At 34.4% G+C, this 60,948-nt stretch overlaps 2 protein-coding genes, 1 long non-coding RNA gene and 1 other non-coding gene across 4 annotated transcripts; 2 read left to right on the plus strand and 2 right to left on the minus strand.

The window, feature by feature from the left end:
* Positions 1 to 4,082: 4,082 nt before the first annotated feature.
* Positions 4,083 to 4,190, minus strand: LOC112773565 (small nucleolar RNA R71). Its single transcript, XR_003188110.1, has one exon. It is a non-coding gene; the product is annotated as a small nucleolar RNA R71 (small nucleolar RNA).
* A 29,478-nt stretch (positions 4,191 to 33,668) lies between these two features.
* On the minus strand, positions 33,669 to 44,165 carry LOC112771824 (hypothetical protein At1g04090). Its single transcript, XM_025816644.3, has 4 exons — positions 43,752 to 44,165; positions 36,535 to 36,633; positions 35,511 to 35,859; positions 33,669 to 34,967 (listed from the first exon to the last, which is right to left on the minus strand). Exons 1-4 carry the CDS (start codon positions 43,897 to 43,899, stop codon positions 33,758 to 33,760), a joined length of 1,806 nt encoding a protein of 601 aa, XP_025672429.1. The 5' UTR covers positions 43,900 to 44,165; the 3' UTR covers positions 33,669 to 33,757.
* LOC140181722 (uncharacterized) lies at positions 37,797 to 38,577 on the plus strand. Its single transcript, XR_011876832.1, has 2 exons — positions 37,797 to 37,933; positions 38,268 to 38,577. It is a non-coding gene; the product is annotated as an uncharacterized lncRNA (long non-coding RNA).
* Positions 44,166 to 54,592: 10,427 nt separating the features above from the next.
* On the plus strand, positions 54,593 to 57,030 carry LOC112773173 (protein PIN-LIKES 2). Its single transcript, XM_025818232.3, has 2 exons — positions 54,593 to 55,005; positions 55,502 to 57,030. The coding sequence occupies exons 1-2, from the start codon at positions 54,657 to 54,659 to the stop codon at positions 56,869 to 56,871; spliced, it is 1,719 nt and encodes a 572-aa protein (XP_025674017.1). The 5' UTR covers positions 54,593 to 54,656; the 3' UTR covers positions 56,872 to 57,030.
* The last annotated feature ends 3,918 nt before the right edge of the window (positions 57,031 to 60,948 follow it).

Raw genomic sequence — 60,948 nt, forward strand, 5'->3', positions numbered from 1 at the left:
GCAAATGTGTCTTTGAAGCTGAAATTTGAATTTTCAGCTAGGTTGCATCGATGCAAACATCTTTGCATCGATGCAACAAGTCGTCGCATGCTTTGCATCGATGCAAGATGAGTGTGCATCGATGCAAACCTTAAAGAATGGCTTAAAATCACTTCAAAATACTTAGGATTGATCTCAAACTTGTTGGAGTCAATTCCTATGCTTTTGTACCTTTGAAAACAAGTTTTTAAACCATTTGGCTAGCATCGAATTGCAAGATGTGCATCAAAACATTTTGTGAGTGTGTGTTGAGAGATTTAGCAATTGGTTCTTAACAAGAAGTTACCTAAGTCCTAAGACACTATACTTGTCTTCAAATGTTGTGGACTTGAGTTTCTTGTTGTTGTTGTGTTGCTTTCAACTCTTCATTCCTCAACGTTGAATGTTGGTTGATCTTTCAACATGCTTGTTCATTCAAGTTGTTTGTTGGTTTGTCTTTCATGTCGTTTGTTGGTTTGTCATTCATCAAAACCTACGAAACTTCGCATACAAGCAACATGATTTACAGCGAAGACTTTCTCAATCTCCTTACTTGATCCCTAGTAGACTGGGGGCGTGCTTAGCCTTGTCTTTTTGGATGGAGAATCTGGCAAGGAATTTTTTTGCTAGGTCGTCAAAGCTTGAGATGGACTTTGGAGGTAGGTTGTCGAACCATCTAATTGCTGTCTTCGTGAGAGTTGTTGGAAAAGCTTTGCAGCGAACGGCGTCAAAGGCATCAGTGAGGTACATTCTGCTTCTGAAGTTGCTGAGGTGATGGTTGGGATCTATAGTGCCATCATACAAAGCCATATCTGGGAGTTTGAAGTCCTTAGGAATTTTAGTTTTCATGATTTCTCTAGTGAACGGATCTTGATCTTTGCGGGCCTTATCCTCAGGGGTGAACCGAGTAGTTTTGGTGTTGAGATCGGTTTCGAGTTTTAGAAGTTTATCTTCTAATTCTCGACGTCGCCTTACCTCTCTTTGTAGATCCTTTTCAACTTCTTGTTGGCGCTGGGTTTCTTTTTCCAGTTGCTTTAAACGATCTTGAAGCGCTTCAATCACTCCCGGATTTGATGAGTTTTTGTCCCCGTTAGATTTTGGGATATCTTTCAGTGTATTGCCCGCGTTTTTGTGCGGTATTCTATCTTCTAGATCTGAGTCGTGGTTGTTGTCATGGTCGTCCGCCATGGTGATGGGATGACTTCCAGGTTCCCCGGCAATAGCGCCAATATTCCGAGGGTTACCTGAAACTGTAAGTCGATCTCGGACGAGATCTTCTGTACTGGTCGGAGATGACGTGTCCGGCTGGTGGGTGGCGGCCGGAGCTGTCGCGTCCGACTTGTGGGACTGGCTGCACTACTGATCCTTCGTCACCAGAGGATGGGGGTACCTGCAAGAGACTCCGATGCTTAAGTTAGCATGGGTATTAAGCAGGTTTTTAGTAGAATCAGAGTATGAGTTATACCTGGGTGCTCCAGTGTATTTATAGTAGTGTGGGCTGACCTTTCTAATAAGATAAGTTAGTTATCTTATCTTATCTTATCTTATCTTGAGTGAAGTCAGCTTATCTTCAAGGGAACCGCCTTTATCTCTATAGGCTTGGATTGCCTTTGGATTTGGGTCGTGTTCCTCTATTTGGGCCCTTTGTTGGGCTTTCCTGTCGATTTGGCCAACCTCTTTGAGAAGAGGTCGGATAGCCTGACCTGAAGAGGTCGGTCGCTTTGTCAATGAACATCTCGGGTCGGATAGCTCGACCCAGGGTGTGAACAGTTACCAACTAATGAACGATCACAATTTCGTGCACCAAGTTTTTGGCGCCGTTGCCGGGGATTATTCGAGTTTGGACAACTGACGGTTCATCTTGTTGCTCAGATTAGGTAATTTTATTTTAATTTTAAGATTTTTATTTTTTATTTTTTATTATTTTTATTTTTAAAGAAAAAAAATATTTTCAAAAAAATAAATTATTCTATGTTCTTCAGAATTTTTAAGAATGAATTCTAGAGCTTTAGATGATGCTTTTATCATCACACGAGCCAGTTGATTCCCATCAATTTGGCTGTTGTATGTAATGTCCTGCTGAAGCTTGTTCTGCCCTGTCTAATCTTTTTAGACTGAAGCTTTAAACTAACATTGAATGATTCCTGGAATTCTTATTAAAAATTTTGAAATCCTTATTTTTCTTTTTCCAAATTAATTTTCGAAAAATACAAAAAAAAATATTTAATAAAATCATAAAACCAAAAATAATTTAAGGTTTCTTATTTGAGTCTAGTGTTAGTTTTTAAGTTTGGTGTCAATTGCATATTTTAATTTTTCCCTAAATTTTCGAAAAATACATGCATCATGTGTTCATCATAATCTTCAAGTTGTTCTTGATGATTTTTCTTGATTGATCTTTGCATTTTCTTGTTGTGCATCTTTTCTTGTTTTTCATATGCATTTTCAATTTGTTAGTGTCTAAAGTTTGAAAATTTTTAAGTTTGGTGTCTTGCATGTTTTTATTTTCCTAAAAATTTTCAAAAATATGTTCTTGATGTTCATCATGATCTTCAAAGTGTTCTTGGTGTTCATCTTGACATTCATAGTGTTCTTGCATGCATCATTTGTTTTGATCCAAAATTTTCATGCATTGAGTCTTTTTTATGTTTTTCTCTCTCATCATTAAAATTCAAAAATAAAAAAAATTATCTTTCCCTTTTTCTTCTCATCAAATTCGAAAATTTTGAGTTGACTTTTTCAAAAATTTTTAAAATCTAGTGTTTCTCATGAGTCCAATCAAATTTTCAATTTAAAAATCCTATCTTTTCAAAACTTTTTCAAAAATTAAATCTTTTTCATTTTTTTTTCATAATTTCGAAATTTTTAAAATTTATTTTCAAAATCTTTTTCTTATTTCTATTTCAAATTTTTGAAATTAATGCTACAATTAATGTGATTGATTCAAAAATTTTAAGTTTGTTACTTGCCTATTAAGAAAGGTTCAATCTTTAAAGTTTAAAATCATATCTTTTTGTTTCTTGTTAATCAAGTAATCAACTTTAATTTTCAAAATCAAATCTTTTTTATTTCCTTTTCAAATCTCTTTCAAAATAAATTTCAATCACATCTTTTTCAAAATCAATTTCAAATTCTTTTCTAACTTCTTTTCTAACCTCTTATCTTTTCAAATTGATTTTCAAATCTTTTTCAAATTAATCCTATCTTTTTGTTTGATTCTTATCTTTTTCAAAACTACCTAACTAATTTTCTATCTCTTATTTTCAAAAATCCCTCCCCTCTTTTTCAAAATTTCTTTTTAATTAACTATTTGTTTTAAATTTTAATTTGATTCAATTTTATTTTCCTTTCTTAATTTTTGAATTTTAACTAATAAATAAAATAAAAACAAAAATATTTTCCTTTTCTTTTTAATTATTTTCGAATTTTTTTCTTCTCCTTTTTCTATTCTTCTCTTCTTCTACTCACATAAAGGAATATCTATACTGTGACATAGAGGATTCCTATTCTTTTCTGTTCTCTTCTTTTTCATATGAGCAGGAACAAGGATAAGAACATTCTTGTTGAAGCTGATCCTGAACCTGAAAGGACTCTGAAGAGGAAGCTAAGGGAAGCTAAAGCACAACTCTCTGGAGAAAATCTGACAGAAATTTTCGAAAAAAAAGGAGATATGGCCGAAAATAATAACAATGCAAGGAAGATGCTTGGTGACTTTACTGCACCAAATTCCAACTTACATGGAAGAAACATCTCAATCCCTGCCATTGGAGCAAACAATTTTGAGCTAAAGCCTCAATTAGTTTCTCTGATGCAACAGAATTGCAAGTTTCATAGACTTCCATCAGAAGATCCTTTTCAGTTCTTAACTGAATTCTTGCAGATCTGTGATACTGTTAAGACCAATGGGGTTGATCCCGAGGTCTACAGGCTTATGCTTTTCCCGTTTGCTGTAAGAGACAGAGCTAGAATATGGTTGGACTCTCAACCTAAAAGATAGCCTGAACTCTTGGGATAAGCTGGTCACGGCTTTCTTAGCCAAGTTCTTTCCTCCTCAAAAGCTTAGCAAGCTTAGAGTGGATGTTCAAACCTTCAAACAGAAAGAAGGTGAATCCCTCTATGAAGCTTGGGAGAGATATAAGCAACTGACCAAAAAGTGTCCTTCTGACATGCTTTCAGAATGGACCATCCTGGATATATTCTATGATGGTCTGTCTGAATTATCTAAGATGTCATTGAACCATTCTGCAGGTGGATCCATTCACCTAAAGAAAATGCCTGCAGAAGCTCAGGAACTCATTGACATGGTTGCAAATAACCAGTTCATCTACACTTCTGAAAGGAATCCTGTGAGTAATGGGACGCCTCAGAAGAAGAGAGTTCTTGAAATTAATACTCTGAATGCCATATTGGCTCAGAACAAAATATTGACTCAGCAAGTCAATATGATTTCTCAGAGTCTGAATGGATTGCAAGCTGCATCCAACAGTACTAAAGAAGCATCTTCTGAAGAAGAAGCTTATGATCCTGAGAACCCTGCAACAGCAGAGGTGAATTACATGGGTGAAGCCTATGGAAACACCTATAATCCCTCATGGAGAAATCATCCAAATTTCTCATGGAAGGATCAACAAAAGCCTCAACAAGGCTTTAATAATGATGGAAGCAACAGGTTTAGCAATAGCAAGCCTTTTCCATCATCCACTTAGTAACAGACAGAGAATTCTGAGCAGAATCCATCTAGCTTAGCAAATATAGTCTCTAATCTATTTAAGGCCACTCTAAGTTTCATGAATGAAACAATGTTCTCCATTAGAAATTTGGAGGCACAAGTGGGCCAGCTGAGTAAAAGAGTCACTGAAACTCCTCCCAGTACTCTCCCAAGCAATACAGAAGAGAATCCAAAAAGAGAGTGCAAGGCCATTACCTTACTTGGTGTGGCCGAACCCAAAGAGGAGGAGGAGGACATGAATCCTAGTGAGGAAGAACTCCTGGGATGTCCAGTGACCAATAAGGAGTTTTTCTTTGAGGAACTAAAGGAATCTGAGGCTCATCTAGAGACCATAGAGATTCCATTGAACCTCCTTATGCCATTCATGAGCTCTGATGAATATTCTTCCTCTGAAGAGAATAAAGATATCACTGAAGAGCAAGTTGCTAAATATCTAGGAGCAATCATGAAGCTAAATGCCAAGTTATTTGGTAATGAGACTTGGGAAGATGAACCCTCATTGCTCCTCAATGAACTAAGTGATCTGGTTCAACTGAAATTACCTCAGAAGAAACAGGATCCTGGAAAGTTCTTCATACCTTGTACCATAGGCACCATGACCTTCGAGAAGGCTCTGTGTGACCTTGGGTCAGGGATAAACCTCATGCCACTCTCTGTAATAGAGAAACTGGGAATCTTTGAGGTACAGGCTGCCAAATTCTCATTAGAGATGGCAGACAAATCCATGAAAAAGGCTTATGGACAAGTAGAGGATGTGCTAGTAAAGGTCAAAGGCCTTTACATCCCTGCTGATTTCATAATCCTAGACACTTGGAAGGATGAGGATGAATCCATCATCCTTGGAAGACCCTTCCTAGTCACAGCAAAAGCTGTGATTGATGTGGACAGAGGAGAGTTGGTCCTTCAACTGAATGAGGACAACCTTGTATTTAACACTCAAGGATCTCCTTCTGTAACCATGGAGAAGAAGCATGAAAAGCTTCTCTCACTGCAGAGTCAACCAAAGCCCCCCACAGTCAAACTTTAAGTTTGGTGTTGGGAGGCCACAACCAAACTCTAAGTTTGGTGTTGAACCCCCACATTCAAACTCTAAGTTTGGTGTTGGAAGGTTCCAACAATGCTCTAAACATCTGTGAGGCTCCATGAGAGCTCACTGTCAAGCTATTGACATTAAAGAAGCGCTTGTTGGGAGGCAACCCAATGTTTTTTAATAATATCTATTTATTTTCCATTGCTATTTTATGTTTTTTTTAGGTTGATGATCATGTGAAGTCACAAAAACAACTAGAAAATCAAAAACAGAATGAAAAACAGCATTAAAAATAGCACACCTTGGACGAAGAACACTCTAGCATTAAACGCCAGAAACAAGCATCTGTCTGGCGTTTAACGCCAGAAACAAGCATCAGCCTGGCGTTAAACGCCAGAAACAGGCTACATTTGGGCGTTTAACGCCAAAAACAGGCAGCAGTCTGGCGTTAAACGCCAGTATTGCATACAAAGCGGGTTTTGCACGCCTAATTGAAGCAGGGATGCTAAGTCCTTGACCCCTCTGGATCTGTGGACCCCATAGGATCTCCACCTACCCTAACTCTCTCTCTCACACCTTTTTATAACACTCCTCCCCAAATACCCTCCACCAATCACCTCAATCACTCTTCCTCATCACCTCTTCACCACTCACATCCATCCTCTCTTCCCCAAAAACCCCACCTACCTACAAATTCAAATTCATTTCCCCCCCCAAACCCAACCCTAATGGTCGAACCTTATACACCCCCTACTCCTATATAAACCCCTCTTTTCTTTCTCATTTTCACACAACACAACCCTTTCTTCTTCCCCTTGGCTGAATACACACCTCTCTCCCTCTCCTCCATTCTTCTTCTTCTTCTCCTTCTTTCTTTCTTCTTTTGCACGGGGACGAGCATACATTTTAAGTTTGGTGTGGTAAAATCATTGCTTTTTATTTTTTCATAACCATTAATGGCACCTAAGGCCAGAGAAACCTCAAGAAAGAGGAAAGGGAAGGCAATTGCTTCCACCTCTGAGTCATGGGAGATGGAGAGATTCATCTCAAAGGTCCATCAAGACCACTTCTATGAAGTTGTGGCCAAGAAGAAAGTGATCCTTGAGGTTTCTTTCAAGCTCAAAAAGAATGAGTATCCGGAGATCCGACATGAGATCCGAAGAAGAGGTTGGGAAGTTCTCACCAACCCCATTCAACAAGTCGGGATCTTAATGGTTCAAGAGTTCTATGCAAACACATGGATCACTAGGAACCATGATCAAAGTGTGAACCCGAATCCAAAGAATTGGCTTACCATGGTTCGGGAGAAATACTTAGATTTCAGTCCGGAAAACGTAAGGTTGGCATTCAACTTGCCAATGATGCAAGAAAACGCACGCCCCTACACTAGAACGGTCAACTTTGATCAAAGGTTGGACCAAGTCCTCATGGACATATGTGTGGAAGGAGCTCAATGGAAAGTTGACTCAAGAGGACAAGCCCATCACTAAGAAAAGGATGGAGCAAACAAGAGAGCCCACTCATGGACCTCAACAAGAGCATGAGGAAGTTCCTCATCATGAAATCCCTGAGATGCCTCAGGGGATGCACTTCCCTCCACAGAACTATTGGGAGCAAATCAACACCTCCCTAGGAGAATTAAGCTCCAACATGGGACAACTAAGGATGGAGCACCAAGAGCACTCCATCATCCTCCATGAGATTAGAGAAGATCAAAGAGCTATGAGGGAGGAGCAACAAAGACAAGGAAGAGACATAGAGGAGCTCAAGAGCACCATTGGTTCTTCAAGAAGAGGAAGACGCCACCCTCACTAAGGTGGACCCGTTCCTTAATCTCCTTGTTCTTATTTTCCTGTTTTTCATTTACCATGCTTTATGTTTATGTTTGTGTCTTATTACATGATCATTAGTATTTAAGTGTCTATGTCTTAAAGCTATGAATGTCCTATGAATCCATCACCTTTCTTAAATGAAAAATATTTTAATTACAAAAGAACAAGAAGTACATGATTTCAAATTCATCCTTGAAATTAGTTTAATTATTTTGATGTGGTGACAATACTTTTTGTTTTCTGAATGAATGCTTGAACAGTGCATATGTCTTTTGAATTTGTTGTTTATGAATGTTAAATATGTTGGCTCTTGAAAGAATAATGAAAAGGAAAAATGTTATTGATAATCTGAAAAATCATAAAATTGATTCTTGAAGCAAGAAAAAGCAGTGAATACAAAAGCTTGTAGAAAAAAAAAAGAAAAGAAAAATGGCGAAAAAAAAGAAAGAAAAAGAAAAAGCAAGCAGAAAAAGCCAAAAGCTCTTTAAACCAAAAGGCAAGAGCAAAAAGCCAATAGCCCTTAAAACCAAAAGGCAAGGGTAAAAAGGATCCAAGGCTTTGGGCATCAGTGGATAGGAGGGCCCAAAGGAATAAAATCCTGGCCTAAGCGGCTAAACCAAGCTGTCCCTAACCATGTGCTTGTGGTGTGAAGGTGTCAAGTGAAAACTTGAGACTGAGCGGTTAAAGTCGAGGTCCAAAGCAAAAAGAAGAGTGTCATTAAGAACCCTGGACACCTCTAATTGGGGACTTTAGCAAAGCTGAGTCACAATCTGAAAAGGTTCACCCAGTTATGTGTCTGTGGCATTTATGTATCCGGTGGTAATACTGGAAAATAAAGTGCTTAGGGCCACGGCCAAGACTTATAAAGTAGATGTGTTCAAGAATCAACATACTGAACTAGGAGAATCCATAACACTATCTGAATTCTGAGTTCCTATAGATGCCAATCATTCTTAACTTCAAGGGATAAAGTGAGATGCCAAAACTGTTCAGAGGCAAAAAGCTACTAGTCCCGCTCATCTAATTGGAGCTAAGTTTCATTGATAGTTTGAAATTTATAGTATATTCTCTTCTTTTTATCCTATTTGATTTTCAGTTGCTTGGGGACAAGCAACAATTTAAGTTTGGTGTTGTGATGAGCGAATAATTTATACGCTTTTTGGCATTGTTTTTACATAGTTTTTAGTATGATTTAGTTAGTTTTTAGTATATTTTTATTAGTTTTTTTATAAAAATCACATTTCTGGACTTTACTATGAGTTTGTGTGTTTTTCTGTGATTTTAGGTAATTTCTGGTTGAAATTGAGGGACTTGAGCAAAAATCTGATTCAGAGGCTGAAGAAGGACTGCAGATGCTGTTGGATGACCTCCCTGCATTCGAAGTGGATTTTCTGGAGCTACAGGAGTTCAAATGGTGCAATCTCAATTGCGTTGGAAAGTAGACATCCAGGGCTTTCCAGAAATATATAATAGTCTATACTTTGCCTGAGTTTAGACAACACAAACTGGCGTTCAACACCAGCTCTCTGCCCTATTCTGGAGTCAAACGCCAGAAACAGGTGCTTGGGGAACAAGCAACTTTCAATATCATTGCAGAGTATCATACAAGTTTTTGGAAGGGTTAAGCATCATCACCCAATGAAATGAAAGAGGAATGCTAAGACCAACAATGATGATGATGAGGAGTAAAGCAAGTAAACTCCAAAAGGTTGTATTGTTAAGTGATTATTTTGCATCACTGCTATGATTGAAAGTGAGATTATACCCCTATCTATCTTTCTGTCTAATATAGTTTCTCTATAATTCAATAATTAAGATGCTTGATCATTCATAACCCTATACTCTCCAAACTTGTATGCACTCAATGTCTCAAAAAACCATCACATGATAGTTCTTTGAAAAGAAGGATTAAAGAATTAAACAGTTTTGAGGCAAGCAAAAGATTAGGAGAAGTGGTGGTTCTAGTTGTATGATTATACATTGAGGTTGCATGCTTGTGAAAACTTGCATGGGAGCTCATAGGCAGGACATAGAGTTCAAAGAAGTATTGTGGAGATTCTCAAACATTTATTGATCCAAGAAGCAGCAAACAAAAGAAAATGAAGATAATACAAAAACAAAAGAACAAGGCCCAAGGTTCTGAACATGGCCCAAGGATTCGAACCTGGGAACTCCAAGGAGAACAAGGGAGGAGCGCCACTTTTGGTGCAAATAAAATGAGCCAAGATGGCTCTCCCAAGGTTCGAACCAAGGAGCTTCATGAAAGGCAAGGAGCGAGTGCTCCACTCTTCCAAGAAAATTAGCATCCATTTGCTTCCACCAGGATTTGAACCTGGGAGATTGAAGTCCAAAGCAAGGCGCTACAAATGGGGAGCTCAGTTGGTTTTCCCAACTGAGCACTAATCTTCCCCCATCCTCCACACTTTGGCGCAACAAGAAGCACACCAAGGAGCTTGTCACGCGCACCTTGACACGGCCAGGAGCTAGGATGCACGCTTGACACACCCAAGGCAAGACATAGAGCTCAGTTCAAAATTCCAACTGAGCTCTAGTGTAACGCAACACAGACAAGGCTGGACGTGCACCAAATTGGGCAACACAAAAGCACATTGGGCGCTCAGTTTGGTATTTGAACTGAGCCATCCCCTGGGAGGTGCATCTTGGGCCAAAAATCCATTAAAAATCCAAATTAATTCATTTCTTCACCAAATTTTAGAGCCCACCCAAATTCTTAGATCTAAATTAGGAAGTGTATAAATAAGTGTTAGTTTGATTTAGAGAAGGACTTTTTACCTTTTGTTTCTTGGAGAATTTTCATTTTTGTAATTTTGAGCTTTTTACTTTGAATTTGGATCTTAGAGAATTGGGAAGGAGAATTGATCTCTCTTCTTTCTTGTTCTTGCTTGAGCACTCTTTACTTCTTGTCTTGGATCTTGGGTGGAGAATTGAAGAAATTCTGTTTCAATCTCACCTTGAGATCTCTTGTTTAATCTTTCTGCATAATTCAAATTCTGTTTACTGCCTTCACTTTCTTTTCTTCTGCAATTTACTTTTCCATTTTCATTTTGCAATTGTTCTTGTTGGATCAAGGAAGGATTTGAGATCTAGACTTGTTTTCTAGTCTCTTCCACTCCTGAGATCTTCAACATTCTTTTAATTGCTGCAATTAAGCATCAGTCATTTTCAGTTTTTAATTCTTCAAGCATTTTTATTTTTCTGTTTGAGATCTACTTCAATTCAATTCACTATTTACTCTTCTGTTTGTTGCAATTTACTTCTGTTTGTTTAGATTCTGTATTCTCAACTCCCAATCCCTTTTATAATTCAAGCAATTTACATTTCTTGCACTTTAAGATTCAGTTATTTACATTTCTTGCAATCTAAGTTTCTGCAATTTAATTTACTTGTTCTTTAAGATTCAGCACTTTTATTTTCTGTTCTCTTTAATTTACTGCAATTCTTCCCTCTCCCTTTATAATTCATGCAATTTAGTTTTTGCCAATTACAAACCACTCAAACCAATACTTGATTTGCTTGACTAAACCAACCACTAAACTAAAATTGGTCAATCCTTCAATTCCTGTGGGATCGACCTCACTCATGTGAGTTATTATTACTTGATGCGACCCGGTACACTTGCCGGTGAGTTTTGTGTTGGATCATTTTTCACACATCAGTAATTTGGTCATAGTTTAAACTTGTACTATCTCTTTTAAAAAGGATGCTGCCATTGTTTTTAAGAAAGTGCAGAAAAAAATAGCAGGGGCAGTAAATTTGTTAAATTCACTAAAAATCTAATTTTCATCCATCGCCTTTCAAAATTTATGACCTTAAACAAGACTCTTCAAAAATTTCCCAACAAATCAAGCTCCAGATCATTACCATACCACATGAAAAAAGTTATGAGGTTAGAAACACAGCCTTGCCTTTTAGAATTCTGTTTTCAAAATCCAGCTAGCAACTCACACTTTTTACAACATATCTAATTGGTTAAAAAGAGTTCTGACACAAAATTTAAATTGAAGATTTTGGACACACAGGTAGCGTTTGTTTTGAGGTACTGAGACAGAGATTGGGAGACTGAGACTCAGTATCATGTTTGTTGGTTCAGAGACTGGTACTAAAATTTCTGTCTCTGTCCCCAAAATTTCAGTATTTCAGTACCTGCAAAAAGTGGGGACACAGGAGACTAAAATTTTTACAGATGGATACTGAAACTTTAATAACATTTTATACCTAAAATACCTTCATTTCAATTAATTAATTCCAATTTTACCCTTTGTACAAATTAAATTAGAATTTCATTCTTGTTTCAATTTCTGTCTCCCACTTTGCACCAAACAGAATACTGAGATTTATTTCAATCTCTGTCTCTTAGTCTCTGTCTCTCAGTCTCAGTCTTTCCGTCTCTGTCTCTCCACCAAACGCTACCACAAGGATTGGAATTGCCGTTGGTTCCAGCTCAAACACTCATAAAAAATGTAAATTAAGTGGGTTGAAGTTGGTGCTTCTGCGGTATAGAAACAGAATTTTCTGCAGAAACCATCAATCTTTAAAATTTCATTTCTCCCAAACCACTCATCAATAAATTTTGAAATTTTTATGAGACTCTCATAACACATTAAAGTTTCATGAAAAAATAATTTCATTCAAAATTATGACCGGGACTGCTCCCAGAAACTGATTTATTTCATTGTCATTTATGCAGAAATTCCGCCTTGGAATTTTTCAACAAGCTTACATACCATAACCCACATTTAAACTTATAACCCTTCCAAAATCACATTATTAACCTTTCTTCAATTATTTAGAGTTTCTTTCACAGCCAACATAACCCAACAACCAAATTCAACAATTTTCACAATTTCAAGTACTTAATCATAATCAAACTTTCACTTTACTGCACTATGTCATACATAACAATTCATATACACTAATAATTACTCAAACACATAATAAAACTATGTTCATCATCAATCAAGTATAAGATAATTCAATAATCAGCAGACACATCCACAAGAATAACAATCTAACTATTCTATCCCTTACTTGGTGGTGTCGAAAATCGAAGGGCTTTGTTCTTAAGCTCACTTGCTCGGCTACAACACCTCCTTAAGCTAGGTGGTTCGGTGGTTCAAAGAGGTTAGGGAAATGCCCTTGAGCTAGTGAAGAGTTCTAAAACAGCAAGGATTGATAGAGGAAGGTGGGGACTATATTGCTTCAAGCTCCTATGGAAGTCGAAAGGGTTGGAGAAGGTTGCATGCCCACCGTGCTCTCTGTTGGGGTTGCTCTTGGTCTTCTCCCTTTCCCCCTTCTTTGAATAAGATTATTTATTTTATGAGCAATTGAATAAAGAAAACGATGAGATAGGTGTAAGCTTATATATATGTTTTGTGGCTCATGTAGGAGGATAGGGTAACACCTGTACTCAGCACTAATGACTAAGCATGTACTAGCTATTAACCAAGTGGTGTAACTAGGGTTTGAGAGTGATGTCTGTGGGGATTAAAGAAAGGAGAAGGTAGGTTTATTTTCTTTTCATTCTTAGTCATGGTTAAACATTAATAGGTTTAAGTGAACTAATGGTTTGGGATTAATTTAAGGTTTTATGGAAGGATAGTTAAAGCCTTAAATTGACATTAACATATAGCAAGGGCATTTTGGTTTGACAATAAAAATTATGATCATGTACTAATTTATTGACGATGTATCTAGGGTTGTTTTTTTACTAATTCATCACCTAATGAATTTAGTAAATTAACAAGATGTGGCTAATTTGAAAGAAAAATTAACTATAGCGGTAATTATTTAATTACCAAGATTCGTCACTCGGGAGCACAAAAAAAAGTTTTAGTGCTACGTGTTTTAATTTTAATTCATTATTTATGCTATATATATATATATATATATATATATATATATATATATATGCGCATTAGCGAACGTTATAAAGAATGAAGAATCACAGACTTAGTGGGCCAGGGTGATTACATCTGTGGTTTGTGATTTTGGTTCTTGATATTGATTCTGGAGGTTGAGAGGAGTGCGAAGAGGAGGAGTATGAGTGTATATGGATGTGAGTATGAGATTGAGGCCTGGCAGGAGGAGGGTTACGAGGAGGACAAATGGTTCCTGTGCCTTTGCAAGTTGCAACTTTCTCTCTCATCATGAAAGAAAATAAAAAGAAGGGTAGAAGAAAGAGAGTGTGATGCAGTGAAGTAATGAAGAATATAGGAAGTTATCAAATAAAAAACTACTTTAAATACTCAAAGTTTCTTTGAAAACCGCAATAAGAAATGAATAAATCTTTTATTCAAAGGATTTTGAAATTTAAAAATAATACAGACAGATTTGAAAAGACACATCAAAAAGATTTTGAAAAGTAACTAACTGATTTGACTTAAAAGATAACAAAATAAAATACTCCCTTTTTTTTATGTTGATGATCAACACAAATAAGAGGCTCACTTCATAAAACAACATATCTTTCTCTAGGGCCCAATGGTGGTGTTAAGGAAACATACAAGGGCACCTTATATTTGGTTCATGTTCAGATTCATAGTAATTCTTAACTTATTATCTGAATTTCATGGAACCTAGAGGGAGTCATCATCCACCCAGTTTTGTCTCCCTACAACCTGAGAGACAAAAACAACCAGAAAACCATTTTAAGCATTTTCAAATTAAAGAAACAGCATCAACCATTCTTAGAGCAGTTCTCAGTTTATAGAATCTATCCTCACACAGAGGTTTAGTGAAGATATTAGCTAATTGATCCTCCAAATTTACAAATTGAATATCAATTGTTCCCTTTTGCACATGTTCTCTTATAGAATGAAACCTGACTTTCGATGTACTTAGTTCTTGAGTATAAAACTAGATTTTTAGAAATATTTATGACACTCAATTTGTCACAAAATAAAAGGATATTATTGTTTTACAATTCGTAATCGGCAAGTTGAGTTTTGAGCCAAATTAACTGAGGACAACAAGAGGAGGCTGAGATATATTCGGCCTCATCTGTTGACAAAGCAACAATAGCTTACTTTTTGCTCGACCAAACGTCCAAGGATTGTCCAAAAAAGCAACAAATCCCAGAAGTGCTTCTTCTATCCACACGATTACTCGTAAAATCTGCGTTACAATACCCAACTACATAGAATTCATCAGTTAGGATACCATAGACCAAGATCAGATGTGCCTTTGATGTATCTAATAATTCATTTTACAGCTGAAAGATGTGATTATTTAGGGTGAGATTGAAACCTAGAACATACACCCATGCTTTTAATAATGTCCGATCTAGAGGATGTTAGATACATGAGAGATCCGATCATTCCTCTATACCGTGTTTCATCAACATCTTTCCCATTTTCATCCTTGTTAAGTTTGGTATTTAGATGCATTGGAGTACTCATTGGTTTGGAGTTTTCTAAACCGAATTTCTTCACTAACTCCTTGGCATATTTACCTTGGTGTATAAAAATTCTATTAGGAGTTTGTTTGATTTGGAGTCCAAGGAAGAAAGCGTCATACTCATATCAAACTCACTAGTCATTAATTTTCCAAATTCTTCACACAAGGTTACATTTGCCAATCAAAACACAATGTTATCCACATAAACTTGGACAAGTATGAAATAATCATTAGATTCTTTAATGAAAAGAGTAGTATCCATAGTGTCCCTTTGAAAGCCATTTTGTAACAAGAAAGAACTAAGCATCTCATACCAAGCTCTTGGAGCTTGTCTCAAGTCATAAAGAGTTTTTGAAAGTTTAAAAACATGGTTTAGAAACTCTTTATTTTCAAAACTGAGGGGTTGAGCTACGTATACTTCTCTATCAATAAAGCTATTTAAAAAAGCACACTTAACATTCATTTGAAAGAGTTTAAATCCTTTATGGGCAACATAGGTAAGCAATAATCTAATTGCCTCTATTCTAGCCACCGGAGCCAATGACTCATCAAAGTCAATGCCCTCTTCTTGATCATACTCTTGGGCTACTAATCTAGCTTTATTTCTAGCCACACTACCATCATCACCTAATTTGTTTCTAAAGATCTATTTGGTGTCGGTTACCTTCTTACCATTTGAGTAAGGCACTAGAGTCCAAATGTAAATCTCGAGTAATTAGTAAATAATTAACTAATAAATTAATTATTATTTAAAAAAATTAGAAAATTAAATTTTATAGTTTCAAGAAATAGAAATAATTAAAATATAAATTTTAACACTAATTTTAAAGATTTTGGCCCAAAATTAGGCCAACAGATTAAACCGATCGAACCAGGCCAAGAGGGCCCATGCCCATTCACATAACCCATATATATAGCATGCGAACAACCTTCTCCTCCCCCAAAAATTCATGAAACACGCTGAACTTATGGAAGAGGTGGGAAGCAAACCTAAACCCTTGTCCAATTTTAAATCTACGTAACTTTCAATCTGGAGCTCCGATTGACGAGCCGTTAGCGGCCATGCGTTCATCTCAGAATTCTCTATAAAACCCACATATCAATTTGGTAAGTGAATCACATTTTCTTACCCAATTCTTTCCTTTTCAGTTCGTGATTTTTGATTTTGGTAATTGAGAGATTTTGTGATTTTGATAGTTTAGGGGTATTCTAGTAGTGGATAATCACCAGATTTTGTTCATTTGACTCGTGGGTAACGGTAAGGAAACCTAGCCCTTATGAATAGGTGATTTAGTGAGCTCAGTGTTGACTATTGTGATATTATATGAATTAGATAGTGTATCTTGTTGAATTGGAGTTAAATTGGTGGATATTAGAAGCTTGGAATTGAATCCTGGGAGCTGAAAATTCAATTGGTGAGGAGTTGGAGTTTTGGAGCTTGAGGAATTATGGATAATTGACGTGTTCTGAGCATTAGGGAGGAATCGGCCAATGTATGTGATGTACCACTATTTCGTGGTACATCTTGTGCTTAATTGAGTGAATTTTATTCATTATTCTCACACTTATTCATAGAATTCACATGTTTTATATTTTTCTTCCTAATTTTGTGCTATGATTGAAAACATGCTTTTTTGTCCTTAAATTTGCTAATTTTAATCCTCTCTTATTACCATTCGATGCCGTGATATATTTGTTAAGTGCTTTCAGGGTTTATAGCGCAGGAATGGCTTAGAGGATGGAAAGGAAGCATGCAAAAGTGGAAGGAATACAAGAAATTGAAGGAACTGCTAAGCTGTCAAGTCTGACCTCTTCGTACTAAATTGATCATAACTTGAGCTACAGAGGTTCAAATGAGGCGGTTCCAGTTGCGTTGAAAAGCTAGCATCCGGGGCTTCAAAATGATATGCAATTTACCATAGTTGCCATGCAGTTAGGTGATGCGCACGTGTGAATCACGCGTACACGTGACCTTGCGAAAGTTCAACGACGCGTACGCGTGGGCGATGCGTACGCGTGACAGAGCCACGTGCTAGACGTATCAAAAATCGCTGGGGGTGATTTCTGGGTTGTTTTTGGTCCAGTTTCAAGCCCAAAAAACACATATTAGAGGCTGCAGAGTGGGGGAATTACATGGATGGATTGATACAACTTTCATTCACACAATTTTAGGTTTTAGATGTAGTTTTCTAGAGAGAGAGGCTCTCTCCTCTCTCTAGATTTTAGGATTCTTAGGTTTAGCTATTTTCAATTTTAGATTTCTATTTTATTTCTATTTAGTTTCTTTTCTACTTCAATTGTTCTAGCATTCTAGTTTATTTATTTCTCTTGTTGATTTGTTTATTTCCCCAATTTAGTTTATGAATTCTCATGTTAGATTTGATTTTCTATTTAATGCAATTTAAGGTATTTCATATTTATGATAGCTTTCTTCAATTTATGTTATTGATACTTGCAAATGGTTGTTTTGGATTTTATCATCTTTTATTAGTTTCTATGTTTTTATGTTATGCCTCCCAAGTGTTTGAGAAAATGCTTGGTTGGATTTTAGTGTAGATTTCTCTCCTCTTGGCCTTGGTTGAGTAATTGGAGACTCTTGAGTTATCAAACTCCTTTGTTGATTGATAATTGAAAGTTGCTAGTTGATTTGGATCCCTCTAAAGCTAGTCTTTCCTTAGGAGTTGACTAGGACTTGAGGAATCAAATTGATTTATCCACTTGACTTTCCTTCATAGTTAGAGGTTAACTAATAGGAGCAATGGACAATTCTCATCACAATTGATTAGGATAGCTAGGATAGGACTTCTAGTTCTCATACCTTGCCAAGAGCTTTTCTAGTTATTAGTTTAATTCTTGCAATTTACTTTTCTTGTTCCTTATTCAAAACCCCAAAAAGATACTTTTTCACAACCAATAATAAACTACACTTCACTGCAATTCCTTGAGAGACAACCCAAGATTTAAATACTTCGGTTATTATTTTTAGGGGTTTGTTACTTGTGACAACCAAATTTTTGTATGAAAGGATTCATTATTGGTTTAGAAACTATACTAGCAACGAGAATTTATTGTGAATTCTAAACCGTCAAAAAATCCGTTCATCAAAATGGCGCTGTTGCTGGGGAGTTGCAAATGTGTGCCTTATTATTGGTTATTGTGAATATTGTGAATAATTTTTCTTGTTCGTTTCTTTGTTAGTTGTTTCTACTTTTAGGAGTTTATTCTCATTATTTTCTTATTAGTTTTTTGTTTTTACTTTCCTTTGTTACTATGAATTCTCACCCTTTGGCTACGAGTTTAGTTCAAATTATGTTGTAGGGAATGGAAGCTATAATGAGAACATGCATCAAGATTGGAACAACCAAAGATGGGAGGAGCCACAAGGATTTGATCAACCCTTTCGGCAACAACCTCCTCCAATGTGCCATGGGCAATGACCATTCTACGATGCATCCCAAGACAATGGTTATGGTGGACCCTTTCGTGACAATCAACCTCCACCAAATTACTATGGTCAAGAGCCATTCCAGGGTGCGTATCAAGACAATGGATATGGTAGACCCCCTTGTAGTTACCAACAAGGTCCACCATATGCCTATGAACCCCCTCCTCAACATAGCTTTGAACCACCATACTCACAAGCCCCCTACTACCAAACACTCTCATATGATCCTAACATTTATCCATCATACCAACCACCATATGAACCATACGAACCATACATAGAACCACCCCAACTCCAAAATAATTACTCTCATGAACCACCACCTCCATATTCACCATCTCCATGCCCTTACCAAGAAGAACCACCTTCCTACTATGACCCTTTCTCCAAAATAATGAACCCTCCTATCCACCCCAACCTCCACTGGATGGCAACACCCTTAGTGTTATTCGCCAAGGGCAAATAAAGCTTCAAACCAAACTTACCTCTACTCTCACTAGTCTCAACTCTACTCTCCAAACTCTTATATCCCGTGTGGATGCATCAATCCAAGAGCAACATGATTTCAATTATGCTATTGACACAGAACAAGAGAGAAGGGATCAGCTTAGGGACTTAATGGATCGGGTTCACGCACCCATACTTCAAAGGAAGCACGAGGAGGCCCAAAATATGGAAGTAAAGACCCTTGAAGATGAAGGAGTAGCTGAAGAATTGGTGAGGAGAGACATCAAGGAGGAGTTCGATTTTGTATTAGATCAAGTGGAGAAAGCAAAAATCATAGAAGAAGAGGAAGTGGTTGAAGACTTAGAAGATACGGAGCCTCCACGGGAAACTCAAGTCATAGAGCCTCCTTCCAAGACGTTTGAAATTGATGTTGAGGAGGGTGTACAACCTCCAAGGCATATCATGGTTAAAGACTTTGAAGGGGATGATCAAGAGATGGATTCAATCATTGATAAATTTTTATCTACAATTGAACCCTCTCCCACTAGACTTGACATGGAGATTAAAGAAGAAGGGGCACAACCTCCCATGCCCTTAGTAAGCGATGCAGAAAAGATTGAATTGGAAGAAAGCTACCAAGAGGAAGAGGTTGAAATTGAAGAAGCTTGCAAAGAGGTGGAAGTTGTTAAGGAAGAGCACAAGGGAATGGAGCTTGAAATCACCTTGCCGAAGTTGTTGGAGACCTTTCCCCCAAAGCCATTACCATCCAATACAACATTCAAGTGGGTGAAATTCATATCCCTTAGCTTTCTCATTCCACTTGAATTTGGTTTGCTTGAGACGGATGGACAACTCAGAGCTCTTTGTGGTTTTAAGAGTAAAAGGGAGATGGTTAGTGGTTGGCATCACAATCCTAGGTTCGTTATGGTTGGATGTTCAAGGTCTAAGTGTAATGGTTGGTATAAGTCTCAATTGAATAGGTCTAGGAGGTTGTTTGGATGTCTCAGTGAGAATTCCGATTGCTCACCACCCAAGTGGGAAAATGATGATCAACAAGAAGACGGGTGCAAAAACAAGGTTTAGGACTCTGGAATTCATTCTAGCAATCAACACTCTTGGGGCCTTGTCACTTGCTTCAACTTGCTTGAAGGCTTTATACGCCTAGTTTAGGATCCTGGAGGCTATTGGAATTGCAAGCATTGGTGGGGATTCCTGGAAGAGTTCAAGCATAAGCCGCCCTGACAAGGAGCTCACCAAATGTCCAACTTAAGGACTTTAACTAAAAGTGCTAGGTGGAAGACAACCCACCATGGTATGATCTTTCCTGTTTATTAGTTCTATTTTATTAATATCAGTATCCATTTCCAGTTCTGCATGGTTACCTTTATTTTGCTTTAAAAAAAAAAGAAGATGTACGACGCGTAAGCATCAATGACGCGCACGCGTCATATGGGGGTACGCACAACCATTAAAATTAAACAGAGAGTTATGCTGGAACGACGCAGGAGGGGTGCCTTACGCACAAGCAACCCCACGTGTATGCGTACCTTACGCGTCCGCGTCAACTGCGATTTTTACCATCCACGCATAAGCGTTAACGACGCGTACGCGTGGACACCCAAATCGGCATAAAAGGTGCAATTGAACAGAGAGTTGGGCTGCCTTGGTGCTAGAATCGCGCGAGTGGTCATGCGTACGCGTGACCGACGCTCACGCGTCAGTGTGCATGTTTGGCCACCCACGCGTACGCGTGGGCGACGCTTACGCGTCGCATGGCCGACTCAGTTTTCACGCTTACGCGTAATGCATGCGTGCGCATCAAGCCCTGTTTTTCATTTCTTGCTTCTTTCTTCTCTCCTTTCTTCTTCTTCTTTCTTCCTCCTTTCTTACTTTCTTCATCTTCATTTCTTTAAATTCTCATCCATATTCTCTTTCAATTTCTTTTACTTACTGCATTTGCATACTTTTCTTCCTTGCATTTTAATTTTGTTCATGTTTTTATTTTCTTTTTTAAGTCTATTATTTTTTCATTGGTGTTAAATGTCCTTATTCAACTGTTGCATCTTTTCTTGCATTACTCTGGTGCTTCATGACTTGTTTTATTCTGATTGGGTAATATTATTTAAGTCAATACTAATCTTTTATGATGCTTGTACTCCTTTTGCATTGACATGAATTTATATTGTCTTTCATTACCCACTATCTCTTCTCCATTGTTGCAATTTTTGCACTATTGATATGCCATATGCTTCTACTGTTTTCTCACTTGCATGTTGTAGCAACCATGTAATTGAGACCCTCATTATTTGGCATTGACCTAACCATACTTTATTTGTTTTCCATCTTTATTTATGGGTTGCTTTTCTTCCTTTTCCTCTTCTTTCAGGATGGCCACCGAGAAGGAAAAAGAAAAGCTTCTCAATGGGGCAACAGACAAGTCCATCTGCACAATCTTTGGAGAAAAGCATCAGTGTAGCAACCCGTCCACTTGCACATCTCAGCATGCACCGAAGACAGTGCAATCTTTAAGTGTGGGGAGGTCGATACCGACTTTCGTGGGTTAGTTATTTTCTTCTCAACACCAATGTTTTATTTTCCTTGTTAGTTGTGCATTTGCATGTTTGATTGCATGTTTGCTTGATTTTGTGCATATTTTACCACTACTTGGTTAAAATAATGAGTTTCTTTTCAAGACCCTTTTTATAGCATTTCACTAATTTAAATTAAAACTTTTTTGTTAAACTTGTTGGAAGATTGTAATTTGGAACATGATTTTTGAGCTAAGAACACACAACCTGTGAGATTTTGAACTTGATTATATGGTTACATTATTTAACCATGATATTTATTCTTGTGTGTTTTCTTCTCTACAATTGCAATCTTTACTTTGTTCCATTCTATATGTCCATTATTTAGTATATTCATGCATATATGTGATTGAGGTCATCATTTGTTATTAGCTCACTTATCCCAAATAGCCTACCATTTCATTTGCCTTTGTTTACCACTTTGAGCCTTTTAACCCCTTTTTGTTCTTTATATTACCACATCACTAGCCTTAAGTAGAAAAATAATTAATTATCTTATTTGAATCTTTGGTTAGCTTAAGATAGAGATTGTGTGCCAACTAAGTGTGGGGACACGTGGGAACTTTGGTTGATGAAAATGTGTTGTGTTTTCACTGACAAATATTGGGAATTTGGGTGCTTACTCATGTGAAATCAGAAAAAACATATGCATTGATATATTATGTTTTCATTCAAAAAAAAAGAAGAAAAGAAAAGAAATAAATGAATAGGGGATAAAATCACCCCAATGCTAAATTCAATAAAAGATCAATACATATGTAGTGGAATTAAAAATAAAAATTTGATACATGAGTATGTGAAATATAAAAAAAAAGTAAAATTTTGGGTAGCTAGGCATAATTTTAAAATTATATAGAGTGTGTGTGTGTGTTAGGTGAGAATTTAGGTTAGTCAAAGATTCAAATTATACCTCACTTGGCCTATACATATATCCTCACCCTTACCTTAGCCCCATTACAACCTTGAAAAGCCCTCATGATATTTGCATTTGTACACTAAATATTTGTTGATTGGTTAGATGAAGAATAAAGTTTTAGAAAGCATGACTAGAGGAGAGTAGAGTGGATTAACCCTAGACACTTGAGCGATTAGATTGCATATACACTTCCAGCGAGGGTTCAATGCTTGATTCTGTGTTTCCGGCTTTCATGAGCTATCTTCTTCTTGCAAGTCTATTTGTACTTCATTTTTATAATTTGAATTAGTGAAATCCAATTCATATTTGTTCTTAAAAGATCTATTTACTTTTAACCAATTAGGTAGAAGCATTTTGCATTTAGTTGTATTCATATAGATAGATTGCATATCATACATTCTACTTTCACTATTATAGTTTCTCTTGAGCTTAGCATGAGGACATGCTAATGTTTAAGTGTGGGGAGATTTGATGCACCACTATTTCGTGGTACATCTTGTGCTTAATTGAGTGGATTTTATCCATTATTCTCACACTTATTCATAGAATTCGCATGTTTTACATTTTCCTTCCTAATTTTGTGCTATGATTGAAAACATGCTTCTCTGGCCTTAAATTTGCTAATTTTAATCCTCTCTTATTACCATTCGATGCCGTAATATGTTTGTTAAGTGCTTTCAGGGTTTATAGGGCAGGAATGGCTTAGAGGATGGAAAGGAAGCATGCAAAAGTGGAAAGAATACAAGAAATTGAAGGAACTGCTAAGCTGTCAAGCCTGACCTCTTTGTACTAAATCAATCATAACTTGAGCTACAGAAGTCCAAATGAGACGGTTCTAGTTGTGTTGGAAAGCTAACATCCGGGGCTTCAAAATGACATGCAATTTGCCATAATTGCCATGCAGTTAGGCGACGCGCATGCGTGAATCACGCGTACGCGTGACCTTGCGAAAGTTCAGTGACGCGTACGCGTGGGCGATGCGTACGCGTGACAGAGCCACGTGCTGGACGTATCAGAAATTGCCCAAATCGCTGGGGGCAATTTCTGGGCTATTTTTGGCCTAGTTTCAAGCCCGAAAAACACAGATTAGAGGCTGCAGAGTGGGGGAATCACATGGATGGATTGATACAACTTTTATTCACACAATTTTAGGTTTTAGATGTAGTTTTCTAGAGAGAGAGGTTCTCTCCTCTCTCTAGGCTTTAGGATTCTTAGGTTTAGCTATTTTCAATTTCATATTTCTACTTTATTTCTATTTAGTTTCTCTTCTACTTCAATTGTTCTAGCATTCTAGTTTATTTATTTCTCTTGTTGATTTGTTTATTTCCCCAATTTAGTTTATGAATTCTCATGTTAGATTTGATTTTCTATTTAATGCAATTTGAGGTATTTCATATTTATGATTGCTTTCTTCAATTTATGTTATTGATTCTTGCAAATGGTTGTTTTGGATTTTATCATCTTTTATTAGTTTCTATATTTTTATGTTATGCCTCCCAAGTGTTTGAGAAAATGTTTGGTTGGATTTTAGCGTAGATTTCTCTCCTCTTGGCCTTGGTTGAGTAATTGGAGACTCTTGAGTTATCAAACTCCTTTGTTGATTGATAATTGAAAGTTGCTAGTTGATTTGGATCCCTCTAAAGCTAGTCTTTCCTTAGGAGTTGACTAGGACTTGAGGAATCAAATTGATTTATCCACTTGACTTTCCTTCATAGTTAGAGGTTAACTAAGTGGGAGCAATGGACAATTCTCATCACAATTGATAAGGATAGCTAGGATAGGACTTCTAGTTCTCATACCTTGCCAAGAGCTTTTCTAGTTATTAGTTTAATTCTTACAATTTACTTTTCTTGTTCCTTATTCAAAACCCCAAAAAGATACTTTTCCACAACCAATAATAAACTACACTTCCCTGCAATTCCTTGAGAGATAACCTGAGGTTTAAATACTTCGGTTATTATTTTTAGGGGTTTGTTACTTGTGATAACCAAATTTTTGTATGAAAAGATTCATTGTTGGTTTAGAAACTATATTAGCAACGAGAATTTATTGTGAATTCTAAACCGTCAAAAAATCTGTTCATCAGTATGGTTTCGGTTTCTCGTAACTAAAATATAATGTGTCGTGAAAACTTAGGCTAGTTGACTGTAGGTTAGGTTGAACCAGCATGACTTGTTAAAGTTTAGTAAATTAGTAAAACTGTAGAGTTGAATATGTGAATGTGTTGCTGAATTATTGAGTAATGATGAGGTTTAAGTTTAATTGTAAATGATGATGATGCTATATTGATGATTTATGAGTATTATTGCTTTGGTTATGATTATGTGGGTTAGAGTTGATGAAATTGAGTGTTGAACTGTTGTAGAATAAAGGAAATGGTTATGAAATTGTTTTGAGTGTATTTAACGTTGTTTTGGGTTGTGAAACTTGGTTTGAAAATGAGAATTTGAAAAATAAAAGTTTTGAACTCTTTTGGTAAAAGCAGATTTTTAATGAACTTCGGCGGTCCATAACCTGAGCCTCGGATATTAAATTTGAGTGAATTTTAATTCAAATTAAAGATAGTTTTAAATCTTTAAGATGGTATAAACTTTGTGAAAAACAAAATTTCGTAGAGGAAGTTATGGACGTCGGAAGTTATGTGTAAAAATTGAATTTTCAAAGTTGTAGGAAAAACTAGAAACTCTGTTTAAGGTCTACTAGTTAGGTTTTGGGTTACGGAGTAAGGGTTAGTGAGTGGGAAAAGATAGAATTGGTATCGAAGGAGTTGAGGAAGGGGATGCTTGATTTGATGAAGATGATAAGAGTAATGAGGATTTGTAATTTAATGAGATATATGTGACCGGGTAGTAGGCAGTGGTGATGTCCACTTGCTCCGGATATGAGATAGGAAAGAAGAGTTATGAAGAAATGAATTTAATTATGGAGTAATAAATGAATGTATGTTTGAAATACCTGGGCAGTAGCAAGGATGGTGGTTCGTCCAGCTTATTCTAGGTCAATGTTTGAGATACCCATGTAGTAGCAAGGATGGTGGTTGGTTCGTCCCGCTTTCTCCAGGTCAGTGATTGCGACGCCTGGGCAGTAACAAGGATTGTGGTTCGTCCCACTTGCTCTAGGTTGAGCTTTTAAACACCCGCCTGGGTAGTAGCCACAGTAGTGGTTATTCCACTGGCTCTGGGTTAAACGGGTAGTAGTAAGGGGTTGTAGCTCAAATCCACTTGCTCCACATGGGTGTTTCAGTCCATGGTTAGCTACCAGGACGTGTTGGGTAAGCTATATAACCGATAGATGATATCATCAGCCATAGAGTAGGCATTCATCATATGCATTTGTCTGTTTTGTTTGAGTTTGCATTTTTTGGGATTGCCTAATTGATAATCTATGCTTACCTGCTATAATTGCTACTTGTCGTATCTGTATTCTACTTGTGTTTACTTTGTCTGTTTTGTTTGTTTGTGTAGTTCTACTGGTATTTGGGAGGATTATGGAGGAAGGGGGAATAGTCGAGAGTTTTAGTTAGAGTTTAGTTAAATTGAAGAACCTTAGAGAACCACCCTATTTATGGTTTCTGTTTAAAATCTTTAAGTTTTATAATTTGTTGTCCAAAGTTCTAGGATCGCCTTTGCCTTTTCCGAGACCTTATATGTTAGTTATGTGGGAACTGTTACCATGTTGAGAACCTCTAGTTCTCACTCCATACATATGTTATGGTTTTCAGATGCAAGTTGAGAGGCACCTCATTGGAGCATTCTGGGAGCTTTTTGATAAACCCCAATTTTGTGGTTTATATTGTGCTTAATTTGGAGGATTTTATCACCTTTTACCACATTTATTCAATGAAATAGCATGGTTTTGCAATTCTCCCTTGATTTGTACTTAAATGTGAAAACATGCTTTTTAGGCCTTAAAATAGCTAAATTCAATTCACTTTAATTCCATTCGATGCCTTGATGTATTTTTTGAGTGATTTCAGGTTCATAAGGCAAGTATTGGATGGAAGAAGTGAGGAGAAAAGCATGCAAGTGGGAGAACTCATGAAGAAATGAAGGAACCGTAAAGCTGTCAAACCTAACCTCTTCGCACTCAAACGACCATAACTTGAGCTACAGAGGTCCAAATGAGGCGGTTCTAGTTATGTTGGAAAGCTAACATCCGGGACTTCGAAATTATATAAAATTTGCCATATGTTGCTTTACTTTAAGGGGCGCGCACGCGCCATGTACGCGTGTGCGCCGATTGAGCACGTGGTCCACTAAAGTGAAATCGCCCCCAGCGATTTCTGAAGCACTTTGGGCCCAACCCAACTCATTTCTAATGCTATTTCATGCAGAATTCAAGCTTGGGCAAAGGGGGGAGCAATTGTTTGAAGTTTTAGCATCATGTAGTTTAGTTTCTAGAGAGAGAAGCTCCCTCTTCTCTCTAGAATTAGGATTAGAATTTCTTAGATCTAGGTTTAATTCATGCTTTGATCTACTTTTCTTTACAATTCTTGTTCTTCTATATCTGCTCTTTCTAGTTTTGCATTTAATTCATGTAATTCTCTACTTTTATGTTGATGCATTTTTGTTCTTCTATTTTCAATTTAATGCAATTTATGATTCATGTTCCTTTGTTGTTCATTTGATTTGTCGTTGTTTAATTTCTTGCAATTGAGTAGTGTAGATTTACTTTCCTTGCACTTTTTACTATGCTTTCCTTTATGCCTTCCAAGTGTTTGATAAAATGCTTGGTTGGATTTTAGTATAGATTTTGTTCCTCTTGGCTATGGTAGAGTAATTAGTGACGCTTGAGTTATCTAATTCCCTTGTTGATTGATAATTAGAAGTTGCTAATTGATTTGGATACCACTAACGCTAGTCTTTCCCTTGGGAGTTGGCTAGGACTTGTGGAATCAAGTTGATTCATCCACTTGACTTTCCTCCATGGTTAGAGGTTAACTAAGTGGTAGCAATGGATAATTCTCATCACAATTGAGGAGGATAATAAGGATGGGACTTCTAGTTCTCATACCTTGCCAAGAGCTTTGTTAGTTGTTAGTTTATTTTCATTGTCATTTACTTTTCATGCCTCTTATCAAAAATCCCAAAACATACTTCATAGCCAATAAGCATACACTTCGTTGTAATTCCTCGTGAGACGATCCGGAGTCCAAAATACTTCGGTTATTTTTTATTTGGGGTTTGTTCTTTGTGACAACACCGAAAATTTAATTTGATGCGAGAGTTGTTTGTTGGTTTGGAGCTATACTTACAACGTAAATATTTTGTGAAATTCCTAACCCACAATAATTTTTGCTATCACTTTTGTCAGCGAAGGATCCTAGTCCTTTGGGTTTATGTAAATTGTATTATGGGCCTTTTGGGAATCTTATATATATATGTATGTATATGTGTATATTTGCTTTGGCCGGTTCTAGCTCCGCAAGCCGAGTCAGAAGCCTTGCTATATGTATCTTTGGAATTCTTCTCTCATATTTATCGCTTACACGAGTGACGCGATTTTCTGTTTAACGCTTTGCTTAACTCTTCTTCACAGGCTTCTAGTTAAAATTTCTTTCAGCTATTATTATTATTAGTATATATATATATATATATTACTTTTAGAGGTCGTAATACCTTGCCACCTCACCTTTATGACTTAAGCATAAGACTCTGTGTGGTAGGGTGTTACACCAAACCTCTTTCTTTTTTGAATTGGACTAACTTTTCTTCCATTGCCTTAACTTACGATGGATCTTCAAGTGCTTCTTTCACATTTTGGGGCTCCATTTGAGATAAAAGAGCAAAATTGTTGAGTTTGGCTTTCTTTTTACTTGAGGATCTAGTGGTTACTCCATGGGATGGATCTTTAATGATGAATTCATGAGGATAGTTCCTCAAGAACTTCCATTCTTTAGATTTTTGTGGAGAAATTTCAGTTTGGCCTTGATTTGGTTCTGCAAGGTTCACAATTCTAGAATCTCTAGCTTCAGTGGGAGACAAAACAGAATTGTCTCTTGAATTTTGATCTGTAGAGATAGAGCCAACATTTTTCACAGTTGAAACAGATGTATCATTTTCTTGATCTTTTTGTGAGCTTAATTCAACTTCAGTTCCTACATCATCTTCTACAACACCACTTGCAAGAGTGTTAGTATCACAAAATAAAAGATGTATAGACTCCTCTATAGTTCTATATTCTTTGAGATAAACTCAATATGCTTTACTAGTGGTTGAGTAACCAAAAAAGATGTCGTCATAAGATTTTGGATCAATTTTTTCAAGATTATATTTAGTGTTTAATACAAAATATTTGCATCTAAAAACATGAAAGTACTTGAGATTTGGTGGTACCTCTTTCCAAAGCTCATATGAAGTTTTCTTTAACCCTTTTTCTAATGATGGTCCTATTTATGATATAGCAAGCTGTGTTTACAGCTTCTACCCAAAGGAATTTAAGAACTTCATTTACACATAGCATAACCCTAGCCAGTTTTTGGAGACTTCTATTTTTTTCTTTTAACAATCCTATTTTATTGGAGGTTTTAGGACACGAAAAATTATGAAAAATTTCAAATTCATCACAAAAAGTTTCAAAATCTTGATTTTCAAACTCTTTTCTATTATCACTTATGCAAATAATTTTCAAATCCTTTTCATTTTGGATCTTTTTGCAAAGAGTTGAAAAAGCAATGAAAGCATCATTTTTATGAGTTAAGAAAGAACCCATCTATATCTAGTATAGTCATCAACCACTACTAAACCATAATGTTTGTCACCTAAGTTTTGAGTTCTAGTAGGACCAAAAAGATCAATGTGTAGTATTTCCAATGGCCTTTTAGTTGAGATGTCATCCTTGGGCTTAAAAGAAGTTTAGTTTGTTTGCCCAATTGACAAGCATCACAAGTGATGTCTTTGTCAAATTTTATGTTAGGAAAACCTCTAACCAAATTTTTCTTTACAAGTTTAGAAATTTGAAACATGTTTGCATATCCTAATTTCTTATGCCATAGCCATTTTTCGGAGTCCATAGAAGTGAAACACGCTACATTTTGTTCTTTTAGTTCTCTAAAGTAAGTCCATAAACATTGTTACACCTTTTAGCTTCAAACAAAATTTTACCGGATTTCTCACACACAACTAAGCATTCCAATTTCATAAAGATAATCAAATATCCTAAGTCACATAATTGACTAATGCTCAGAAGATTGTGTTTCAATCTGTCAACTAAAAATACATCATTAATGAAAGAAGAGAAACCCTTACCAACTTTACCTATGGCCACAATTTTTCCTTTACTATTATCACCGAAAGTTATAAAGCCTCCATCGTATTTATCAAGCTTGATGAAGAACGTAGACTTTTCAATCATATTCCTAGAGCATCCACTATCCAAGTACCACATGTCATCCTTATTTTTGGATGCTAGGCAAAACTGTACAAAGCTCTTAAGTGACCTTAGGTATCCAAATCTTTTTGGATCCTTTAATGTTAAACCATCTTTGCGGACTCAGTACATTGTATTTGCCAACTATTTTGAAAACTTTATCACTAATCTTTCTTTCAAAAATGAAACATGGAATAGGAAAATGACCATTTTTATTGCATATGTGACAGAATTTATTAGTTGCTGATTTTTAAAGGTGATTTGGGTTTTAAAATCTTGTGTCTTTAGAAGTGGATGCCACATTTTAAAATTGTGAACTTTTAAAATAAATTTTAATTTTTCACAATAATCCAAACCAGCTTTTTCATAAAGAGGTCTTTGACTAGCTAACAATTTATCCAAATTTTCAGAACTTTGAGCAAATTTTGCTAGATCTTGTTTTAAACCTTTAACCTATTTATGTAACCGTTCATTCTCTTCAAAACAATTCAAGTATGCAATAACAAAGTGCTATTTTTCACAACCTTTAAGTTTAGCCTTAAGCCTCTTGAGATCAATAGTGGTTTCGGCTTCCCTTAGTTTTTCTTTTGAGGAAAGCATTTTCAGCCTTTAGGATGTCATTTTCATTTTCAATTTCATGACATTGGTTCAGAAAAGTTCTTAATTTTTCAGTGAGATGATCAATCATGAGATGAAGGTCTTTACTAGAAAGCTCAATAAAAATTACCTCATCAGGTTGGCTGTGGTCAGCCATAAAGCAGGCTTGAGAGCTGTTGTCTGAATCTTCATCTTCATCGGAATCATTCTCCAGATCTTCCCAAGAGGCCATAAGCCCCTTCTTCTTATCTTTTTGGGACTTGTCTTGTTTCTTCAATTTTGGACAATCATATTTGTAGTGTTTCAGTTCTTTACAGTTGTGGCAAATGACCTTGCTTAGGTCCTTCTTTGGTCCTCTTGAGTTGCTTCCCTTGCTTCTTCCTCTTAGTTTTATCATTCTCCTGAGTTTTCTGGCAAAAAGCACAAATTTGTCATCTGATAAATTATCATTGAATTCATCACCCATTGACTCAGTACATGATTTGAGAGCCACTCTTTTTTTTTGCATCATTTTTTAAGTGAGTGATCTCATAAGCAAGTAATTTTCCTCTCAGTTCATCGCAAGTCATTTGACTAAGGTTACCACTCTCAGATATGACTATAACCTTAGTTTCCCACTCTATCGTTAGACTCCTTAGGACCTTTCTCACTAGCACTTGTTCAAAGTGTGTAATCCCCATAGCATCTAAGCCGTTGATGATGATAGAGAACCTTTCAAACATATCATCAACGGACTCTCCTTCTTTCATAGAGAATACTTTTATTTTTTACACAACATGTCAATTCTGGTTTGTTTGACTTGAGTAGTGCCTTCATGTGTGACTTGGAGCTTATCCCATATCTCCTTTGTTGTTTTGCATCTTGAAACTTTTCGGTATTCCTCGAAGCTGATTGCATAGTTTAGCATATTGATAGCTTTGGCATTGAGTTTCACCTTCTTCTTGTCATCTTCATTTCATTCAGGTTCGGTCTTGGGAGTGACAATCCCATCAGCACCAATCTTTATAGGGAGTTGTGGACCGTTCATTATTATCTTCCATAGATTATAGTCCACCGATTGAACAAAGATCTTCATTCTTTATTTCCAATCATTGTAGTTTTTACCATTGAAGAATGGAGGTCTGTTGTTTGATTGTCCTTCTATCAGAGTATATGCCACCGTGTTGGAACCGTTGTTGTTTGCCATTAGGATCTTTCCTCCAAGCTGCAAAGCTTGATCTCTGTGAGACCAAGCTCTAATACCAATTGATGGTAATCAGTGGCTAAGAGAAAGGGGTTGAATCTTGGCCTCTTTTTTAACTTTACTTGTAACTTTTCTTTTAGCTAAGATAATACAAGAGATACTTTGATTTTGTCTCCTGACACGGTAAGAGCCAGAACAGAGTTGCTTGAAAGAATAGTAACAGTGAAACGTTGCTGAGTAGAGAAATCAGGAGATACTTTATTTTTGTCTCCTATGTAGTAGAACCAGTAATAGAGAAGAGAGTAGAGAGTGACACACAGATGTATCCTGGTTCGGCTATTCAGTGTAATATAGGCTACATCCAGTCTCCATCACAACAATGATAGAATTTCACTATCTTTTGAACAGATTACAATCACCAATTCTCCCTAAGATATACCCCAATCCTATCTGGGACAAGTTCAGATCCTAACCCAACTTGGACTTGACTAGGACTCACCCTAACTTTCAACTGTAAAGTGCTAACCCAACTTGTAAGAAAATTCCCTTAGGATCATGACACAAAACAGAAATACTAACAAAGGATTTCTGAAATAACTTAGGCTTTTTCTCCAAGCTTAGCTCTCTTCCTTTTTTCACTCATTGACATTTTCTTACAAACCTCACCATGTTTGCCTTTTTTTCAATGAAACTCAAATAGACTAAACTGAGAAAAAAAACTACAAAGTGAAAATCATTAAGGAGAAGAACAAAAATAACTCAGGGAGCTATGAATACTGAAACTAGTGCTCTTCCTTTCTTTTTTTAATCCTTGGCCTTTCACCCCTGTTATAGAGGAGTGAAGATTTTAGGGCTTGAACCTTCTTCAGCACTTGGTTTGTCTTCTTCTCCAACGATCAGAATCCACAGTGGCGTGGTCAAAGGAGAGAGAGCGGACTAAGGCATTGATATGCAACCCGTACCTTTCTCTTTCAATCTTTTTCTTCAAGCTTCTTGAATCTGGGCCATTGATCTTTGCTTTGGACCCAAGTTTATTTCTTGACTGTTGATTAACCACTTAACACTTTTGACTTCACTATTTTCATAGTTTCTTGAATGGTGCTTGAAACATAGAGAATTTTTTTACGATTTTTTGTTGAAGCACAAATGAAAAAATCACCTTTTTGTGATCCTCTGTTCATTGAGATCTTCTCTCTTGTTGTAGCCCGTTTTTCTTTTTCTTCTTGCTTGAGAATGGAAAAAAGCTTTTCGTTTTTCTCTTTGTCCTAGCTCCAGAGGTTTCCTTTTTCTTTCTTCTTGGTATAGAGAGTGATGTGATAGGAAAGAAAAGGAAGAGAAAAAAGAGAGAATTTGGTTCAGTGGGTGAAAAAAAATGTTTTAAATGAATTTCAATTTATTTAACCGATTAGTGACTTGGTTGAAGTGAGATGGATTTGGGTGTTACCACTGAATTGGACTTGGATCTTTATTTGAGCTAGATTTGATTTCCTTCATTTGACTAGAGACTTGATTGTTTTTGATGGAAGGAATTGTTATGGTAGCAGAGTTATTTCCTTGGACCATTGTGTGTGCTTTTGGGTTTGGGTAATAACTTCTTGGGCTAGCTTTAATTAAATTAATTTTTTGTACACTAAACCAAATATATCACACAAATAATTAATTCAATAATGTTTAGTCATTATCTTAATCATAATTAAATTCACCAAATTCTAACAGATACTTTTGCAGAAACATATATTACACATAGTATTCTCTCTATATTCAACCATAGTTAGTTGTAAAATAATTGAATCGGACATTGAATCAGTGAAGTTATAAATTAAAAAATTTAGAGATTCAATCGGAATTAAATTAAATATAATAAAATAAAATAATATTTTTTCTAAAAAAAATCATTAACTTTTTAAATTGATTTTTTAGTAAAAACCAGACTAGTTCAATGAATTTACCAATTTTTGAATTGATTCACTATCAACTAATTTTTACGTTAAACTAGATCAACGGTGACCACATAATTGATTCCTAGATAACCCAACTAAATTAGCCCACGATTTGGTTCTCAGAACCATGCTAAAAACAAAAAGTTCCAAAATGACAAATTAAATGCAATAAATTTGTTATAGATCAATATTGGAGCTTTAAAAGAATTAGGAAGCGAGGTATACATGTGTACTAGAATATATAATATCTAAACCTCATCTCCATTCCAATTATTCTTCACCTTAGGACCAGTTGGCCCTTCTTCTCCTAACACTTCACTTGGCAAACTCTTCACAACCTTGTCTAAAAGAGATCTCAACCTCCCAGGCAATGCTTTAGCCACTTTCTTCAACTCATCATCAATGTCATAATCAACTTTTGGACCCCATTCTCTAAAATAGTTAAGCCATGGAGGTTCCACAACTTGAGAACCCAAATACTCAGCAGAAACCAAGTCATGTAACCCCAAATCCATGACAATGTTACTTGAATCAGTATCATTCCTCACACCAATATTACTTGTTCCTTGCAAAACAAGGCCAGCGTGTGGGTAAGATGCGTGTCCATGCAAAGAAGAATAAACCACAGGCTTGTTATTATTGTTCCCACTTTGGAACTCAAGTTGTGAGGCTTCAACCCATTGACCATGACTATGTTGTGAGAAATACATTTGCCATAATTCTCCATTGAAATTGCTTACCCTTAATGTAACATGCTCCCAATCACCAACATGTTCACCTATTTTCCCCAAGTTAATGTTAAAGAAATCCACTTTTGCCCTTGCAGGCCCATTGAATGGGTAGAACACCCACATTGCAATGTCACTAAAAGTTCCACCAAGCATTGGTTTCACATGTATGTAGCTTCTTGCACTTTCCAAATTTCCCTTCTTCACCCTATCTTTGTTGGCTGCGTCGGCCGGAAGGTCAAGCCAGAACGCACCATCATTGTTCGGATCCTGAGGTAGGTTGGTTCCATTCTGCGCTATTGCCACCGGATTCGACTCGTTCCCTCTTGTGAATAGCAATGCTCCATTTGAGAAAAACCAATTGACTGAAGAAGGAAGGAATTCTTCATGAGGATGCAAGTACATAATTGGAGAATAAGCCTTAACTATAGCCTCAATTTGTTGCACATTAGGCATTGATGATGCAATGCTTTTGGTGTTTTTAAGGCATGAAATTGTTAGAGGGCCAGTGGCATTAACATATTGTGCAACAAATGTTCCTACTTGAACGCTAGGAGATTGAGTTCCTCTATTGCTTGGCCTTGCCTCAAAGAAATTTATGCCATTGGGACCATTCCAGATCACTGAATTCTTCTCACATTGGTCGGTAAGGTCTATCCTCACACACATCACTTTGTTAAGGGCAGGTTTGTCCGCTGAAGTTGTCACAACATGCCCAACAGCTTTGTACCTATTATGTACAAATACAAACATGAGTCTTCAAATACAATACAATATAATATAATATGATACATAATTACCACAATCTAATGGGAAAAATATGTAATTTTTTATTTGCTAATATTTTTCTTCACTTTATTATAATTTGCTCCATTTCTTTTATGCCAAAATTTGATCTTCGATATCAATATTTAACAAATTAAATTACAAAATTATTATATGTACAAAAAAAATTAGTCATTAAATCAATAATACGTATTAGATATAAATATATCTGTTATTTAACTTATTTTTAATATGTATTTTATATGGATTGCTGATTTGATGACTGAATATTTGTATATATCTAGCATGATTGGTTAAATTAAGAATATGAATCAAAATAATATTTTATATTTTACAAAGACTCAAAAGCGAAAAATGGACCAAAGCCAAAAAACATATATTTATTACAGGTCCAAAATTTTATTTAAGAAAGAAAAAAAAAGCACAAATTTAGAAAGTTTAAAGTAAGAATATGTAATGCAAATATATAAAATAGCTTAGTACCTACCCATCAGGAGCTGCTGGTGTCCAAACATAGACATTGCTGTCTTGTTTGATGCCAAGATTTTCACTGGTCCATATAAGTGAGTAATCAATCGGTTTCTTTAATGTTCCATTAATGGTGTTTGGTGGGGACAAATCTTTTGCCACAAGGACCCATCCAAACAAGGCCTTATTGTTTGGTTGGCTGTAACTACCCAACATGGAGAAGCCTTGTGGAATTCCTGACGGCTCAAAAATTGTGGCACCTTGGTTGTCTGGTCCACCTTCCTGGGATGCCCATATTTTGTTGAATGTTGTTATTTGAGACACTTCCAACCCACCAAGATCAATGCTTCCTTTTGAGAAACCATTACCTGCATGTGACACAATAATTCAACAATAGCATGTGACATATGATAAAATACAAATACAATGCAAGTGCGAATATTGAATAAAATATAAGTGTCCCAATTTCAAGAGAAGTTTTTGACAAATTACATAAGTTTAAGGTAGTAGTGTATAAGGTAGATTATATATAGAGGGGGTAATAATTGCAGAAGTTCTTGCATGTTTTAAGAACATGTTTAATTCGTGTTTCAAGAGTGCTTACAACCATGCATTTCTTTAATTTTAACTGCTTAAAAGTTATATTGAAAATAAAGAATTCATGGTTATGAATTTCTTTTTCCAAAAACTTATTAAATGTAAAAAAAATGTACATGCACACTAAAAATTAGTCATCATGTATTTGTATATGAATATATATCTTGTTTAATTTATTTTTAATATATATTTTATATTATAATATGTATTCTATATGAATAGCTAATTTGATAACTTATTTTTAATATACACTTAGTATAGTTCATTAAATATAGTCTAACATTATGTGAAAAAATCTCAAGAGTAAAATAAGAACACAAAATTCAATGGATACGTAATTTTACTTCGAAAAAAAAAACTCGCGCTAAAAATACCTTTCACTCCTAAATCAAACATATTTCAATAGGATAGACAAAAATGATTATTAATATAAGATGAATATATACCTGGTGGCCAAACAGGTACTGCTGCTGGAAGGTTGAATTTCTTTTGAATGGGAACAGGAGGAGGAGGAGGAGGAAAGTGCTTTTTCTTGAAGGGATTTCCTGCATTAGAAGTACATTTTATGAGAAAATTTCCCATTCTTTGAGTCTTAGAAAGAAGATTGAGTGTGTCTATATGTAAATAGGAGAATATGTCTATTATATATGATAGCAGCCTAGTTTACTACAAGTATATTCCTCTAAAGAACAGTATATATATAGTTTGGTTATGTTGGAATAAACTTGCAATTAAATATTGATCAACTTTACTCATACACCAAGTTACTATATAAAAAAAGGACTTGCTTGTCTTGTTTACCTTAATTCCCTATAGATGAAGGGAGATGTTAATTTGCATATACTGTTAGTGATTTATTTTGGACCGTAAAGGGTTGCTGCTACTGCTAAGTAACCATCAAATTTTATATCCAAGAATTAGCAAATACTAATTATAGTTGTACAAATGAGTTAAACTAAAGATTAATTTGATTTTCAATCCAGAATTACGCCCAGCGAGTTGCTTTTTTCGATTAATTTGAATCACATCCCAATCTCTCTTTTCTATTTTCAAATCAAGTTCAACCTTCAATGAAAAATTGAAGCAGAACACAACCAAAACTCCATCTACGACTTCAACCTTTGGGCTTCAGGCGGTGAAGCAGAGCTTCCCACACCCTGATCAAACTCCTCTAAAGTGAGAAAGTTAATAAAGTGATAAAGTGAAAGGTTTACTCTTAAATTAAGATAGCATGACATACATACAAGAGTAATGCTAGGGGCCAGCAACTTTTGTGATTGGTAGCCATCAAATAGCCATCAATGATGATTTAATGGTGTGAGATTGGTGTGAGATTTCATCCAATGACTCATCTTTCTCTGCTGGTTACATGCTGGCCAAAATTCAACAAAACTGCTGGTCTCTTAGACTTTTCCTACATATAATAGGAGTTATAAATTCAATGGTGATTAACCTTTTACTTTAGGAAAAGTAGAAGTAACTAACAACATTTTTGAACAATGTAAATTAATAGGATTAAAAGAGTAAATTAATCTTAAATTTAATTAATAGCATTAAATTAGAATATAGTATATTTTTATTTGATTGGTGGTTGTTTATATTATTCAAGATAGTCATTGTTTACATATCACTCCTCTTTACTTTATTATTTTACTAATCTTCTCACTTTTTGAGGATCTAAAATCGAGAACCCGACACGACAAATTACGACAAAGTGTTCTCGGCAGACACCACGCAAGGACAAAGCACCGGCGGGTAAAGAATCCAGTGAGTTTCGGGATCCAGCAAGGATTCGAGGAAGATAGGCTTCTTCCTTCTTCATCCTTCTAACACTCACTCTAACAGGTTAATTTTCAGATTTTGTTTCGTTTTTCACATTTCTCTGTGTTAGATTTGGAAAATCTCTGGAAAAATAGTATTTGAGATTTTCAACATGGTCCGAGAAACTAGTATTTGAATTTTTGAAATGAATTTTGGATGCCATAGAGCTTAGAAACAGTATCTATTCAGAAAATGAATGGCTGATTAAAACAAGTAAGATGTTGATGTTAGAATTAATGAACTCTGGAATTTACAAATATGTTTTTTTTTTCTTTTTATGTTATTAAAATGAAGTATTTGAGATGTTGTGAATTGATAATTTAGGCTAACTTTTGTTGCTTTTTTTTTCCCTTTTAAGTTTTTTCAACGTGATAGGTTTTCGTTGTCTCATAAATGTATTCATCTTTGTAACTAGACGGTCTTGTGATGCATTGCAACGGATTGAAGTTGACGAAAGAGCTATTTATTCACTTTAAGAACCACTCTTTTTTATGATATATTATATTAGAGTTTAATTTTAATACGTAAAATGTTTTGCATAGTCTAATCACATTAGTATTTTTGAATGATCATTTATATAATTAATGTAAAATATAATTATTTTTATTTTGTAATTGAGTGTAAATGTAAAATTATTTTATATTAATAGTAGATCAAAATTAAATGTATTGTATTATTACTTATTTACTTTCAAAAGCTTGGATGAATGATGATGATCCCGTGGAGTCAAAGCAAACAAGAGCTTGTTTGTGTAGTATAAGTCTATAAGATAGTCTTAACCTTAAGTCTCATCTGTTAGGCATATCAGGAAACAAGACTTATCTTTAGATGTTATGTACTGTGCTTGATTTTAATTTTTTCCACTATTTTCTTAAGCCCATGTAGCTAGAGATGTGTCTAAGCTAACACTTGATGATGTATGTAGTTATAATTGGACAGCGAAACCAACCGAATAAGTTTCTTTGGGGCTAGATAAGGCATTTGGTCCTTTGGGGCTTGGATTAAGTTTCTTAGATTTTTTTTTTTTCAGTTGCGTAAAGTATCTATCAACTAGATTGATTAAGGATAAATCTGTCAAAAATTTAAATTTTATTTAAAAGTTTGTTACTGATTATATCAATTAATGTATATACAAAATAAAATTTAAATATTTGATACTTAATAAAAAAAAAGTGAAACAGTTAAAGTAATCATTGGACTAATCCAAATTAATTGATTAAGTAAGTCACCAAAAAAAAAATTAATTGATTAAGTTACTTAGATATCTAACCAACCAACTTGGGTTGGTCGAGTGGTCAGCTCACTCGTCCGCTTAAGCAAGTGTCGGGAGTTCGAACCCCGCCTTGTGCATGCAGCAACTCATTGGCCAGCGACAGACCCTTAAATGGAGCTCAGATTCGCGACGGATTAGTCTTCAACCTGTCGGGTTGGGGGATACCGTTTGGGTAAACCAAAAAAAAAACTTAGATATCTAACCAAATTTGTTTCAATAATTTCAAAACATGGGGCCACAAATAATGTGCCTGTTTGCATAATAATCAAGCAAGGAATATGCTAATCATATAGCCACGTATGCCAATCCAATTTAATGTTGAATGCAATGCCCAGTTGCTACATAATCAATCATAGAATAGGATGACAATTTATTTCACAATTAGAAAAATTTATTCACACAAAAAATGTTTAGTTTGTACATTTTTGTACATAATTTATACTCTTCATATTTTGTCACTTTTAGAAGACTTTCAAAATTTTTTTCGAAAAAAATGAAGAAAATCAGAAATTTTGAAAAGAAAATATGTTAAAATATCTTTATTTGATGTGTTTTATTTAATATTATGCTGTCAAACTACTGTTTGAAGTATGGGATTAGAACTATTCCTATTTTTACATGTATGTTTTATTTAATATCATTTTAAGATATTTTTAAATTTTAATATAGTTACATTGAAAAAAATTTTAAATATTAAACCAAATATATTATTTAATTTCATGGCATTTCAGAAAATGTTGCGCAACATTTTCTTTTCAATAAACTTCGTAGAAACTGAAAGTGCGCATTTACTTTTTAACCCAAGGAGATGAGTTCAATTTTTTCTTTTTATGTCAAGCTATAAATGTATGATAGATAAGATACTACATATATCATCATCAGTTCGTTATTAGTTAAATATCTTTTTAGATATATCACATAAAAAATTTCAACAATCTTAGTTATTATTTGGCGTTATGCCCTTGTATAATAAATTCTTCTGCCTTGGTTTGTAATAGCATGGGTTATTTTGAAAATTTACATATACTTTTAATTCTGAAACAAATGAAAATAAAAAGTAATTTTAATCACATCTGCAAATTTTGATTTCTTCAACATGAATCAATTATGAAAAATAATTTTTGTTTTTAAATGAATTATATGTTATCTATAAAAGTATTTCTAATAATTAACACTCAACTTCAAATATGTTTTTGATTTTCTTAATAATTATATATATAATTCCTGAAATTGAAAGCTAATAAAGGAGTTTTTATTTTTTATTTTTTCAACCAAAAGAAAAAGGGAGGAGTCATTTTTACCCAAAAAAGAGAATCATATGGCAACTTAAATAAAGCAATAAACATCCAGACAAGTTGCATATAATAAAGTACTATACCAAAAAAAAATTTAATAAATTAACTTAATTAATTATTTTTCCCTATGAACATAGAAAGTAGCTAATAACAATCTGACATCGAGCAATTATACTATTTGGCAGCGATACATTTGTAAAGGTAGCACGTGCTGCCTGGTTTAAAGTTGAAATTCTTTTAGCTGTGTCGACACATTAGCTTTTCAGCATTATTATTATTATTATTATTATTATTATTATTATTATTGGTTTATTCGGCTGAACTTAAAAGAACCTAAGTTCGTCTGATCTTAAATATCTATAAATTGGACTTTGTATGAAAAGACTTGTTTATTATATATTTTATAAGATGATTGAAGATGTGTAAAAATCAGTTTTTGTCACTAAAAATAGTCTAAAATTTTTTTATTTGATATTTACAAATGATTCGTTACTTTTCTATCAGACTACAAAGAATCAGATCTAAATGATCATGCATTCTCTTAACATTTTTTATAAGGTATTTAGCATCAAAGTAAATCTTAAAAAATTTAAAGTTTTTTGTTCTAAAAATGTCACTGTATATTCGTGAGAAGTACAAATTCTTGATTTGGTTCAATCTTCATAACGCTATTTCCTACGGTAGAGTTTCGTTTGGATCGTGGTTTAGTTTTATCGAGCACTTGTCATCAGTATCAGAATGGTTCTAAATCCATTCTTCATTGTCTTTGGGAGTGCCCTAGTGCTAAGGAGGTCTGGAACCTTTTAGGCCTGTATTCAAATAACTCCGATTTACGTGATTGGCTATACAGAGGTGCAAGGAATTGAGATGTTTTTCTTTTCTTTTCAACCATCTAGTGGATTTGGAGAAGCAGAAATTATGACTTATTTAATACAGATGACTCTTGGAGTGCTAGTAAAGTGGTGAGTTTGATTCGTAGTTCAGTAAGGGAGTTTCTGCTATGCATCAGTCTTTGTCTCCTCCTTCGCTTTGTTTGCATTGGGTTCCACCTCCAGTTCATTCTGTTAAATTGAATTGTGATGCTAGTTGTTTTGCCCCTTTTAGCTATGCTGGTTTTGGTTGTATCATTCGCAATTCTGATGGATGTTGGTTGAAAGGTTACACTGGGAAAGTCGAAGTGTGCAGTATTCTTTTTGCTGAATTGTATGCAATTTGGAGAGGTTTACTTCTAGTTTGGAATAGTGGATTTCGTGAGGTTATTTGTGAAACAGACTATTTAAAAGCTCTTTTCTTGGTAAACCAAAGAATGCTTGGTAAGGATATTCCAGAATGGGATTTGGCAAAGCATATACAAGAGATTATGAATTGGAATTAGAGAGTCTTTATTCTTTTAATTCAGAGGAATACAAATAGTGTTGCAGATCGTATGGTTGAAGCAGCTGCTTTTGGCGCGGACATTCATTCGAATTGGAGTCATCCATGGAGGGAGCTTCAACATCTTATAAATTTAGATATGAACCTAACCAATTCATTTGGTTTTGTACTTTTGTCTCTATTTTTTTTTTTTTCTGTTTAATCATAAAAAAACATATATAAATTGGATTAGGGTGGATAAAACATAGACACTTTTTCTGATTTATTATGTCTATTTTAGATATCATGTTGAGTATTATGTTTATATCAGTGTTCGTGCATCTTAGATTATTAAAGTAAATAATTATTTTTATATCTAAAAATTTTAGTATTTACAAAATAATAATAAAAAGAAAAGATATTTAGATTGCATTTGAAATAAAGAATGAAACTGAAACATTGAGACTAAATATACTAAAATGAGATATGTCTAAATTTTTGTTTAATTTAAGATATATAGAGATTAAGAGATAAATTTAAAATTTTAAAAAGTTAAATGAAGATATGTTTTTTTTTTAAAAAATATTATTAAAATTTTAGTATTCGTCTTTAAAAATTTTAATTTTTAGTGTCTCATACCTTCTAGAGATATTGAAAGGACTGAAATTTTATATTACAAAATTAAAATTTTAATTGTTATCTTTGATCATTAAACACAATATTAAATTCTAGTTCTCCAGTGTCAGTTCTAATCTCTTCAAATAAATACTACCTTATATAGTCTTTCAAAAATAATAAAAGTTTGACAAATTCACCCACTAATTAATTTTTATAATTTTTTGAATGCCAAATTTGGAGAAATGCTAAAATGATGATTTATCTAAATTATAAAATTAGATGAGTTTTTTTAAAAAACTAACAACAACAGAAGACACGGCCCAAATGATATACTAGAAACAATAGGATAAGACACCACCAAAAAAAAAATTAATAAGATATATAAGTATAATATAAGATGGATAGTGGGCCTACCCGCTCTTTACTAAAAAAGTAAATAATTAAATAAACAAACAAACAAACAAAAGAAAAGAAACGAAAGAACATTAGCATAAAGTATTAGCACTTTTTTTCTTAATTATATTCAATTTAAATCCCTTTAACATTAAAACATTTAAAGAAAAGTACTGTAAAATGTCCTCGATATGAAAAGAAATTCTATAATGTTATACACAAATTAAGAAATAAGAAACAAGAAGGAAAAAAAAAAGAAATAAATTGCATTCCAAAGAAATTCTCTCCTAAATAAGTGAATATTCCAACTGTAATCCAATAGCTTTATTAATATACATAAATATTCATACAATTTATTGTTGATTATGTTTGCATTTTTGTTTTTTATTTTCTAAATTAAAAGGGAGAAGCCTAAGAAAAGTAGGCTAAATTTTTACCCCTTAGGTTGGGATTCGAATCTTAATAACTTCTTTAAGGGTGAACTCTTCCTCCCACATCCTTTTAGCAAAAAAAAAAAAAAAAAAAAAACGTGTTTTTATTTTATTATTTTGTTAAGATGAGTAATTACTCTTAATGGTTACTGAAAAACAAGCAAAAGAGTAAGCACTAACCAGTGCTAAAAATCTTAATATCTTATGTTGATGTTGATATCCATTATTGCCTGCGCCTTCACAATCACCATTTTCCTAACCACCATTACCAAAGTAACATACATGCCAGCTATTCATCACTACTCATAGAAACAAATACTCTTTTTTTATGCAGAGATCTAAATACTAAATTAAACATGGAAACAGCAGCAACAACAACAATAATGGCAAACTCCAAGATAAGGAAGAAGCAAAATATAGAAGATAAATAGATAAAATAAAAATGATAATGTTTGAGAATTGGGAATTGAGAAACATACCTGGAAAATGGAACCTTTGAGTAATCTTAGGTACCTCCATTGCTCGAGTTATTGTTGTTAATGTTGTCCAAAGAAAAAACAGCATGAAAACAACACCACCACTCTCATATTTGACACCACTCATTGGATAGTTTGGTCCTTCCCACATAACTCCAGATCTCAATGAAAGATACAAAGAAAGTCACCTTCTTGTGAACCTCTCCTCCTTTGAAAAGTATCCTTTCCTTTTGCAATGTGGCTGGTAGCACTTCACCCTCAAAATAACAATAATAATATAGAGACAAATTAATTTGGTTCAGGTTGGTACCCCAATAATGCTTTCAAACAGTTGCAATATAAAGAATTGGGTTTGGAATGGATTCACTTTCTGCCTTTTGGAATTGGACCCTTAATTTATATTTTGTTGTTTGACTCGTGGCTAATGGTTATGTGTCACCCTTTTTATATATAAAAAAAAATTAAGAAGGGTAATGGAAAAAAGTTCAGTATTATTGTTATTTGATTATTTAATTAATTAATTTTTCCCTCCTGTTTGATCCTTTTTTTTACTTTTTGCTCTTCTATGTTCAATTTCTTAACGATATAATGTAGTGGTAAAAATGTTAGCTTTTATGGTGAGTCTTTCTTTCTTTCTGTTTCCCACCGTCCCACTATGCTGTCTTTATTGATGAAGAATACGTATTGGAGTGACATTGGTATATTGGTTAGGGATGGTACAAAAGAGTGGCACAATAAATGTAGCTTAGGATAAAAGGAAAATAAGAATACTATATTTATTATTTTTGTGTATATTTTTTTATATATTTGATTTTTAAATTAAAAATCATTGATAAAAGTTAAGATAAAAAATTACAATAAAAAATATACACAAAAATAGTATAAAGTATAAACATAATTATCAAGTGAGAAATTTATAAATTTCAGCAGAATTATCAAGTGCTAATTTGGCAGTTAGAAATGCACGACCTTGAATTAATTGCTAACAAGTAACAACTGACCAAATATTCCTGCCGAGTTGCTTGCTCACTGTTGAGACCTGAGACCTATCCGAGAATTGAAGACGAAAAATGATTTTACTCAATTGAGTACGATTGTTTAATTTGTAAACTAACTAAAAGTGATTCTATTGATGACCAATTCAATCCAATTACTCGGAAATAAGAAAAGAATGCGAAGCATGTAAGTAAAGATACAAAGCTTATATCTCTGATCTGTATGAAAATCAAATTTTATTAATGAAACTCTTGAATTATGATTACTTATTATAAAGATTTATTCTGTAACATTTTGCAAAAATTAACATACATTAATAAAAATATTTTCTTACACTAATAAAAAATATAATTTAATAACTCATTAATTTGTATATATTTTAAATTTATACTAGTGTGAAAGAAGTGTAGATTATGTTATTTTTTTTCCTGTAATATGGTGCATATAGAGATATAGAAATAACATTGTCTTTATTATGAGTGCAAATATCAAGTCTAAGATGAATTAAAAGATATAAGATGATCTATGATAATTTATTGTTTAATGCTTGATTTTATGTTTTCTTTTATTATTATTGTCCTGTTTTTGCTGCTATTTTTTGGAACTATGCCCACTCTTTTTGGAGTTGGGTGGAGAGGTAATTATCTAAAAATTTTTTTACTAGTGTAGAGATCTATATATTTGATACACAAAAAAATTATATTCAATTTTTATAAAAAAAATTTAAGTTTTTCTTTTTTTGGTCATACAACACACTAACACACACTAATTTAGCAATTCTACTAGGATTCAATCCTCGTGTGGCTTTATTTGAGGCAAACATTTTTGCTATTACATCACGTATATTTAACTTTTACTAGTGTAGTGGAATTTGAACCACCCGAAAAGGCTCAAAGCGTGTAATGGCCAACGGACTCACAGCACGCGACAGTCCGAAGCCCAACTGGTCTCTGAAATCTCCAACTTGTCTAATTCGAACAGAGAAAATAATTTCAATCCCCAAATCAAGTGTTTTCCAATCCACCACCATCACGTCAGTGTAAATGAGGAGCTCAAAGCCCTTCTAACAATGTATTCACAACCCTAAACTTGACCTACTTCAATGCTCTTATTTTGATTTCAACGTCAAGAGTGTCATTGTAAATATCATTTCCGTCTATTTTTGTTTTGCTTCAATCGCTAGAATCGCTGATCTTGATTATCCTTATACCTATCTAGATTAATCTCAAACACAATCCTATATATTCAATTTTTTATGTATACATTGATTCTAAATATATCTCTATCACATCTCTTAATTAATTCTTTCTATAAATAAAATTTTTATTTTAATATATTTTTATTTTTTCAGTTATATCTTATGATTAACTATATTCTCCCGGACAAATGCTTAGAAAAAGTTGTTTGAAGATTTTGTATCTAAATGTTGTGAGTTCTATAAGTATCTTAAGTTAAATTTTGATGATTAATAAACATAAATATAATATAATAATTTTATTAATTATTTAATTGTTATCTAATCCTTCTTCATTTGTGTGACTGATTACTAAATTTTTTTTTTTAAGTATAAAATCTGAACTTAAGATTTGAGAAATCTTAAACTCAAAGATAAATAATCTTAAAAATTGAGTTCGTGTAAATAAACTACCTCAAAAATATAATGTAATTGTTTCATTTGCCAAAAATTTAAAGGCGTGAAATGTGCTTACCTTAGAATTTCAATTGAGCAAAATAAAACGTGCATTTTTACTCCATTATTTAAAAGTGAGTGTTATCAGCAAGTCAAACTTTTTTTGGAGTAACTTTTTTTCCAACCGTATAAAAAAAAATCTACAGATAGATACAAGTAAAAATTACTTGTATGATTTTTATTCTTAAAATGAGAATGAAAAAAAAGTTTTTAACGGAATTTTATTTTTTTTTCTTATTAAATTTATAAGATCTCAAACGGTCAAATCCTAGAAGAACAAGAAGAGCGCATGCAAGAAAATAAAATGCTGCAAAATTTCTCTAACTTTTTCAACTTTCTTATTTCTTCCATAACACTTTTATCATGGAAGAGATTTCAACGATTCTAATCTTGATAGTTTCGTTTCATGTCGTAGTCTAAATATTATATTATATCTCTAAGAATAGTTCTCTCATAGAAATATCATTTAAGCTACTAAGTTTATGAATTTCTTAACATCCAACTATGAGTTTTTAAACTCTACAGATTATTTTAATAACTGATCTAGTAGTGATGATCTCTAATTCTACTAAAGTTTGAGAAAATAATATCTATAGTTCTTAGGTTGAGTTGTGGTCCAAGGACTAAAATATTTGTTCCAATCTTTAGTCCAAACACAATAGGCAATGTCAATCTTTCCGTCCTAGTCACAGTCCCAAGAAATAAACGCAACCTTAGCTCATTAGTTGTTGATAACTTTCTGCAACGTTCCAAATCCTAACTTTCAACTTGAAACTAATATAATTCTTGTGTTTCTCCATCCTAAAACATAGTCTATGTCTATATCACCCCACTCTAAAATAGAGCCACTTCAAATTTTAGTTTAGCCTGAATTTGATGTCAATGTTGTTTGTAATGATACCTATTAGTTAACTGCTAACAGAAGTATTTTTGCTTCTACTTTGTGTTTTTCTATAGTAATTTAGGATTCACTTATTAACAAGTTGAGAAAGATTGTGTTTAAAATTGATCAAACTAGGAAAAAATCTAATAATTACTAGAGGCATGGCCGACATTCTAAAACCAAAGATAATGATTTTCTTATTGCATGAATTAGTAGATCTTACTCAGCATGAGCCAACATCATCTGCTCAAGCTCTTGCTTTATCTCATTGAAAAGCTGCTATGGATAAAATATATGCAGCTTTGATAGAATGTAAAACATAGAAGTTAGTGGATGCATCATCAAGAGTCGAATTAATTGGCTGCAAGTAAGTTTTTAGGATCAAAAGGCAACCTAGTCTCTGGATTTTTAGAAATCAAATAATAAATTATTTATAATTTATTATATTTATTTAAGATTATATTTTTAGATATTTTTATATATAAATCAAGTAATTTTTTATTTATAATCTAAAGTCTTAATAATTAAAAGATAATGAAAATTTTATGTGCTTTATTTTGAATATTTGGATTTTGAACCTTATTTTATGGATAAAGAAAAATTAACTTGATTTTTTTCAATTTTTACTGAATTAGTATTTATTTAAAAATAATTTATAAATTAATAATTAAATAGTATTTCAAGGATAATTATTTTATATTTAATTTGGTTTTAAATTATTACTTTACCCTTTTATTTTTATTAATATTTTACTATACCAAAGTTCCCAAAACTAACATACGCTAATTTACATTAGCCATAGCCCTTTTCTACTAACCAAACCCTAACCTAAGTGATATACTCTCTCACTCCTCTCTTTTTCCTTTAGCAGCCGCCAGGCCCCCTTTCCCCAAACCCACACACAAACACACATGTAACACCCCCTTTTTTCATAGAATTCATTTTCGAAAGTTCTGTGATGAGAATTCGATAAATGTACGAGAATCACCTGATCATATATTATAATACAAATTTAGATTAGATAAGTGAAAAAAATAGATATATAGTGAGTGATAAAAGCGTGTCCTAAGTCAAAAATCGTGCTAATAACGATGAATTTCAACGTTAAGTTAAAATTCATCTCTGAGTACTTTACTACTAGCTATTCTTAACAATTTTAGCTTAGTCGAATATTCTAAATTTGATTTGGAGCCGATATGCTCTCTGATACCAATTTCTCTGTTGCCAGTTGTTTAAACCGATAGGTTTAAAAACAGTAATCTTGCGGTTTGATAATTAAATTGTACTATTCTTTCTTTGGCAATTCGACCATAACATCAATGAATTATCTTCAACCACAAATCATGAAGCCACTAGAAAGATTATCTAGAATAAAAAAAAAGAACCAAAATATCTAGCCGATCTTAAACCGAACTGATTTTCTCTCTTTTAACCGAAACAGTTTTTTTCTATCTAGTAAACCATGATTAACCCACTTCACCATGATTAAAATCACACTCTCTTCCTTATCTCACTACTGGCTGAACCTTATCCATGATTTAACTAAAGAGTGATGACTTATTAGTTATATAATTAATGAAGAAACCATGCAATCAAATATGTGTTCTGGTGCGCGAAATTGAACTCACACAACTTCACTGGCAAGTACACCGGCTCGTCCAAGTAATACTTCAGGTGAGTGAGGGTCCATCCCACGAGGATTGTTGGATTGAGCAAGCTGTGGTTATCCTGCAAATCTTAGTCAGGCGAATAGAAAGGTAGTTGTTATTGTTGAGTGCACATAAACAAGAAAATAAAGAAAATAGTAAAGAATTAATGGAGAAACAATAATGAGAACTCAGTTAAGGTTCCAGAGATGCTTTATCTTTCTGGATTAATACATCTCATAGACTACTTTAACAATGTATGATTCATTCTATGGCAAAGCTGTAAGTGATTGACTCATGTCCTCTCATCAAGTTAATCTCTCCTAATTCATACCAAACGCAGTTGTCAGTGGTCATTCAATATGAACGGAGGTGAAGCGCAGGCAATTCATTCTCCTTTGTTGATCCTACTCAAAACGCTATAGACAAGGTCAGATCTTCCGGATCGAAGAATGAAGCTCTATGATTCTAGCCTTAGCGCCACAAGAACCTCATCACCCATAACTAACCGGATTATATGTCATATATCCTCGATTAGCCCATAACTTTAACCCTAAACCCTTAACTACAAACCCTAAACCCTAATCCCTCACCCCTGAACTCTAACCCTATACTTTGCAACACTGACAAACCCTTATTAAAAAACACTAATGATTACTTTTTTTGTGTCAGGACTAAAGACTACTTTATTCTTTCCTTCATGCAACATTTTTTTCCTCATTCCTTCATGCAACTTCCATTACAACTTTTCTTTTTTTTTCTTAATCCATAACAACTTTCTTAACATAGCCCAACTTCCTTTTTGGCCCTACCTCTGCTAGTACAGCCAACTTTCTTCATATCCAACTCAAATCTCAAATCCAAAATCTAATTTTCACACCCCAATCAAAATAATAAAAGTTACGGTGCAAAATCCCTCAAGCAAAAATGTAAGGTCTACACCACTCCATTTAAAACCCTGCAGCCCACTACAAACACACTCAATTAACATTATAATTACTTCAATTGGCTCAACTAATGAACATCAACTGTCACCCTCATTCTCCATCATTGGGGGGCCCGCACTTGCTCCTTCCTGCTCCTGCTGAGCCATGGCCGATACACCCATGAATGACACGTGCATTTCACAGGTAATGAAACATCTTTCCCTCAGCACCTTAGAATTTTCCCTTTAATAAACATTAAGTCTCAGATTCTAAAAATAATTAATACGAAAATAAACATAAAATTTGTTAGTACTGTTAAATTAGTATCTCAATTTAACACAATAAAAATAACAATCCATGGATTATATCCAAGGAGTAATTTCAAAGTTTTGATATCTTTCTTCATCTGACAAATCTGGAGCTACATTCTGATTAGTTTCATTCTAATTTGTATTTTTCATAGAATTATTATAGCTTCATCATCATCTCGATCATCTCCAAATTCAATTGATCTAGCATTTTAATAATGTTTCACAAATCATAATCAATAATAAGGCAAAATATTTTGGCTAAGCATTACAAAATCAACCCTAACAAAAACATACCCAAATCATCTAAAGTTGATTGAAGATACATATTTGCAAGATCATTCCGTAAAACATCAACTTCTTCAGGAGTTAAAAATGGTGGTGAATCTTCCATTATCCATTTCAAATGATCCTTAAATGCGTCAAGACAAATTGGATCATAACTTTACTTTCTCATTCGGTTCTTATATTATCAATTAACTTGATTATTCATATTATGACTCAAAATTTAAAATAATGCCTTCAAGAAAGAATAATAAAAAGTACCTTTGTTGTAGCCTTAAGTTGTAATGAACATAAACAAGATCATTAAGTTTTTGATGCTCTAACCGATTATTTTTCTTTGAGTGAATATGTTCAAAAATGCTCCAGTTGTGCTCACAACCTGAAGAACTACAAGTTTGACTCAAAACACGAATCGCTAACTTTTGCAAGTTGGTGCTCCACATCCATAAGATTCCTACCATTGATCCTAACATAAAAAGGAAATAATATATCACAATCATAAAAATCAAATCATAAACATATCATAATCATAAAAGACTAATTTTAATAAGCAATTTACCAGGCATCACTGTGCTTCGCTCACATATTACAGACTGTCTTCCAAATTCTTGTTCAGCATTCTTAAAGATTCTCATCTCACTTGTCAATTTAGAATTCAAATCTGCATCACTGTAAGCATATCTCTCAATGAAATCTAGTAGGCCAAAATTTGTTTACTTATGCTTTTTAAATTCTACAGCATTAAATCGAAAAGCTGGATTTAACCAATAACCAGCAATATGAAGGTTTTTTCGAAGTTGTGAATCCCAACGTGTATCTAAAATTTTCAAATAAGGATCAACAACCCTCTTTCTTTTTGAAACCTCTTCACCATCTCTTCCCGATCCTTATAAATAGCTTGATAAAGAAAACCCATTGCATCTCTATCTTCACTATCCACAATATGCAATACACGAACAAGTGACTCAATTAGCTTAACAATATCAGCGCATTGATTCCAAAATGTAAAATCTAAGACTTGATCCACAAACTTTTTAGCTTTAGTTTCTTTAGAGTAAGCTGAGCTTGTCCATTCTCTAGATGTCACCATAGCTCTTAATGCATCCTTTTGAGCTAAAATACTTTGCAAAGCAATAAAATTATTGCCAAACCGAGTTGGAGCTAGATAAAGTATTTCTCGTTCGCCTGTGAACTTTCTCATCAAGTTCAAAGGATGTCAATGATTATAGATATACTTCGTAATCATTGAAGCTTATGACACAGTTTCACTCACTTCCTCTAACTTTCTAATATCTTGAAATATCAAGTTAACACAATGTGCTGCACAAGGAGACCAATACAATCTAGGAAACTCCGATTCGAATAACCTTTTAGCAACAATGTAATTTACAGCATTATCCGTCACTACATGTACAACATTCTCAGGACCAACAAATAATACAACATCCCTAAGCAACTTAAACAAATCATCAATAGTTTTCGAGACATGAGAAGCATCAACTGCCTTTAGAAAAATAGTTCCTTTAGGGAAATAAACTAAGAAATCAATTAAAGTACGCCTACAACGATCAGTCCATCCATCGGCCATGATAGTACATCCAGTTTGTTTCCAAATCTCACGATAATATTCAATCATTTTCTTTACATCTTCAACCGATTTACTCAACAAATATCCACGAACTCTTCCATAATTTGGCCCTTTATACCATGCACCCATGTTTGCAATAGCATCGATCATTGGCTGATAATAAGCTGAATTAACCGCACTAAATGGCACAGAGGCATCCATCATCTATTTTGTAATAGCAATATCACACTTCTCCATAATTTCTTTTGCTTTGGAGAACACTTTTAATAGTTGGTTGAGCTCCAAGTGTTGTTGTCGATGGAAAAAAAGATTGTAATCCCTTGAGTTGTTTTCCTTTTCTAGAACTAGGTGCTGGAAGCCTTGATTTTTGTTGTTGTCACATCTCATTACGTTCAATCTCATCAAATTCTCTTTCAACTTCATCATAAGTATTATAACTTTCTGCATATTCTTCTTGAGTTTTTCTTTTCTTGGTTCGAAGATTTTCAATGTTTTGATTGAATTGGTGTCTTACTACAGTTGGCATCTTTCGACATGTCTCAATATCTCCACCTTTTCCAGCCAAATGATGCTTAACCCGGTTAATTTCTCCACCCCTAATAAGCTTCTCGCAATAAATACATAACAGAATAGTTTTTTCTTTATCCATAACTTGTTTATAATGACCCCATGCAAGATTAGTTTTTTTCTCTATTGCTATTTATTTTGGGTTCCAATTGTTGCATCAGAAGTTGATCATTGTTCTTGAAAAGTTGGTGCTTCTGATGGTGTATTTAATGAAGCCATCCTAAATTCCTAATAACCAGGACTAAAAGACTAATCTATCTACCAGAATAATATACAACAATAATCTACTAAGAATAATATACAATAGCAACCAAATATAACAACAATATATTACATATAACAAGAATACATTACACTATAATCAACAATATATTACACCAACAACATAAAACAAAAATTGAACAATTTGACAGAAATCAACAAGTTATAAACTTATAATCAACTAAATATAGTCAACATAGATAATCAACATCATTAATCAATTAATTCTAACTGAAGTACTAAATAATTAAAAATTTGAAATACTGAATAACTTAAAAAAAATACGTACCTTATGGCTGATGCACCACCGACAGAGAAAAGAGAGACCGAAAAAAAAGCACGGCGCTGACGACGACGACAGGGACGATTAGACGACCGGACCGGCAAAAAGAAGACGACGACGGACACACAGCAGCACAGGACAGAAGGCGATGAGCTGAGCTACACAGGGGCCACCAAGACGACGACTCCGCATAGCAGTAGCCAACGACATCACACCGTTCGGTGGAGGTGGCACTGGCTGTGGTCGGGACCGTTGGGTGGTGCGAGAATGCCTGAACCTGAATAGGTCTCTCTCAGTCTCAGCCGTTTAGAGTTTGGAATTTTGGGTGTGGCCGTGTGGGAATTGGAAAGTGGGAATCGAGTTAGGGTTTCAAGCTTTCAGCCTTTCAATTTTTTTTTTAAATAATGGAAACAACATCGTTTCACTTGAAGAAAAAAAATAGTCCAAACTGATCCGGATTTTTTCAAACCCGCCGGTTTGCCGATTTTTGTCAAACCCAGCCAGTTCAAACCGGGTCTTGCCAGTTCTCTTCCTTGTCTGGTTAGTTAGCTCATCCGGACCGAATTTGTTACCGGTTCACTGGATTTCCAATCCGACTGGACGAGTTGGTCCAGTTCTCGAGATGGAATTCCATAGTTGTAAGAACCGGACCAAATTGGCCAGTTCGAATGAAAAATCGATGAACTGATGATATGGCTGATTCGGTTGAAAGTTTGGACTGAAGACGAAATTAAACCATCCAAAATCGGCCGATCTTACGGTGCTCCTAAATATTGGATCCAATATTCAAAAATACATGTAGAGAAGTTCAAATTCATGTCCCATTGCTAGGTTCCAACAAGACATTCCACCAAGCTATTGTGTTCCTTTACTACTTCATGTGCTAATTATTATATATATTATATACATACACAAATGGATTATTTTATATTTATTTAATTTAATTTTAATTTTATACTCATTTTTTTTAATTTATAATTCTTTAGAATTTATAGAATTATTAAAATAAGTATTTAAATATTTTAATATTTACATTTGTATATTAAAATATTAGTAAAAATATTTATTTTAAATTTTTTAGAATATTGAGTTAAGTAATAGGTCTTCGAGATTTCGGCTTTAAGACTAATTAGTTGGGATATATAAGTATCACTATTGAATTTCACATAATAAATTAATAAAGTGACATAATATGTCTACTATTTACTATCGTGAAAGACCAAATTAATACGCTATTTTTTTAAAAAAAACTAATTAATCTGAAGTAAAAAATTCTAAAGATCTAATAATCACTTTACTCATTTTTTTATTATTTTATATTTTTTATTTACGTAAAACTAGTTCTATATTTTAGAATTTAAAGACCAAATTGTTATTTTATATTTTTTACTAATTAATCACTCATTAGATTTTGATAACTATGGCCTATGGGTTTACCTTTTTTCTTTTTTTTTTTAATTTAAAAAGAAAAGAAAATGCAAGAGAAGACAGGCAGGAATCCAGATCTTACAAATTTCCCAATAATTTCCAAGACAGCTTTTGCCCTAATCACATCACTCTTGGGCCACTGTTGCCGGCCTTCAAAACTGTGCTCCTCCGCTCCCCTCGCCGGCGCTGCTACCGTCCTCCTTTTGACGTTTCTCTTGAGCTCAGAGCCGGCGGCTACAAACACTAATTGTCAGAAAAGCCATCGTTTGGAGCTGAACCTTCTCGAATCTTTCCTTGTTTCAGTGTTAGAGAAAGCAGAAAATCGAACTCGCTTGCTGCCTTGCTGGTGCAGTGCACACAGTCCTGTAGATAGCTGCATCAGATTCCATTCCACAGGTAAATATCAACATTAGCTTTAGAACTTTCTCGAGATTTTAATTTTCACTGCGCTTCAATTCCATTCTCTAAACATGAACTGTGTAAGTTTGCAGTTACAATTATAATTATCATTTGTTAGGTGTTGTGAAAAATAATAACTTGTTAGGTGTTGAAGAAGTTGCGGTTGAGATGTTTGTGACTTGAACTTGAGTTCAGCTTGGTGGGACCTTTGTGTCTTCTTCACTGATTTTATGGTTATTGATCCGTTACACCTAGGTTTTCTTCTGATTAGCAACTGGTATCATTGGTTTTTGATTATTTTGTACTATTGACTTTGATCAAGTGATTGTTGGAAATTGGAATCATGAATTCATGATTTTGTCTTCGTATAAATTAATAGTTTGAATACTATCCATGGATTATTTTTCTCTTGATTGTTTCTTGGGCGATAAAGAAAAAATAACTTGGAAAAATGATTTTTGTGTTCACTACTTAAAGCTGTGATTTATTGCAGGAAGGGGAAACATGTCGGGAGGCGGTGCTGGTTTATATGAAAACTTTAATATGAGGTCCGGCGGTGCTGATCTAGCAAGTGCTATAGTCCCTTTGTTGAAGCTGCTATGTCTTACTGTTATAGGACTATTTCTTGCAAACCCTAGAATGCAATTCATCCCCAGAGCCACATTTAGACTCCTTAGTAAACTTGTTTTTGCTCTGTTCTTGCCCTGCCTTATATTCACCGAGCTCGGGGGAAGCATTACTCTTCAGAACTTTCTGGAATGGTGGTTTATACCTGTAAATGTGCTTGTTAGTACTGCTTTGGGTTGCTTACTCGGGTTCTTGGTGGTTGTCATATGTCGCCCTCCGCCGGAGTTAACCAGATTTACTATTATAATGACAGGGTTTGGGAACACCGGGAATCTTCCCCTTGCCTTGGTTGGATCCGTTTGCCATAGTAAGGATAACCCATTTGGATCTCACTGCAACTCAAGAGGGGTATCTTATGTGTCCTTTTCACAATGGGTTGCTGTGATTCTTGTATACACCTTTGTCTATCACATGATGGAGCCTCCTATGCAGTATTATGAGATTGTCGAGGAAGGGAATGAGATTGAGGAACAGAGACTTAACGATATCAGTAGGCCGCTTCTTGTTGAAGCTGAGTGGCCTGGAATTGAGGATAAAGAGACTGAACATTCTAAGACACCTTTTATTGCCAGGGTTTTCAAGAGCATCTCAGGAATATCCTCATCTACTGTACCAGATCTCGAGATTACAGCGGAAAGCAGTGGTGGGAACAGTCCTAGGTCTATTAGGTGTTTGGCGGAACCTAGAGTTGTTAGAAGAATTCGAATTGTTGCTGAACAAACACCAATTCAGCACATACTTCAACCCCCAACAATTGCATCTCTATTGGCTATCTTCATTGGAATGATACCTCAACTGAAAGCTTTGTTCTTCGGATTTGATGCACCATTGTTATTCATTACAGACAGCTTAGAGATTTTAGGTGGGGCAATGGTACCTTCTGTGATGCTCGTATTGGGGGGCATGCTTGCTGAAGGTCCAAATGAGTCAAAACTTGGACTTAGAACTACGATTGGTATAATTGTGGCAAGACTCCTGGTTCTTCCTCTTCTGGGAATTGGGATTGTGACATTGTCAGATAAGCTAAATTTCTTGGGTGAGCCTGATGCCATGTTCAGATTTGTGCTTTTGTTACAGTATACTACACCAAGTGCTATTTTACTGGGAGCGATTGCCAGCTTGCGGGGCTATGCAGTTAGTGAAGCTTCAGCGCTTCTCTTCTGGCAACACATATTTGCCCTATTCTCCCTTTCCTTGTACATTGTAATCTATTTCAAAATAATTTCATACATCTAAGTTGCTGTATGATTTACTACCCTGGGGTTATGGGTGGTATGATGTTGATAGATAAAATATTCTCTTCATGTCATTTGTATATTGCATTTGGTTTGGCACCGATGATGCAAGAAAATAATGTTAAAATATTGAATTGGGTTTTAGGATTTCATTAGCTCATTTTGTTCGTCTTCATAAATTTTGTTTGGTGGAATCAATAGGAGTAGCTTTTAGCGTTTTCGAGTATAATTTGCAAAGCGTTCAATTAGCATCTTAATTCACCGGATGATGTTTTAAGTTTCGTGTTGACCGCTAAGCTAATGTAACTACTTTGTTAAGCTTAGACGTTTACATTTTCTTTTAACGAAAAAACTATATTATTGTCGCAGTTCTTTGAGAAGTCTTGCTATGTTTTGCTGGGAAACTTATGTTAATAAACCGATCCTGGGATATTTATACGACCATGCCGAATACAGTTGATAATGTTATGAAAACTCAAAGCTTCTAGTTGAAAGAAGTTAGTGGCCCAATAGGGTTGGCAATAGTTGATTGACAATGTTATGAAGACTCAAAGCTTCTAGTTGAAAGAAGTTAGTGGCCCAATAGGGTTGGCAATAGTTGATGAGCGAAAATTAGAGTTCATGGATACCGGCAAGTGTTCCGGATCGTTCAAGTAATACCACGGTGAGTGGATATCGTTTCCACAAAGATTAAAGGATTGAGCAAGCAAATATCAAATTAAATACCTAATTAGATTAAAATAATCTAGATTGATGAAGAATCTTGGAATCTTGAGTTCTTGAATGCTTGAATGTCACGGATAGAGAGCTTGAGTATTGATTTGAGAGAAGATAATGATAGTGAAAGTCATGAATTTCGGAGACGTTTATGCTTTAAGAGAAATCAAATCTTGGTTACTTATCTTGAAGTGTGCAAAGATCTTTCACGATAAATCTTTAGTAACTGATTTTCAATTCCTTGGCTCCTAAATTTCTCAAGCATTAATTACTTGTCAATTAATTAATCAAGAGATTAAGTACAAAAATTTATTTTAGATTCAAATAAGATTTTAAAGTAGTCCTTAGATCGAATTATATGTCACGTATTCAAGCTAGTCATTTCCAGTTAAATCTTAAAAGACAACACAGTTTTCAAAAGTTGTTCTAATCCAAATTATATGTCATTTATTCAAAATTAGAGTGATTGAAAATCATACATGTGTTGCACACTAATTGAATCACTATTCCTAGCCAAATTCAAAGAGTTATGTGACAGAGTTTTCAAGTTTTAATTCAAATATCAAATTTTCAAATTAAAATAAAAGAATTCAAAAGAGATTAGCATACCTTACGATACTACTAATCCGAATGAAGAACGAATAACTCAATTATGAAATAGATCAATGCAAAACTTTAAAATAAAATAAACATAGATTAATAACCCATAGAAAACATAAACAGAACTCCTAACCTTTGACAAAGGATTAGTTACCCATGAAAAAGGAAAAAAATAATGAAAAAGAGATTACAGAGGAGCTGGATATCCTTCCCTATGAACAAAGTTAACTTATTTATATCTTAAATTCTAGAATTCAAATTCAAACTACTAATCTTATCTTTCGGAGAGAAAGATAAGATAACTACTTATCTTCCAGAGAGAAAGATAAGGTACTACTTACTGACTTCAATTTCAAATTCAAAATAATAATTCAATTCAAATTCTAAACAAACCAAATCCCTTATATTTCTAGAAAGAATTAATAACTAATTTTCTAGAGTCTTCAACATTCTGGTTGTGATTAAGACTTCTAATGATGTGGATAATTATACTTGGGCCTTAGTTGTTTCCTCTTAGAGTCGTAATTATCTTTAGTCTGGTCTTTCATTAGAAAAAAGTTGGGCAAAAAGGTCCAAAATTCCATCTTCCTAGGAGGAACCCACCGGGCGCGGAAAGGGTACCGCCAGGTGTGCTGGGCGTGGAGGGGGAGGCCGCCGGGCGTGCAGGTCTTTCGCGGAGCGTGGAGTTGATGTTGAGCGTGTCCGTACGTTTTGCTTTTGCCTCTGTTTCTTTTCCTTTTGGACACGCTTATGATTCCTTATACCACGCTTTTACTGTCTTTGTATTTTCTTTGTGAAAAATCTTCAATTTTTTTATTGTCTTTGAATCAAAAATTCCTGAAAACATAAAAATACTATCCAAACTCTAAATATTTGATTATTTATTAAATTCTATTTGAAAGCATAAGAAATTTGATTAACTATTGAGAAAATAAATGAAAAAGAACTCTAAAAATCACTTAAGATGACGTGCCATCACAACACCAAACTTAAAACTTTGCTTGTCCTCAAGCAAAAAGAAAGATAAACGGAGTTTAGCTTAATGAAAAATATTTGAAAAGATTTTAAGATTTGAAAACAAAAATGGGATTTATGATAATTCTTGTGGTTACATTCAGCTCTCTCATCTTTCATAAATCTTGCATACTTAGGATATAGGAATTTTTAAAACTGAAATTCGAATCGTATTATGAGAATTCTTTTGAATTTGAATGACTTGAAGGTAGTTTACTTCGGGAAAAGATATTTTGCGGGCTTTTGACTCTTAGTGCTTTGTTACAAGGCAGCTCTTAACGGACTTTCGATCAATAATCTTGAGCTAGTTGGCTCAAGTTACCGGGTGATAAAGCACCCCTCGGATCTAATTATCCAAGTCTCTCCTTGACACAGTCACACCACAAGCACATAATTAGGGTTTTGACCCAGACATCGATGCCCAGAGCCTCTTTGGACTTTTTAATATTTTGTCTTAAGGCAACTCTTTAAGTGGACTTTCAATTGATAATTCTGGTCCAGTTGGCCCAAGTTATTGGGTGATAAAGCATCCCTTGAATTTAATAGCCCAAGTTTATCCTTAAAACAAAAACATCACAGGCACATAACTAGGCCCTAATCATTGGTGCTCAGAGTTTTGGAACTTTCGCTTTCTTCGATCTTTCCACTTTTTTTTTCAAAACTATTTCAAGTAATTGATGATGATTGAATCTTCATAATACTTCTTTAAATCTCTATTTTTGAAGATTCCTTTTCCGTTTCCTCAAGATTCAAGTATTTCAGATTTCTTCAAATATAACCACATATATAAGCACCTCCACTATTTGTTTTTGAATATCCTCCATAAAAATAATTGCTAAAGGAACAAGCATTTAAATTTTAACTTTAAGATGAAAAAAGAAAGAAAGAATAAGAAGGATAGAATATGCTATGTATGCAGGAAAGGAAAATAAAGAGAACAGAAAATACATAAAAAAACAAAGATAAAGGAAACTTAAAAGTAGGAGGAAAAACCAAAACAGAAGGGAAAGAAATAACTAACCATCCTTAGAGAGGATTTATCCTTATTCTGATCTTACCCAAATTTATTCAGTTATCACCATTGCTTCTTGTGTCGACTTTTTATGATCTATGGTGTTACCAACACTAAATTTAAGGTTTACGCCAAACATAGAGATTTACAATAAACTTGAAGGTTGACAAAATAATGAGTGTAAATCATGGACAAAAGCATATTTGAATGAAAAGAAATAAGATAAAAAGAACCACAATCAATGCAATTTTAATATGAGGGGTAATTGATTTGAAAATGCCTGGCATCGGTTAAGGGCACTGGGCTTCCTTACATGCATGCTCCCCTGGGAGCTTCATTAATCCCATACGGCAGGTGTGTGGTTCATCTGTTGGGCGTGCCCCTCTCTTTTTTTTCGTTCTTTTTTTTTTGTAAAATAAAGAAAAGTAAATATGCATGCAAAAGAGGAGGAAGAAAGGGAAGAAGATGATGATGACGACTACGGACTTTTAAACAAAAGAAACAAGAATGAAAAAGGAAATACTAACCATGGTTGGGTTGCCTTCCAACAAGCGATTCTTTATCGTCACTAGCTTGACGTTGAGCTTCTTAGGTTGGTGGTTGGGGTGTTTCACAGCACCCATTGGTGTCATCTTTCATGAAGCATGCATTGTTCAACTCTTCTTTAGCTTCAGAATCTCAGGGATATGGAGGGTCTTCAAGGATTCCTTCCTCTACAACTTCTTAGACTAGAGT

Source organism: Arachis hypogaea, chromosome 18 (assembly GCF_003086295.3).
Source record: "Arachis hypogaea cultivar Tifrunner chromosome 18, arahy.Tifrunner.gnm2.J5K5, whole genome shotgun sequence".
Lineage (NCBI taxonomy): Eukaryota > Viridiplantae > Streptophyta > Magnoliopsida > Fabales > Fabaceae > Arachis > Arachis hypogaea.

What these genes read in the sequence shown, in the direction of transcription:
- LOC112771824 (XM_025816644.3), bottom strand. Translation starts at nt 43,899, where the DNA reads ATGTGGGAAGGACCAAACTATCCAATGAGTGGTGTCAAATATGAGAGT. An exon ending in AGTACCTGTTTGGCCACCAG is followed by an intron (nt 35,860 to 36,534) that starts GTATATATTCAT and finishes TGTCACATGCAG; the next exon opens with GTAATGGTTTCTCAAAAGGA. An exon ending in ACACCAGCAGCTCCTGATGG is followed by an intron (nt 34,968 to 35,510) that starts GTAGGTACTAAG and finishes TGTACATAATAG; the next exon opens with GTACAAAGCTGTTGGGCATG.
- LOC112773173 (XM_025818232.3), top strand. Translation starts at nt 54,657, where the DNA reads ATGCAAGAGAAGACAGGCAGGAATCCAGATCTTACAAATTTCCCAATA. An exon ending in CATCAGATTCCATTCCACAG is followed by an intron (nt 55,006 to 55,501) that starts GTAAATATCAAC and finishes GATTTATTGCAG; the next exon opens with GAAGGGGAAACATGTCGGGA.